Source organism: Chenopodium album, chromosome 20, assembly GCF_948465745.1.
Source record: "Chenopodium album chromosome 20, dcCheAlbu1.1, whole genome shotgun sequence".
Lineage (NCBI taxonomy): Eukaryota > Viridiplantae > Streptophyta > Magnoliopsida > Caryophyllales > Amaranthaceae > Chenopodium > Chenopodium album.
In genome coordinates, this window is record NC_137853.1 from 28,717,991 (window position 1) to 28,790,079 (window position 72,089).

Sequence of the window (72,089 nt, forward strand, 5' to 3'; positions counted from 1 at the left end):
TGCAAAGTTACAAGACTGGCGCCAGAAAAAGAACTCTGTCGCCAGACGACAACTTTGTCGCTAGGCGACAGAACGAAACTGCCAGCGACAGATTTTTAGTCAGTAGCGCTAAGTTTCTGCGAGTGTCTGGGAAGATTTTGCATATTCTGAAAATTTCTTCGACTTCCGTACTCGAAAAAAATCCCCAAAAAATAAATATATTAATTGTTTCCATTGCTTTAAATGTAAAGTTAATTTAAATAAAAGCTGAAATTTTATTAATTAATAAAGAATTACATCATTGATAAAATAAAGCTTAAAAATTAACTAAAATAAATTGAAATTGTCTAATAAATCAAAGGAAAAGCAATGCTCTAATCTTTCTTCTCCTTCTTAATTCTTTTCCAATTCTTGTCCGCATTCTCTTCCTCTTCATCCATAACCTTTGCTAGGAGACATTCATTAGAAGATCTACATTCTATTTTAGTATAGATAGTTTCTCCCTCCGCTAAGACTCCGTGCTTCTTTTCCACCCAAACCTTCTTTTCTGTAGAGTCAACTTTTCTTTTTCCTTTGTCTTTCTTAGAACTTTTCTTTTTTGTCATAATAGGAGTCTTAAATTCACTTCTTTCTCCTAGGCGTTCTTTAGCAGGAACCTTCTTGTCACCCAGACGAGTCTTCACATCGGTCTTCTCAACCTTGACTTGGGATTTCTGAAGTCTTCCATCAAGCCATTGCTTTACACTGTTTGACAAACAAGGTGGAACCTTGTGGGTAATCACCTCCCATAAGGGCCTAGCACTCCAATACTTGTCAAAGCGCTCAACTTCTTGCGACATAGGGAATTCATAAGGACGGCGGAGATCTCCCGTAGGGATGGTTTGTGCAAGTCCATATTGTCTCTTAACTCTACAAGGGAAATAAAAAGTTAATTTTGATAAGCTAGGGAGACGGCAGTATGCTTGGCTATTACAACCAACCATATTCTCAATCTTCCACCAAGGGATAACCCAGTTCAGAGTGAAATCACCAGCAGCAAACACCTTGCTCCACTCACGGCGACGTATCTTTAAAAATCGCTTCTTTCGCCGAACCAAGCAGTTGGGAATGTATTTTTCAATATCATCGGGAGGATTAATTAATTTTAGCCTCTCCATAAGCCATATCTGTAAACATACACTTGATTAGCATCACAATGTAAAAATATTTTTAATTCCTTATAATTAAGAATGTTATTATTTTATACCTGTAATAAAATTGGAGAACCTCGAAGAGGTGCTTTTGGATTCTTTTTCAATGCATCTAGACACAGCATGGTCTCTCCAACAATCAGTGGCATTGGATTTCTCCCGGATTCAATCTGTTCTATAATAGATATGATTATTGCTTGGCCTTCATTATCTTTACCACTAATTAGAAGATGTTGGCTAAACATGCAAAAGAGGAAAGCTCTTCTTTTATAGACATGAAAAAATCCAGAATTAGGTTTGTCAAAGTAATAACGTGCAAATTCTCTCAAATCAATTACATTGCCATGCACTGTATTTCTTAAGTCCGTACCCCTTAAATCAAAGAAACGCTCATAATCTTTATAATAATATTCACTTACTCTAGGCATTACCGCAAGATCCGTGGAATTAAAGCCTAGAATGGCTCCATATTCTTCCGGTAAAGGGCAAATTTCATCATGAAAAAATCTAAAACAGTGAGTATTAATATCCCAATATTCTACGGCGGAATGGATAAAGTCTATGTCAAGATCTACCCCCTTTACACCATAAATACCCCCCATATGGAAAAAGTCTAATTCTTTTTTCTCTTTGGAAGTTAAAGAACGACACCACTCACGTGTATATTCGCAAAAAGTTCTCTTAGCTAAAGGCATGATTAATAGTTAATTTACTTAATTAATAATCTGGTCGAATTATGCAGAAAACGTAAGTTCTGGGGGCTATTTATAAGCTTTTTCACAGCAGAATTCAACTCCTGTGAGAACTAGGATAATTGACTTTGTCGCCAAGCGACAAGTCTGTCGCGTGACGACAAAAGCTGTCGTGTGGCGACAGGTATGATTACGCAGCGCCAGTATTTTTTCAGTAGCGACAGTTGATACGCGTTGAAAACCGTGTTTTACTTAATCGAAATCAACTTTGACTTGACTTATCCTTATTTCACCCTTATTATTATTTTTCTCTTTTATCCTTACACATTTTTCACCCTTATTATTTTATTTTATTTTACTTAAATTAAGCTTAATTAATTTTAGGCCTATTTTTAGTAACTATACCCTTTTTTCCTTCATTTTATTTTTTTCATTTTTCTTTTTGGGGGAGAGAGTCGGTACCCTCCACTAATATTAAAAATGACGGAAATTTTGCGCAAAAATTACACTTTCTCACACACTCACACGCACATGAAATAAAATGAAAAAATAAAATAAGAGATAAAATGTTTAATAAGTAATAAGTGCATATGTACAAAATGTCTAATACATGAGTCATGTAAATAAATAAAAATAGACAAAGTCCTATAAAGTCAAAATAAATAAAAATACTGGTACAACTACGGTGCAGGAGGTCGCAAATGGTGAGGGACACCAAAAGTATCAAAGAAAGCCCCACTCTGGGAGTATGTCCATCACCATCCCCCGAACCGCCAGTCGGCGAAAACTGCAACTCAGGGCCAGGCCAACCCGTCTCACCCTGGTACCCAATAGAGAGAGGCTGAGGCTGCAAAGGCTGCTGCGACGACGAGCCAACCTCGTACGTCCCACCACCCATCCCACCTCGGCTGGTCGGCCCAGTCGGAGCATCCTCAGGAGATGATGCTGAATCCTCCACAACGGCGGCCTCAGAACGACCACCCCGACCACCTGAAGTAGTCCGGCGACGCCTCGAGTCGGACCTAGTAGTCTCTCTCCTAGGCTCGGGTCTCGACCGAGTGCGTGGAGAAGGAATAGGCTGTCCCTGCAAGAATAAATCAAAATTAGCAAACATAAGTAAAAGGCAAGATAAAGATGCTAAATGCAAGAAGTAATACCTCCTCAGCGTCGTTGCTACGACAGGTAGCACGGTTCCACAACCTCACGAGCTGGCTGCGAAAGGCGTCTATGTACCTTGCCATAGCTGTCACCACCTCGCAAGAAAACTGCCAAAGTAACTAAGTCAGTAACAACTATAAACAAACATAAAGACAAGATATGCGAAGTTACTTACCCGAGTCTGGTGACGGGGAATAGAGCGCTCCACGAACCGCTCCCTCTCTAGAGCAGGCGGAATCAGCTCCTCAATCGGCCCGTACATGCCCTGATAGCGTATGGACATCCTCGGGGGAATGAACTCCCTAGGACCGGCCTGGTGAAAACAAAAATTAGAGAATACTTGGGGGCTACCTAATAAAAGACAAGTCAAGTAAATAAAAGCATACTGCTGCCTCCTCTGAAAGGACAGGAGCCGGCGCTAGCAATGGTAGTAGATCCTCCTCGTAACTCTGCTCGAGGAGAATATGGGATCTCCAAGGAGTACCCCGAGAAGATCCACTAGCTCGATCCCACTGCAAGGCATCATGGAACATGTGCCGGGGTGGAGGAGCAGGAACAACAAAGACATCTGAGGAGTGCTGAATGGCTACCCTCTCCCCTAGGTAGACCACCGCGTCGTATGTCCCTAGAAAATACCGACGCTCAGCAGTGTACTGCGCCGCTAGCGCAGGAATAGGAAAAATAGCCCAAGGTCGATAGACCGGGCTGGGCTCCTGCAAAATTACCATGTAAGGAACTAATACCAAAAAATGATAAAAGAAAAAGTAATTGTTATAGAAACCTACCGAGAGGATCATCTCTCGAAGGCGAAGCGCCTCTGGTGGACCTCGGCGGCTTCCCCAACTAGCAGCAACGGGGAGCACGCGAGGAGAAGGCCTCGCAGGCGCAAGTGAGGGAAAGTACTCGTAGAACCAGATCTACATGAAAAGCAAAAGTCAGTAAGGATCGTGCATCTAACCTAGAGCTAAATCTCAAAAGGAAAAGAGATATACCTCTACGACCCTCCAGAAGCTGGAAAGTGCCACCTCTCCAGACAAGGCCCTGTGACGGCAAGAACGTCGCAGACCCAGTAGAAAGTCCGCATAGGCCATGCTGGCCCAGTTATATGTCCCGACCAGGTGAAGGTCACGAACGGCGGACAGGTAGTAAAGAAGTACTCTACTACCTCCATCAGGGGAAAACGTCCCTGATAGCAGGATCAGCACAAAGATGCGCACACGAGTAGTGGCATCATCCTCGAAAGCTGCAACCAATGTGCAGCGACGAATGCATCGGGAACTCATCTGTCCCGACTGAGCCTCAGCTTGGGCCCGAATAGCAATCGACCCCAACAACTCCTGAACGTCCGATGAATAGACCGTAATGTCGGTGTCGAACGGCAAAGGAGTAGGCTGGAACTCTAGCCCCGTGATGAGGCTGAAGTCAGCTGGAGTGACAGTCATCTCACCCCAAGGTAAGTGGAAGGTGTTGGTGGTGTCCCAAAAGAACTCCACCAAAGATCGAACGACGAGGTTACCCCCATCGTATGAAAGCATGGCCCGGGTGGCCAGAAGAAGAGGAGTCAACCCACATGACTCCCAAAGCCGACGCAAACCCTCATCTCGGCTGATGAAGGTGTCATAGAAAGAACCGATGGTGGAATTACCCGAGCCGTGGCTACGGGTCCTCCCACCTGCAAGACCACGTCGGACTCGCTCCGACATATGGTGAACTGGTGCGTGAAACAGGGTGCGCTCATCCCAATCTAGCATGAGACCTAGCCTGGATGTAGATGAAACGTCCTCGCCCTCGCAAGTAGGCTCATCCTCTCGGCGCGAGTCTCTCGATCGAGAGCCAGAACCACGTCGTCTAGCCATGCTAAAGTATGTAAAAGTAATTAATTTTAAGGCTCTATAGTATCTAAGGTTCGCCTAAGCCGTATGATACTATGTTCAAAAAAAAAAAAGAAAAGAGAGTACGTAGTACTAAAATAGAGCAAAAATTCAACTAAGCATGATAAACATTTTTCAAGCGAACAAACGATTTCTTGCAAATATATGATGAATATTGTGACAAATTGTACAAGGAAAAGCAGTAAAAATGCGAAGAACGAGTCACATTGTTCTTCACGACCTTAAGAGGTCCAACAATGGTGAATTGTTCGTTTCTTCACCAAATTGAGTCAAACAAAACTCAAAATACCACCAAGGCAATATACAAGCATAATTAAACAAGTTCAAGGAATAAAATTCAACAAACAAAGCAAATTAAGCAAGAACATTTTCGGATTTTCCAAAAATCCGTGAACAAGAATGCGCAATTCATCAAAAACCGAGTAGAGTTTGAGCAAAACTTACATAGATCGGGAAAATATATGAGAAAAGCTTCGATTTGCAACAAGTTTGAGCGAATTTGGTCAAGAAATGAGCAAGAACGAGTGTTGTGAAATTTTCGTGAGAATAAACGAAGCAGAGCAGCAGCGAAATGAAGAAGAAGACGGGTATTTAAAAACCCCGATTCTGTCGCCAAACGACAGGATTGTCGCAAGGCGACAGAACCTATCGCGTCGCGACAGACGCGAATGCCGGCGACAGCTGTTTCTGGCTAGCGCTGGAGCGGCGACAAAATGATGGGCCCTACATTATGACTTTGTGGACCTATTGCAACAGTTTGGGTTCCTTGGTACGCCAGTTAGCTTGATTGTGATAGCATTAAGTGATCGACTTGATGAAAGATCGTCTCACTTAGCTTAAAAGCGCCTAAGTATTGGCTCATAACAAGGCACCATAATGGTTCGATAAAAGCACCAATGTAATGGTTCATAAAAAAGAAGTAGAAGCACCGAAGTATTGGAACAATAATAATGGTATAATAAAGATCGATAGAATGATCTTTGGCGATATCCCAATAGAGAGGAGTTGTCTAATGGCGAAATACTGCCGTGACGAGATAATGTCACAAATTCAGAAGGTGGCGAAATACTGCCGTGGCGAGGTAATGTCACAAATTTTGAAGATGGAAAAATATGGTCACCTTCAACGGTCCCTCAAGGTAAATAAGAGATTGTCTATAGCGGCGATGTACTGCCGTGGCGACACACGGCCACAACCCTGAAGATGACGACATACAGTTATTTTCGACGATGTTCCCGAAATACTGTGGAGGATTGTCACCAAGAGTATTGAAGATGATGACGTATTGTTACCTTCAATGATGGCGTTCACGAGATACTGTGGAGGTTGTCACAAACAACAAAAGCAACAACAAAATGGTTACTTTCAGAGACGTGTGCTTGACGGTGCAAGATACGCGTTTCATAACTCTTTTATCTGTTTTAACTAATGATTTAGTTTGCAGGTATCGGTGTTATAAGAATGATTTGGAATCGCAGAACGTTCTGAATCATTCTCCGTCCCTATCGCTACTTTGACTTTTGTTTTCGAAACATAAGTTTCTCCAAACTCAGTCAAAGTGGGGGCTTCTGTAGACACCCATTTGTGTCTCCCCAAAACCAAACCCAGTGATGAATGCCTTTCACGTCGAACTATAATCGAATGAGGTTAAAGTGTGGAAAAGTCAAGTGTTGCGGTTTAGTTTTATTTAAAATTCTCTTCTCTCTATTTTCGAAAATAACTCTATTTATTTAAAAATAGCCAAACCAGTTCAGTTTGGTCCATAATTAAGGTCCAATAATGATGTAGTTGGATGGGGCTCGAAGAGACCTTTCCAACGATATTATAAGCCCAATTCCGATGAATATTGAGGAAGTTATGGCCAAAATACTAAACTGAGCCCGGTTAATTATTTACATACGGCCCAATGATCTAGAGGAGGGCCCAATTTTAATTATTATTCCTAAAATTATTAGGATTAATTATAACTTTCTAGAAGTTTCTAGAAGGTTCCTGTTAATTCTAATATTATTAGATTTAATAATTATTTATTTTAAGGTGGATTTTTATTTGGAATAAAATATTATTATTATTGTTTTAATATCATTATTATTGTTATTATCTTTGGAAAACACGTTTTTATCTTCTGTACGGATTCCGTAGATCAAGTTGATTAAAGATCGGATTCCGCGTGGAAAAGCGCATCTAAGTCAAACTGTCGCCAAACGACAAGGTTGTCGCCTCGCGACAGACCCTGTCGCATCGCGACAGAGTGAATTCCTGGCGACAGCGTGTAGTTTTATTCCTTATCAAATTCCATACTTTTCCGGATTATTTCCTTATAAATAGGGTCTCAAACCTCCGTTTTTATTCATCAACTCTCATCAAGAATTACTTAATTCTTATTCTCTCTCTCTTTCTAAACCAACCTTTTTATCAAACAATATACCGCATTCACAAGACTTAGAATCACCTAGCCAAGTTCGAAGTTGCCTTCGCCCTAGACGTGCAAGGTTTGATATTTTATGAGGGTTTGGACCAAATCTAGTTTAAACTTTATTTAATTTGATTTCAATTTACTTCCTTTAATTATTTATTATTTTCATTGAAGTTTACTAACTTGTGTATTTTGTTATTAGAAAGAGGTACGAGGCTTCAAAGTAAGTAGATTAGCTTACTCTCTATTTCTTTCACAATGTAGAAAGCATGTTTATGATTGTATTTAATTCCTAGTATCATGTTAGGATGTTATTTATTGCTTTCTAGTATCATGTTTAGGGTGCCTTTTATTATTTCTAATAGCATGTTAGTACCATGTTAGGTTTAAAGCTTTGATCTTTATTGTTTAGTGACATGCTAGGATTTGTTATTAATCTTGTTAGTATCATGCCTAGGATCTTGCTATTATATTTAAGCTTTACTATTAACATGATTTTGATTATTATTATAATTATGATGATCGTTATTGTTATGATTATATTATGATTATTATGATGATTATTATTATGTTGCTTGATATTTATTTTTTTATTGTTATTGCTTGATCACGCCTTTTATGCTTGTTAAAGAGAATTTGTACTTGAAATCACGCTTAATAAGATAATTAATAATTTGGTTTAGGCTAATGTGATTTTAATTCAAGTGATCGCCAATAATAGTTTTATTTGTGCATTAATATTCAACCAACATAGATAAACAGGTTTAGGGTTAATATAATGTTTGCATGTTAGTCAGAAAGCGCACATGAATACGAGCAGAACAAAGTAGAGGCCTATTTTATAGGGCGGGTCCTTTCTTTTGTAGATTGGATTCGTACCCTCATCCCCGAACCCTATTTGGTTCAAGACCTTATGGAGTTGATGGTCCTTTTGGATTGTCTTTTGGGTTTACAAGTTCCTAAAACTTGTTGGCGACTCTTTTGCTCTCTTTTTCTTCCCTTTGGAACGCCACCATACTTAAGTGTATGATCACAGTGGGGTTCAAGTTTGGGATCATAATGCTTGAAATATTCCCTACAAATACATATCGATGTAAAAAAACCAAAGGATCAAAGGTTAGAAACGGACAATGAAACTTCATTTGTGATACGATCACTACTTGTGCTTAGTTGAAGCATAAGAGTGAAAATTTTAAAAAGTTCAAAATGTTCAGTATGAAGTTCAGTATCAACTTGACAAGATAATGATTACATTACAATATGATTGTAATTGTGAAAATTTAAGTCAAGACATGTACTTGGCAACACATTCAAAATATTACGATATGATAGTAATAATGAGAATTTAAGCTAAGACCTTGATAAACATCCAAGAGTTGTGAAATCGTTTTACAACAAACTTTGAAAGAAAACCTTATGAAATGTTCATGAAAAGGAGCCATCAATCTATATGAGATATGTTTTGATAATGGATGTAAATTACCTATCTTCCAACCATTGTTCAAGGGATATACTTTTAAGATAAGCTACAAAACTAAACAAAAACTACATAGGTCAAATCAGAATGTAGCAAAGGCTTCATATATGATATGGATAAGAAGAGTTCTTATTAAGTCTTTCTACAAAGCAAGGAACAAAAGATGTATTAAACCGTTTGATGCACATTCGATTCCTATATAGAGCGCGGGGTACTACTACACAAACCATACTTAGCAGAAAATGTTTGTTGCTCAAGTAGGTGCCCTTATGAAAAATTGTTCCAAAAGGTCAAGTGGGAGTAGTGTAAATCTCAAAAGAGTTCGAGAAAAGCAACAAACAAACATGGTTCAAAACCATGGTTGATTCGCCCTATGCTAAATGTGCCTCCTCAAAAGGCAAGTGGGAGTATAAGGATCTCGAAAAGTGCGAGAGCCTTGAAAGAGTTCAAGCAAAGTGATTTCGAAAATTTTGAAGAAATTCGAGAAGTATTCGAATAAAAGCAACAATATGAGCATGATTCACCTCATGTTACAAATGACAACGCGTGGTCTCATTATGTGTAATGGGATTAATAACCATGTGTCGAAGGTAGTACATTCCAAGTGCAGGTCCTCTATTGTCGTTTCTCATTGAAAACTAAACAAAGTTGTTGTATGAGTTTCAATTGTTGCATAAGAACCCACAATGATGACTAGCATACGTAAAACTTAGCCATAGAAATATGATTTTATATTGACTAAGAGTTCTAAAATATTCATTTTGGAACATGATGATTATGCAAGTAATAAAGATGATTTGACAAGTTATAACTCCAAGTGGTTTAAAAACCAGGAAATCTTAAATAGATTCTAAGTTTGTAAGCAAGTGTATGACACTTGAATAATTTGCCTAAATTGATTGAAACCTATTGTAAGCAAAGCAGACAAGAAAGAAAATTGTTTTCTAACTAAAGCAAAGACTTCTTAAAGGATTCAACTAATTCATAGTATGACTATGATTACGATGAAACCTTTACATTAGTCATGTTGCAAGGATCTATTAAAGATACTTTAGTGATTTCTACCTTATAAGATTTGGTAGATGGATTTCAAAACGCTTTCTTGAAATTGTTCATGAAATAAGATTTGTATATGATACAATCAAAAGTTTGGAGATCCAATAATCCTATTAATGCATAAAAGATCCATAATGGATTGAAGTTAGCATCAGGGAGTTAATGTTCTTAATTTTGTGAGTTAATCAAATCGTTTGATGTTCTCGTAAAATAAAGAAAAGGTCTTGTGTGTACAAGATGTTTAGTGGGAGCTATGAAGTCTTCTTGTGGTCTAGTACAGAGAGCAAGTATTGAAGGATCAAGTGATGGCTAATGCATTTTGTATGAAAAACCTTGAAGAAGAAGATGAGCACATTTGGGATTCAAGATCTATATAGATAGGTCTCGAAGGATGTTTGAGTTTGATTAAGAAACTTATATTTATAAGATTCTTATAAGGTTCAACATTATATTGAAAGAGTTTCAATCCTATGTAACATGGCACATTGCTTAATGATTCAATACTTTGAGAAAGGTTGATGAAATTAGTAAGGTTTTAGTGATGATCCTTATGCAGTTTGCAAAGGGTGTATCATGAATGTCATGGACTATACTCGTCTATTTGACTCACGTGTTTTTAAAGAACAAGTGATAATAGATTTCAATCAAAATCCAATATAACGTTGGAATACAAATTAGAAATTTCTAAGTTCCTTGTGAATGGGCGAAGGAAAACTCTTAATGTATGGAGATGAATATTATTATAAAATTTAGAAATTGCAAAATTCATATTTATGAGAATGTCTCATGAACTTTACTTACTAAACCCCTTCCATTTCCAAAGCATGAGAAACATGCTAATGAAACTGGATTTAGGCAAATGATGTAATTAGAAGTTGTGTTTGTTTTTGGAGAAAAACAAGTTACATGTGTAATACATTCATTTGCATAATTATGTTTATCAATTGAAACAAAGTTTCAATCTTATTTAATCGTGGTGTCAAGATTAAATAAAATGTCCAAAATAATTATGAATTGATGGGCTCATCAGGTTAATGACTTGTTGAATGAAACCCCATAGGTGAACTAAATTCATACATTATTTAAGTTCCTAGTCTGGAATCATTAAACTAGACATAAATGATTTCCAATAATGGACTAGCATGTTAAGATTGATTGGATAGCGCAATTTCAGGGGCTATAGGAGCGTAGTGATGCTCGGTCAATTGCATGGATATGCATGAATGATGCATGATCGAACTATAGACCTACTTTGAAGTTCAAGTATAGAGCTTCCGGATATATTAGTGGATTCCTTTGACATGAGTGGAACATTGATCTCATTCAATGGATGTTATGGCTGTGGTGCGCTCAAACGTCTATCCGTAACTAGAGATTATAAAGGGTGTTTCCCGGTTATTTCAGAAGTTGAGTGGAGTTTTGGTTTCCACAAGATTGGATAGAGTCTACCTATTTAATTAGGAATGTGTCTTTTTGGCCCCTTGAAGAGGGAGAATTCAGAAAATGCATGGCCGTGCTCAAATGGATTACATAGTAATCATTTGTTTTGTAATTCTAACTCAGTTTTTCAAGAAAAGATTTGTATATTAATATGATCACGATATGAGATGCAATCATATTATCAAATCGACACAAATTGACTTAAGGAATTTGAATATTGCGCACTTGTCTCAAACAAGTAGGAGATTGAAGAAGTTATGTCTTCGATAAGTGCAATCACTAGATATATCAAGGATCACTATTATGGAGATAATAAGTTCATTCTATAGGGTCGTCAATATCTGGTGCTAGATATGATAATTGATCTTTGGGTTAGTTAAATAGTCCAAAGCCCAATAGAATGGATCCTATGAGGTCACACAACAAGGGTATTGGGTTAAACAAGTAAGAGGCCCATTAATGGGCCTCATGAGATTATGATATACCATGTAGAGTGTTGGGCTAGAGTAGTGTGTTTAGGATAAGGGTTTTGGGCTTTTGACATGGGCTCTTATTTAGAGATGTGATCTATAAATAGGATCCATGCCTAGGGTTGCAAGTAAGCAGTGACAATCAACATACAGTAGATTGTGAAAGAAGCAACCAAGCCCCAAAACCCTAAACACTCTCCTTACCTCACGACCCTCCCTTCTCCCCTTCACGTCTGTACGTGCGGCGCCCCTCATTGTGGCTCGTGGTGTTCGTTGTGGTGGTTCGTGGTTAGCTCGTGTCTCTCTTCTCCGTTGAAGGTTGATTGAAGCGTTCAATCACGACTAACTAGCATTAGTGGAGGTTTAACTTGTGCCCGTGGACCAAGTAGAGGAATCACACTTGAGGTTCTTTATCTCCCATTGTTCTTGCTCGATCGCACGTGGAATCACGCTTCAAAGGTACAATTATGTGTTCTTCATGTGTTATGCAATGATCCTTGGTTTAGGTGCTTTATGAATATGATTCATGTTATTTCCGCTGCGTAGTACCTATAAACTCCTACAGAATAGATTCTTTATCACCATCAACTGAATTAGGCAATAAAACTAGCTCCAAAACAACAACTGAACTTAAACACTAAACTGAAAGTTAGCAATCAGAGCAGCCACTTCCACGACACAGCAATCCTCTTTGACCTAACAACTAGTTACACAATCATCGGAACTTGGGAAGTCAACTCAACTTAGGTAACTGACTGGACCATCTTAGCCTTCAGTTTCTGATCGACCAAAGATTTATCCTATAACAAATCCTCAACATGGTGTAATTTTGATAACACTTCTAAATTATTTGGATCACTTTTAGTAGCCTTAACCAAATCCTTTCTAGCAGAAATGAAGCTTGCCCAATTCTTGATACGGAGAAGCCTTCATATAAAAAGTCTCAATATGACAGGACTCAAACTCTAACACAAAAGAACAAACCGTATAAGAGCAGAATAATCATAAGCTTTTTAAGCACAAGTACAGACGACCTTAATTGAATAGAACTAAAAAGTTCTACAGAGAAGTTCAAAAGAGTAGGGCTTGAGTTAACTCATTAGCTTGACTTGGAAGGTGTTCGTGATTGAATTTGTTTATCATTTTTTTGGATGACAAAACTTGTTGAAGATTAGCGACGAGATTAGACAAAGCATTTCTTCTACTAAAATTAGAATCAAATAAATTTGGGGGTTCGATTGGATTGGACACCATGGAGGGTTTACTTTCACTTTCTATAGAGGAGGGGGGAATCAACTTGGAGGTTTTGTTGGATTGAAAGGCTTACTTTCTCTTTATACAGAGGAGAGAAAAGAAACAAAAAGAAATTTGGGGAACAATAATTAAGAATTTAAGAGGCGGAGGATGAAGAGGCAGGGAAATGTATTATGTAGACAGACTCACGATGAGTTCGCTTTACACAATACTTTACGAATGTTTGAGCCAAACATAGCTTAGCCTAGTCTAATTGTCCAAATAGGTAGCATAACACATTTGTTATCCTGCCTAGTTTACATATTGACTTACATAAACATGAGCGAACAATTTAACTCAATTGATTTATTAAACCAACCTACCAAGTATTACACTTTATTTATTTATTTATTTATTTATAAATGTCTATTACGTAATCAATTTCGATGATTAGATCTTTTGTTTAAGGCTAATATCAATCTTTCATTTATTCTTTTTTGTTACTCACAAGTAAAAAATTGGGATGATCACGTGATAGGAGAGAGAAAATCCAAGTTAAGCACGTGAGGAGCTGGCAAGTCCACCATCACTGTCTAAAAACTTGAAATGAAACAAGAACTTAAGCCTTAAACGATAAGAGAGATATTTTCAATTTTCACCCTCTTTTTTCTCTCTTTCTTTCTACTTAGCTTGTATAATTATCTATCCATTCTTTCTCAAACGCCTCCTTCCTTCCTTCCTTCCTTCATCCTTCAACCCCTTCTTCTCTTCTCTCTCCTCTTACTGTGAAAGGGCAAGGTTTAACAATGGCGGCTTTTACTGCCCTTTCAATTTGTCCTTGTTCCTTCTCTTATCGTCCTAATTACTTCAAAAACCGTTACATTTCCTGTTCTCTTGGTTCCACTCGTGCCAACTTAAGTACGTTTTCTTTAATTCATTATTATTATATTTTTATTGTTATTGTTTAATTTGGTTGAAAATTTAATTTGGGAATTTTGGTATTGGAATTAGTGTAAGTGGGTTTAATTTGGTTTCTTGTTTAGTGGTAGTTTGTGTTGCATTTGGAGGAACTTGTTTAGTAGCTTGTTAAGGATTTTGAATTTGTTTGTTTAATCCTTTACACACAAGACAAGCTAATAAGCTAGGTAATGACGGTAATGGTAACGCCTTTGATTTCCATTACACACGAGACTAGCTACCAAACAGGCCCGCAAAGTCAGTACCATTACCATTACCATTACCCTTACCGTCATTGTGTGTTGAATTTGCTCACTTGGTTGTCTTGTGTTTAGGTTGCTAATGACTTTGCGGGCCTGTTTGGTAATGATGGTAATGGTAATGGTAATGATGGTAATGGTAATGGTAATGATGGTAATGGTAATGGTAATGTCCTTAGATTATATTGTCTGTCTTCACGAATTTTCATTATCGCTCAATACCCACTTTAGAGTGGTGATGTAAATTTGTGAAGAAATCATAAGTTTTGGGATGAATTTGTAGTATTATCATAGACATTGGCATCTATTTTATATTGTCTAATGGGTTGTAAGTGAGGTGTAATTTTCTCTAGAGGAGATGGTAGAGCAAGGGAGGATGTAAGATAGACTTTGTTATAAGAGGTGATTAATAAAAGTTATTTCCTTGAACAAGTTTCTCTGGACCAAATTATTGATGCAAGATTTGTGCATGTTACTAAGTTAAATATGTTTTGAGGTTCAAATTCGAACTTGTAGACTTGAGATAATGAAATAGGGATGTCACTTATTTTTACTCAGGATTCATGAAAAGATTTATGTACTTACATCAGGAGTATTCCCTTGAGAATTTATTGCTTTTCCTTTTTGGGAGTAATTGGATTATATTATACTTGTAAGGAATTCCTACTTGTAATAGAAAGAAAGTTTACAGAAAAACTTTGAAAATTTTGCAGTCACTTTTTAAATGCAGGTTTTCATTTTAAGTGTCTGATTGATAGAGCTATGTACAAAAGAGCCGGAGTTTTCTTACTGCTCACAAAGAACCCATTTAACGCAGTTATAATATAAGAGGAATAGTTTTTGTCATTGTCATGTTGCCCTACTGTCTCTAGAAGCATAGTATATACGAAGTATATATTTGTGTTTTACTGTATTTATGTTAAATACTTGTTTGGAAATGACATCTACTAAGTTTTTACTGCACCTGTGAGGTTCTTGAAAAGTTTAGTCTAAACTTAAACCATTGGCCATGTGCCAATATCATTCCCGTTAAGTGTAATTCTTATATTTGTTGGTTAGGCACAGATGCGACAAAAGTACCGCGTAAAAGACATGTAAGGCTTGAAGGTGCTAGGAAAAGTATGGAAGATTCTGTAAAGCGAAAAATGGAGCAGTTCTTTGAAGGTCCCACTGGCCCGCCTCTACGTGTTCTACCAATTGGTGGTTTGGGTGAAATTGGGATGAACTGCATGCTTGTCGGCAATTATGATCGTTATATTCTAATTGATGCAGGAATTATGTTTCCAGAGTAAGTGTTTATGCACCACTTTTACAGTCCACCACCTTCTGCACTTGAATTGCTAATCTAGTCTCTTTGATCTAATTTTCTTAATGCAGCTTTGACGAGTTTGGTGTTCAAAAGATTATACCTGATACCACTTTTATAAAAAGATGGAGTCACAAAATTGAAGCTGTTATTATTACACATGGGCATGAAGATCACATTGGTGCGTTGCCTTGGGTAAAGTTTCTTTCTGTTACTTGAAGTTGGTTTTTAATAAACTTTGTTGTGAAAGTAATTAATTGGTTTCTTGGAAGCTAGGATCATCTAGTCTTGACCGAAAGAGTTGCAATTTGCAATTGCACTGCCTCCTGCTTATGTTAATGCTTTATTGTTTCATTTATTTGATTACTTGTGAAATACTAATTGCACAAGAATTTGCAAGTTTGAATCTTTCTAATTAACTCTTTGATTGTGATTTTAAGTTATGTATACTGGTAAGACTATGAAAAATATCATTTTAGAGTATTTTTGACACTATAATCTAATAAAAATGCCGTTTCCATTTCACAATTTTGCACCCAAAAGATTAACAATTTCGACTTACCTCAATGTCCCTAAAGAAGTAAAGAGGCTCTTCCCCATTCTCCCTTCCCATGGCAAGGTAATTGTGAGGATTTTTCGGATGTGAACAGCCATATTTCTGTTCACTATTAATATGAAGGCTCCAACCATTGCATATGAACAATTTTACACAGTTTAATTAGAGAGGGGGAAACGGGAGTTTGGTGTGGGGGTGGGGTAGGGTAGGCAGATGAAAGTAGTGCAAGGCTTCGTTTTCTTCTACTAAAAATGAAGGTATTCTGGTCTAAATTGGTTTGGTTTGGTTGATTCATCAGGAGGGGAGGGGGTGGGGGGATGAGAAAAGTACAATGCTTTGTTCTCTTTTCCGAAAATAAGGTGTTTCATTTTGAATTTATCTGGTTTGATTAAACTTTGACTATTTTTTGACACTAGAGTATAAGAAATAAAAGTATTATGCTGGATTATTATAGATACGACGCAATGCTATATATTCCAAACAAAACTGTTATAGCTTTTAGTCTTTTACTACCACAGAATTAAAATATTTGGTAACAAGAATAAATAGTACCTCTTAAAGCAATTTTAACATGAATGTGTAGTAGTTCCAAAAGCAATTTGCAGAGTATAGAGCCTAAGTAGAGAAATGCATATAATACATTGGGAAAGTTAATAATCTATTTGAAACATACCTAAAGAGAAAGAAGTATAATCATTGTAAACCAATGGTCAAATTATAGTCAAGTTTAGTTAAAAAAGGTCAACCTTCACAATTTCAGGACAATATTAATTTACTGACCAGATTTTTATTTTTATATATTTGGTTCACAGGTTATCCCTGCCTTAGATCCAAGCACACCAATATTTGCATCCTCTTTTACCATGGAGGTATCTGTTACAAACTTTTGCTTTTTCCAAGAAGCACCCTCTCCCCCCTTTCTCCTTATTTTAATATTTATTAGTCTGGAATTCCTTTCAAGTCTACATATCTAATTGTTTCAGAGTTACTATGTCTTTGATGAGTATTTTTCTGTGAAGAGAGCTTTACTTATAGATATTGTGATTTGTGTTTCTCTATTAAAAAATTTCAAATATTTCGAAAATTCACTGCCTTTTCTGTTCTTGAGCAGCTTATAAAGAAGCGTCTGAAAGAGTTTGGAATCTTTGTCCCATCTAGATTAAAGATGTTTAAAACTAGGAGAAGGTTCACTGCGGGGCCATTTGAAATAGAACCCATCAGGGTTACCCATTCAATACCTGATTGCTGTGGATTAGTTATGCGCTGTAGTGATGGTACAATTTTCCACACTGGTGATTGGAAGGTATTATATTCTACTGATGTCTACTATATTAAGTTCTTCAAAAGGGTACTGATGTGTACACTAAGCATTATCTGAACTGTTTACTGTGTAGATTGATGAGAAACCTGTAGATGGCAAAGTTTTTGATCGCCTGGCATTGGAGGAGCTTGCAAAGGAAGGAGTTACATTAGTAAGTTTGCTTAAGTTACTCTGCTAATCTGCTTACTGTGTGGATTGATGAGAAACTTGTGGATGACCATCTAATTTATTGCTTGTTGGTTACTCTACTTGTATGCTTAAGTTGGCTGGATAATATTTGATTTTAGAGAGTGAGACGCCACATCTAGTGCAGCGTCTTGAGTAAATATGAATTCAAATAATATGTTTCTTTGATACTGTGGTAGTCACTCTGTTCGTCAGTCTGTAGAAGTTTAGCATGATGGCAGTTGCTTCAAATGTGTTGGACAGGGGATCTTGACAGTTTTTCATATTTGTGTGGTTTATGTGTGATGAGTAATGGCTGCTTCTCTTTATTATTTTATTTTTATTTCCATAGATAGAATTAATGGTAATGTTGTTGCGTTAATAGTCAGTATTTTATTCAAACTGGAATTATCAACCAACCACTTTTTAATTGTAGATGATGAGTGATTCAACAAACATCATGTCACCTGGGAGGACTATTAGTGAAAGTGTCGTGGCAGATTCACTGCTAAGGCATATCTCATCAGCCAAAGGAAGAGTGATTACTACTCAGTTCGCATCTAATATACATCGCCTCGGAAGTGTAAAAGCAGCAGCAGATGCCACAGGTCGAAAGTTGGTATGCATCTTTTAAAGTTCTTATGATACACTTGGTACTTTGGTAGTGTTTTACTGTAATATGTAGCCTAAACAAATTTCAAGGCATACATGTAATGGGCTTTTAACATTGTGTTTTGTCCTAATAGGTCTTTGTCGGTATGTCCTTAAGAACATATTTGGATGCTGCTTGGAAGGATGGGAAGGCACCTATTGATCCATCTACTCTGGTAAACTTATTGGAGATTTTTATTTTATTTTTGTGATATTTTATTTTTGGACTATTTTTTAATAATGCTGTTTACTAGGTATTATAATAATTGAGTAGTTCAGTGCTTTTCAAAGCTCATACCAACCAAATCTAAGACCACACAGACACACAGAAAATGAATGGTATTATGCTGCTGATCTATGCATAATTTATAGTGGATCAATCATTCCATTGAATTCAGAATTCATTGGCAGAACTAGAGGTGGATGGGGGATAGCCATGTCCACCCTTATTTATTACAATATCTATTAGTTGTTGAGACAGATTGCAGTTGGAAATCTTGGCAAAGTTGGTTCATTTTGGGAATTTAAGTCTTGAACTCATTTGATGAGATGTGCTTGATGCTTGTAATGGACATTTTAAGCTCTCTTTCTTTTTTCTGCCTTTAACACGGACCATAAAGTTCTCCATTGTGCATCTTCAAGTTCTTATTCTTTGTATATAAATTTTTTAAAGATATTACCTTATTTCTGTATTATGAGCTTTCTATTTTTTAAAAAAAATGGTTTCCACTTTTAGATATTTTGTATGATACATGAAATATGTAAATATGCCCCCTTGTATACCTTTTTGGTTGCGTCAGTGGTAGGTCTGGAATTTTTCCTCAGTGGTATCTATTATATCTGGTAGATAACTTTTGCCAGACTCACCTTCTATCACTATTCTTCAAAGAGATAATGTCTACATGCTGTTTATGCCTTGTGCTCTGATTCTTCTCAGGTTAAGGTGGAGGATATTGATGCCTATGCCCCAAAAGATTTGTTGATTGTTACAACTGGCTCTCAAGTGAGTAATAAAATGATTTCTAGCTTCTGTCATTGTTGAATGTTGTCACTTTGGCTCCATTGTAGTTCATCGTTCTTTCTTTTGGCTTCTTTTTGGGTTATGACAAAGTATATTGCTGTGTCAGGCAGAGCCACGTGCTGCTCTAAATCTCGCATCGTTTGGGAGCAGTCATTCCCTAAAGTTGAGTAAAGAAGATGTTATATTATACTCTGCGAAGGTAAATATTGGAAAACATTTGGTGGGGGTGACATTATACTTCAGGACAATCTTGTAATGGCTTTTCTATTTTAATCAGTATTCATCTTCATTATTGTTTAATTCGAGGTTTTTTTTTATTATTTTTTTCGAGGTTTTCTTATTTATTTATTTATTTATTTATTTTTTTAACCCTTTCTATACTCTATTTAAGATTTGTTTCTACCCTTTCCTTTTTCTTCTGTTCCAAACTAGTTTTAATACTATTAAGGATAGGTCCTAGTGTCCTATTATTATTTTGATACATCTTTCTTTCCAGTGCCAAAAGGTTAGGATTCCACTCTCTCACGTTCAACAAAAATCATCCCACTTTCATCTATCAAAATTACTTCTACTTTATAATAAAATAATACACCATTATCTTCTTTTGCATCTGCTTTTCCATTAATTTGACATTTGATTATTAAACTACAACTTATTACCCAAAACCATGTGCATTAGTGTCAAAACTAACCTGAGATGGGGTAATCATTTTATTTGAAATAATTGAGGTATTACTAGTATGTGTTTGTGTGCTTATTCTATTCCTATGACTTACAGGTCATACCAGGAAATGAAAGTAGGGTGATGAAAATGTTCAATCGTATATCAGAACTTGGATCAACATTAGTCATGGGTAAAAATGAAATGCTGCACACTTCTGGTCACGCATATCGTGAGGAATTGGTAAAATTTTATTTTATTTTATTATATTTTTTTTTTTAGGAATTGGTAATTTTTTTTTTTTTTTTTTTTTTTTTTTTGGAATCTTCCATCATAATTTTTACATATCTACAAAGAACTTGAGATATTAATAATTAGCAAATGGGAAACATGAAGGGCATAATTATTGATGTAGTTTCTTCTATTTCATATATAGAAAATTTTCATAGTCTATGCATGAAAAGATTGCTTTTAAGGATAATTGAATTTGACATTTTAGTCAAGGGTAAAACATGAACTATTGAAACTTCCAATTTCCAGGGTACTGTTGTAAGGATAATTGAATTTGACATTTTAAAGATTGCTTTTAAGTGGCCTGTTAATTGGCTGTGAAATCATAATAACATTACTGCAATGCATTGTGTTATCTAATTAAAAATAAAAATAATAATTTTGCATTTAGATACTAGTTTCCTATGTATGTCATATTATGTCTTAAAAAGTTAAATGTTGCTTTTTAAGGCGGAAGCACTCAAGATTGTCAAGCCACAGCATTTTCTTCCTATTCATGGTGAGCTATTGTTCCTTAAAGAGCATGAACTGCTTGGAAAATCAACTGGTGTTAATCACACTACTGTAAGTTTATATCTCACTTTGACATAATTATTACTATAATACTAAGCTTTAATAGTTTGAGTCAGACTGTCAATTCATCAATTGTCTAGATCATAGATTATATACTCTATATACCTTTTCAGGTGATAAAGAATGGAGAGATGCTTGGAGTGTCCCACCTACGGAATCGAAGAGTGTTATCAAATGGGTTTGTTTCTCTGGGCAGAGAAAATTTACAGGTAATAGATTTTGTGGCCTGAGGTCCATTTTGAGGATTAATATGTTGTATTCCCTCACCAAGGACACCAACCATCTACCTCACGTATTGACTCGTGAAGTGTCAAATTTTAAGATTAAGGTTGGATATCTTGTGTCAGCTGTCATATGTTGGTGAGGGAGTTTGTTGATTTGGTTCTCCTGGGAACCAACTTGCCTTTGTGCTACTTTTTGTTGTTGTAACTTATGGGTGTTTTGTAATCACAGTTGATGTATAATGATGGTGACAAAGCTTTTGGCACATCTGCTGAACTTTGTATTGATGAAAGAATGAAAATAGCTACAGATGGTATATTAGTGATCAGGTAGGATGGGGATTTGATAAATTGATTACTGTATTGTGATTCTATAAGTTAATGCATTAACACTGCCTAACTATATTATTTATCTTGTGGTGAAGCATGGAAATTTTACGCCCTCAGGCTGGAGAGGGTTTTACAGAGAAGTCCTTGAAAGGGAAAATAAGAATAACCACACGATGCTTATGGCTAGATAAAGGAAAGCTTTTAGATGCACTGTACAAAGCTGCACATGTTGCGCTGTCTAGCTGTCCTGTAAATTGTCCTCTTTCACATATAGAGCGGACAGTTTCTGAGGTATTAAGAAAAGTGGTGAGAAAGTACAGTGGGAAAAGGCCTGAAGTAATTGCGGTCGCCACTGAAAATCCAGTAGCAGTTCTTTCTGAAGAAGTCAATGGACGGCTATCTGGAAAGTCACATCCTGGCTTGAATCTATCGGGGTTACGCAAGGCATTTGATGGACAGCAACAAAAGAAAAATTCTGGAAGAGTACAAGATGAGGGAGACGATGGTTATGTTTCTGTAGCTAGCAGTAGCTCCTCACAGCTGGAGTCTGAAGGTTGTCCTCTTCCCTCTTGTATCGCTTATGTGTACGCCTGAAGTCCTATATTATTATCTTGATGTTGTATATAACAGGAACTTATCAAGCTGGTTTTCTGCATCAAAATAGCTCTTTTTCTTGGGCTTTTCCTCGTCCCTTTCAAAGTTTATATGACATGCTTCTGCATTATAATAATAAAAAACTCACTTTTGCTAGTGTAGCAAATTTTACACCTTCATTTTGAACTTGTCTATGCCTGTATGTTGAGTCAATACTTGCATGAATTGGACTGAAAAATATACTCATTCGTGATCAAAAGTATCTTGTTACTAATATAATGGTCAAAGTTGGCTGGTTAATGTTGTCTTTTAATTTGAAGCAGAGGGATGTTATGCAAGTAATAAGCTGTTTGCACCATTCAACCTTCAAAATTTCAGAACTGAGATGACATGGATTAAGGCCTTTAGTCAAATTCTCTAATAATTTCCTTGTTCTTAATTTTGTTGGATGCAGATGATAGTGAATTTGATAGACTCCTTAGAAAGGTTGATGCTGTTGCTTCTACTTCTGATATAGAAGCAGACTCTACTGCAGAATCTGAGGATTCAGATGGTTTGCTAGAAAAAAGCGGTGAAGCTTCTAGTTTGCTGGAGAAATCTACAGACAGAAGTGGAGGTGTGGAAGTTAGTGAAGGGGAATCTGATGAGACATCAACTCGTTCGTCAAAGCGCTCAAAGTCAACAACACGTAATAAATGGAAGCCTGAAGAGGTTAAAAAGTTGATAATGTTGCGTGGAGAGTTACATGACAGGTTCCAGGTTGTAAAAGGACGTATGGCACTTTGGGAAGAGATATCTTCAAGCCTTTTAGCTGATGGCTACAATAGAACACCTGGACAATGCAAATCCTTGTGGACTTCTCTGGTCCAAAAATACGAGGTTTGTTCTTGGATCTCCTTTCAGTATAGTTACACCCTCTTATCTTTTCACTTGGGCACACACATTAAAGAAAAGTATGTCTTGGGTAAAACTGTTACACTAATGTATTGTGAGACACTAAAAGTTATCCCAGATAATTTAAAAATTGACCCTTATGACCTAGTCTCGCCATGAGTTTATTGTGAGATATTATTGAAAACTTTGCCATTCAGATGATTAGGTATAGTCAAATTGGCTACTTTAAGTACTTTACAAGGTTTTCTTTTAAAAACTACTTTATAATTATTTTGAGCGCTTATAAACATAAACCATAGTTCGTATGGAAAGATGGAACTTATTGGGATCAATCATCAATGTATAAAATAATTCACGGCACACAAAAGTGATAGGGGTCCTGTTGTGTTTAAGGTGTGCCTTGGTACTGATCATTGAGCAAATATTTTAAAAAATTGTTGTAAAAATGAAACCTATGGGCCTCTGGTGTGCCTTGCTTAGGGTAAAATATTAAGTTGCTTAATTAAGAGCACCTAAAGCACGCCTTTTTTATTCACTGCTTGGGATAAGCATTCTCTTAAAAGTCTTCTGTTGTGTGTTATGGGGTATAACTTTACTTATTACTTCGGCCTTGTCTTCCCAACTTATCTATACTTTTTATAAGCCCAGATAAGTTAAATTTGGAAAATTAGTAATTTTATTTAGGAAAAAAGAAGTCCAGATATATATAGAAAATATAGTAGCTACCCAAATACTCCTTTTCCCCAAATAGAATTGTCCTTTTTTTTTTTTTTTTTTTTTTTTTTTTGAATTGGGTCCTCTAAATAAAATAATATAAGCCTATCTCTTATGCCTTTTTTAATCCTTCTCTTTCAATCCCATTTCTCTCCCATTTATAAGAAAAAGAAGAAAACAAATTCATTTCTGTGTAAATCTATAAAATCTTCACTGAACAATTGCCCTCCGCAAGGCCACAAGACATTTTCATAATCTATAAGCCCAAATAAAATGGGGACTTATTTTAGGGACTAAGGGAGTACATTTTTTTATAAGTTGAGGATACTAATTTTTTAATTTAAGTTCAGAAAAAATATGATACTGATATGAGAAATAAAGCTTTGGAATTTGGATATATAAGCTAAGATAAGTGGAATATAGGCACAGAGAACACAACCTTATAAGCAGACATCTTGAAACAAGGATGGCCTCTATTGCCTCTACTTTTCCTATGAAATGGCCAGCTCAGCAAGGCACAGCTCGTGAACCTCATGCAGTGCCAGTCAGAGACAGAGTTTGGCACAATCGCCTGGTGTGGCACAATCATCATGTCTACTTTAGAATTTTGGATCTTTGTAGACTTTTTTTTTTTTCCTTTTTGGGTTGGGTAGGAGGGGGGGAGGCTTTCCTTCCTGTATGTGTGTTAATGTAAACTAGAGTTTAAGGACCCTTTCTCTTCTGAAACATCTCCCTGAGTTCTTGGCCATGGGTTAGGCTCAACTTAAAGCTGTAGACAAATTATATACGAGTATATATATGCTACTTCTTCAGCATTAGGAGGTCATCAGTTTGATTGGTCACTGATTTTTCTGTTGCAGGAAAGCAAAAATGACGAAAAGAGCCAGAAAAGTTGGCCTTACTATCATAAGATGGACAAAATTCTATCCAATTTGGAAGAAGTGGTGAACTCGTGAACTTTAATAATAAGATTGCTTTTTGATGCACCTCCAATTACTAGTTACGGTATACAAAGATTCGACCATTGTCATCATGGCTTCTGAGTTCTGAGGTGCACATATACTGCACAATGCAAACATGATGGCTGATGCAGAGGGATGGAGCAGCTAAATTCTTATCTGTTTATTAGTGCCTTAAAATTTGTACAGGAATTTAGAACAAGGTGAAATCGATCCATTTTTGACAGGATTGCTTAGCTTCTTTTGGCTGGGTCATTTTCAGTGTTCCTGGTTTCTTGGTTTGTTTCAATTTGGAGCATTGCTATGTTGATAGGTGAGGGGAGTGATTCCACCCCTCCATCTCTGCAAAGAGTGATGATTTTTGGGATAAAGCAATATAAGTATGAACTATGAACTTTTCTATGTTATAATACATAGCCAAAGCAATCGAGGTTTTGGAATGCACTCAACATGCCATGCGCGCCTTGGTGATGTTGTTGCTCCTGGGTTTGATGTAAAGTTTACATAGTTATTAACATTAGAATTAGACTTAAATTAGAAAAATCATACTGCATACAAAGTATTAAAGCTAATCAGGCTGAACTATTGTAGTGCACAAAATGATAGAAATTATCTCCATCATGAACTTAAGATTGGAGATGAAAAATCTAGACTTCACTCTATCACAAATGTAATGATGCATACATTGAGGCACAACATGAAATCTTTATTCTTTTATAGGCTTTGTTACTCAAAACAGCATGTTGATTTTCTTAATTTAAAAAATCTTGGTATTATCCGTGCATGTGCACTATGCACGAGAACTAATCTAGTGAAGATGATATGAGCCAATGAATGTCACTAAATTTCGTTAATGACCCTTTGCGTGCATTCATGCGAATGATGCGATTAGATTGTGGCTTATTTTAAAGATAGGTTTAGGTTTCGTGTCACATGGTTATTTTCAATATTATATGTACGGTGAATCGGTGTTCTCTACTTATCATTAATTTAACATTTTTACATCATAAAAAAATTATGCAAAATGTCTTTAATTATTGTGATCAAAATTATGAAAAAATATTTATTTTACTCATGTGTCATGTATTTATTAAAATGAAATATGGATTATCATGAAAACCAATTAGTCAAAATAGGTATTTTATAAATCATGCATTTGACTGTATTTTTATTAGCCCTGATCAAACCAAGCCCGATAAAAATCCCGGATTTGGGCTACTTTGACTCGAAAATCCCGCTATTTTGGCCTAAAGCAGCGGGTTTAGAATCGACTTTCAAGCTTTTTTGGAGGCAAAGTCTAGTCCTGCCCATGATCACCTTTAATCTGTATAAATGTTAGCCAGCATCGAATGTTTTATTTTGTTAACCGAATATTTTAAACCATGTACTCCTATCATGTTTTTTTTTTTTTTGTTCGAGTTGTTGTAGAAAAAACAAACCCTAAACTTCACCAAAGTTGCAGAAGTACTGAACTTTGCTAAGTAGCCAAGCCAAGTTATAGAAAAAAAAATTAAAATTCTGACATAAATGCAGAGTACTAATTTGAGCTTTGCATCTTTATTGTTAATGGAGTTAACATAAAATGTTGGGTACTAATAAACTCTTCCTCTTCGTCACCCTTTAAATCATATACTCTAAATCATCCATTAAAGCAGCTGCTTGGGTAAAGAAGTATTTATTTTTAATGATCGAATATCAGTTTCAAGTGATCTTAATTAATCCATGAACAAAGTTTCCACACTTGTATAATTCCATTTCTATAAAACACAAACAGAAATGAAAGGATTATAACATTAGGGGTTGGTGGGAAAGACCTTGTGAATTGTTGTTCACAAACTTGAACCAACTTTTAATGACTCAAGTCCCTCTTCAAAGGGTAATTAGTTGCACTTTGGAGGACCGGAGAAACTCAAAACTGGTAACTGGCTATGAACCCCCAAAATTTCGGGAGCAGTCTTCGGATATGGGATTTTGAAACAAGTGAGAAAAAACCTCACCCCTAACCTAAACTGAGGAGTGACAAAGGTGAATCACCACAACACACACACACACACACACACCAAAAAATAAAAAAGCCAAATCTTTAAACCATATTCTTGTTCAGCTTGTACAAACAAAGTTAAATCTAATCAAAATTAGCATGTTTCGCCAAAGCAATACACTTCATACTTAATACACCAACTAGCAAAGTCCATTAATTGAGGTACATTGATGGAGTTACAAAAAAACACTTTAACTAATTAGCAGGGTAAGTTAAGCTATCATCCGAAATAAGGATATCTTTAAACTCAAGAGATTTATCAGAAAAATAAAAATAAAAATTTTAGAGACATCCATTGTAAGCATAATCATTAGGTTGTAACAATGAAGAATGTGGTCAACTTCTAGCATATACTCATTTTCTAATTTACTTCCTCAGTTTCTTAGCCTCAGTAACTTGCACCCTAAGAGATACTAGATGATATGGGAAACATTATGGGGAGAAGAATGAAACAAAGGGAAGCAATGCGCCGAGACTTCAATAGGCACCGTCCCTCTTTATACAGATATATCCTAAGAATAACTCAAGGTCAGGGCCAAAATTATAACTTAAAAGAAGGCTATAATTCACAAGACAATATAAGATGGCTTCAACTGCCCAGACACAGCATTAATTTGCTTCTGACTGAGAGCTTGTGAGCTAAAGATTTAAAATAGATGGGAGGGGGAACCTTTGTATGTACAAAAAAAATTCACATGAAATAGCTGAGTGCCTTCTTCCTCCTTGAACCACCCTCGCCATAGAGTTCGTTCCATTGCTGAAGCTCAGTCATATTAACACTCTCGGATGATACACTAGCACAAACCTATTTCAATGTAGGAAAAAAAAAACGATGGTATGAAAAAATCAGCTCAAAACAAGAAATCCATCAGAAAGGAGTTCAAGTTAGCTCAACTATCCTCACATATCCACCAATGTATCAAAGGCACCTCTTACCTGCTCATGTGCTTTTCTGAAATCATCCAAATTCAGAGGACGAATGTCAGAGCTACTAACCAAAGGCGGAAGAGGTTTGCTTTCTGCCAAAGCTGCTGTACGCTCCTGCCATCAGTGGAATAAAAAATAGTTTGAAAATCTTATCATGGATACAGGAAATTAATTTTAGAAATAAATATAAAAATGGAGATAAGTCAATGTGAGATACATCAGATTGGTTTATTACTATTCTTAGAAGACTCTGGACATTGACAGCATCTAGGAAGAAAGACAAGGCAAAATAGAATAGCAAGAAACTATAGAGCTTCTGATTGAATGAAATAAGTTAGTAAGCAAAATCTATCAAGAGAAACAACAGCCATTTGAGAGAGGAGTTCAACTTCTAGTCACAACACAATTAAGGCTTGTTCAATATATACTGTACAGATAGTTCATCACCAATTAACCATGTTGCACTAAATTACTACAAATCATTCCCTCTTTCTTTGTGCATATAGATGTCATATTTTCCTCACTCCTGGGGCTTCTTCACCAATATTAAGATAAGTATAATCAATATGATCACAAAACCTTCCGATTCCACCAGAAATTTTTTTAAACAAAATTCAAGCCCCAGACAAATTTATTGCTCTCTACATAAATTTAATGCTCTCTACATCTCATATAAACATTAATACAGTATTTGTCTAACATAAATCCTAAATGTAAATTATGCAAAGGTAACTTTTCACAATTGATATTATCATTGATTTGTAAGAAACAATTGTCAAAATAATAAAAAAAAAAAAAGTTTGGAAACAAACATGGGCACGGAGGGAGGAGTAATAAAAGTCCTAACAATATGGGGAAAAAAAAAGAACCTTTTTTTCCTTTTCCAGTATTTCTCTGATAGGACGATGAGCAGCAGCCACACAAAGGTTCTGAAATACAAGTTAAAGCTGAGGATTAAGAAGCCCTGTATTACTAAGGACAACCGAAAATAATTGACAATAAGCTACATGGTTATAACCTTAAGGTCACTCCCAGAGTATCCATCAGTCATATTGGCAATTGCATCAAAATCAACATCGGGGGACAAATCCTCTTTTGCCAATATTACTTTTATAATCTTTGCTCTATTTGGAGCATCAGGTAAGTTAACCATCAGCCTGCAAGAATAAAATTCCACATGGAAAAAAATTAGAGGTATGCCAAACCAGACATCAATATACCACAAAAACCAGCAAGATCAAGGCAAAAGCCAAGGTAAATACATGGAAAACCAAAATAAACATTGCTCACCTGCGAGGAAGCCTCCGGATGACAGCTTCATCAAGGTCAAAAGGTCTGTTAGTGGCCGCAAGTACCAGTACTCGCTCCGTATCTTTGGTCCGCAAGCCATCCCAGTTCACCATAAATTCATTTTTCATCTTACGCATAGCCTCGTGTTCTCCAGGATTTTCCCTACGCCCTAACATGCTATCAACCTAAATACAAATAGTAAACACAACCATGAAGTACAAGTTTTTCTTCAGGCACTTTAGCAAGGAAATCATGAATGAAACAGTGATCAGGTCACAAGGAACTTACTTCGTCTACAAATACAACACTGGGAGCAATTTTACTTGCAAGTGAGAAAACAGCCTTCACATACTTTTCACCCTCACCAAACCACTGAACAGAAGAAAGGAAACAACAAATTAGAAATGCATATGGGAGATGAGAAAGTTGAATATAGGGGCATCTTTATGACTAACCTTAGAAGTAATGCTTGACATTGATATATTTATGAAGTTCGCACCAGCTTCAGTGGCCACAGCCTTTGCAAGCATTGTCTTCCCAGTACCTGGAGGACCAAACAAAAGAATACCCTTGCAAGGCTGAAAAAACACAGCACACACTAGCATTAATTTTTCTTCAACAACAGTTTCTAGCATGATTAGCAATTAGAGAAACATAAATTCTTGTTGAAAAAGTTAAAAAAAAAAAAAAAAAAAAAAAAACAAATGCTTTTCTGTACAGAAAAGAACAGCTCTACATAACAAGATAGCCTTAGTTAACTTTTAGGAAAAGAGTGTCTCCTTCCGATACCAGTGCATGTGTGAGACATGTAGGTCATGTAAAGAGATACATATACACAGCATCATGAATAGAGAGGACACTTTATGAGTTGATACAAGAGCCAGTTTCCCAAAAACCTTGCTGTTTTCCACAGAGGAACTTCAGGTTCTTCAAAGCATGTTTCAAGATGGACAGATGGTACATTGCATTCAACAGCCTCCTCTATGTCTTAAGTTTTTCTTAACTATAGGGTTCAATTAACATTCGGCACTGAAGACACAAACACTTGTATATCATTTGAGGAGAAATGGTAATGAGAATGTGTTTTCTTGAACTAAGCATGGGTATGCACATGTAGAAATAATAATACCAATGTTTTTTCTTGGTCTGTATCTCAAGAATGAAAGGGTAGGGTGGTAAGAGTCCTTTTTTTATTAAGTTACAATTTTTTTTCATAATTACAATTTACTCTCGGTTGTTTGATGATTTATATTTGCAAAATAAGGTTACAAAAGTTGTTCATAATAATAGCAGGCCATTCAGAAAATTAACATATACTTCCTCTAGTTTTTTTTTAGTTGACACCGTTTGACTTTTACACTATTCACACAACACTCTTTGACTCGCTTTTGTGGTTTATAGATACGATAAAACATATTCATGTGGGATCTTGTTTGAATCGTTTTAATGTATATTTTATTAATATCTACTTTTTATAATTTTACAATGTTGATAATTAGAGATATTAATCGTTAAAAACATGCGTTGGCAAGTGTGATAATAGAAAGGTGTCAACTAAAAAAAAAACAGAGGAAGTATATAAATGAAAATTTAAAATTCCACCAAAAGCCCAAAACACAAGGTCCTCATGTAGAGCCCTAAAGTTTTGCTTAGTAACAATAGATAACAGCTTAATGCAGAAAATCAAGTAGAAAAATAATTGACACGGACCTTGGTTAAATGCCCCTTGCAAAAGAGTTCAGGCCTCTGTAAAGGAAGCATTACTAATTCCTTTAGTGTGTCTTTTACATTTTCAAGAGCTCCAATGTCATCAAACGTCACTCCAATGTCAGTGGGTGGAATAACATCTGCGAGAAGCCGCTTCTCAAAATCATTTTCTGTCACAACATCCTGACATTTGCCAAATACCCAAAGTCAAATGTTAACAACTCAGTACATGAATAATTTCTATTTAAGATAAATGTGGAAAAAGATGCCAGGGATATTACGATTGTAAGGGAAACATAAATCAGAAATTACCTTAAGTGACTTCTTCAAGCTTTTGGACTCATTCTGAATAGCTTGTAGTACATTAATACCATACTTGATGCTGCCAGGATTTTGCAAAAGTCACCACCCAATATACCACCAATCCAACATAATAGAACAAATAAAGTCATTATTTATAAGTACCTTTCAATAGACAAAACAAGCTTTGCATCAGACTCAGATTGAGAACTTTGCATCAAATGATGGCTTAGTGCCCATCCGACTACCTTCTCAGCACCTGCATACATAGATTTCTCAGTATTATTCTAAGCAGTGTACAGCAAGAGTATCAACCATGTACCAATGGGGGTAGACATACTCTCATTTGAAAGCGTCAGATCCTTAACAGATGATGTCTCCAGCCCTTCACACTCCAAGCCATTACGACTCAAAACCTATAGGATGATCAAATATAAAAAATCATCAAGAAATAAATTTGACAAAATACACAGAAATAATAAAAATCAGCTTTTACAGAGGCAATTTTTCAAACATCTAATCAAAAGCTGGGAAATCTGAGACAAAGCCCTAAACAAAGGTTAAAGGAGAAACCTATGACCACGATTTAAAAACCTCAGGAATCATAATCAATGATACCCTAACCCTGACATGATGAATAGTCAAGATGCGGTAGGCAACAACAAATTTTAAAAGCTAATATTGTAGAAGTGAAAATCAAGATTTAGGCTCTGTTTATTATGACAAAAATCTTTTTCTGGAATAATGACATTTCCATGGAAGTCAAATTTTCAAGAGAAGACAATTATAAAATAAAAATAGATGAAATTTTGTTTGTTTCTTACAAGAATAAATACAAAGGAAGAGGAAAATGGTTGTAGAAGAAAGATGGATAGGAGAAGGAAAGGATATAAAGAATAGGGAGGAATTTCAAAAGGAAAACGTTTTCCACTCTTGGAAAACTTATCTTCGACTTTTGCAAAATTGTTTTCCGCCCTTTATCACCTAAACAAAAATTATGAGAGAACCATTATCTAGGAATATGTTCTCTGTCAAAATAAATAGAGCCTTAAGAATAAGTAAATAGTTAAACTCAAACTCTGGGAGGTTAATGTCACCAGATGAAGTAAACAAATATCAACAACAAATAAATATGGATTACTCACAGTACGCAGGTGACCCAGATTACTCTTCATTTTAAGAGTTTCAACATCTCGTTCTAATTGATTTTTCCAACTAGCAAGAAGAGTTTCATCCTGTAAAATAAAAAAAGCATCACAATACTGGAAAATATCAAAGTGTAGAGGTCCAAGAAGAAGATAGGTAAGGATCAAGATACAGATGAAGACAGTAGGGAGCTCTGTCAAAGCAAACCTGAGGCAAATGAATGACAACTTTATTTGGAAAAAGCTTTGTAAGAGCCTTCATTCCTCGGGAAACATCTTTCCCTTTATCATGTAATCTTCCAAAACTATCCTGAGAAATGTTGAAGTAGAAAATCAGTTGGTCCATCAATCTGCCTCAAAATTCAAAGCATAACTGATGGCAAGAATAATGATGTGAAAAGGACCAAGAAGGAAAGAAATACTCAGACTTCTCAGCTCCTCTAACAAGTACCCATACAACAAAATTGAGCTTGCAAATCACAAAAACTTCCAGTCCCTATTTATTTGCTACATGAGGGGCATATACAATTTACAGAACAGTACATACTGGTTTTGATTTTAGGGGGTGTGGGGGAGCAAGTGCCAAGCTTTAGAGAAAGAGTAGAAAGGATAAACTTAACATACTAGGAACTAGTATTGCAAGTCTTACTTTAATACTAGGTTAGTCCCATCCATTACACAATTTAAACAGTTGCTTTTTTTAAATCCGAAAAATGTGGTCATAATTTCAAAATTATTCAAAGAAGTATTTATTTATTCTTAAAACTTGAGAGGGAAAAAAATGATGACATAAGAAATTTAGGTGAGAAAAAATTTCATAAAAAGTTGACACGCGTGACGCGTCTAGCAATAAAGGCAGCCAATGGCATATTTCAGTAATATTTACATATACTTCAAGCAAGTCCAGAAAAACATACAAATTAAGAGCCTGATTAAATGGAAAAGCTGAAAGTGCCTATGGAGTGTCTTCACAATTTCATCTAGAATGAAGAATCCATGCGTAATGAACAATGTAAGAGAGCTCTTTTAAAAAAACTAAAATGCATGTCATACTTATTAAAAAAAAAAAAAAATCTCTCTTAGCCTCATATATGCCATAAGCTTGACTCAACTGCATTCCGACTTAGATACAGGAGTCGAGTTCGGGTATGGAACCAAGAGTAAATCATGAAAATTATAAATTTAATGATAAGGTGACATAGAAATCATATATTGTTTTATTTGTCCCATATTAGTTATCATGATATTCATTTCACGGTATTCAAGACACACCTTAGAACATTAACATTTTAAATTGAGTATCAATAAGATTATATGAAGGTTGTCTATAAAAAGAATCCAAAAAGTTCCCATACACTAATGTTTTTTTATAAGTTAATGAAGTATTTGACTATTTGGTCTAAATAAAAAAGAAATTTTCCCACATCTTTTATATAATTTAAGCGTTGTTTTTGCAATATTCAACCACAGCACTCTAAATCCCCAATTCTCAAAACCTAAGCATTCCTTTAACTTCCACTTCTCAAAAAAAAAAATTAATAAAAAAAATAAATAAAAGAAAGAAAGAAAGAAATAAATAAATAAATAAATAAATTCTATAACTTCTACTTCTACTATTTTTTTTTTCTCTCTTTCTAATTATACATACTACATATAGTCGTATGTATATCCTGTGCGTTAGCACGAATACACTCTAGTGAATCAAAATGTGAAAACCAAAATTTCCAATTACAAGCATTGATAGGTGCTTAAAATAAAATGCCGTCCACAAAATACAGGCACTAGATGTTTGCATAGTTGAGTAGAGAATATTCAATAAACAAGGGACTTAGGGGCAATGATAGTATGATACCTTAACAGAGCTAATAGAAAATTCTCTGTAGGTTGAGAACCGGATAATCAAGTGCATATCAATAAAATAAATATAAAACCTTGATACCAATAGCAATGACAGCAGGTTTAAAACTTAAAAAAGCTTTTTTTTAATGGAGGAAAATTATTGTGTATCAATAGATATATAGAGAGATAGCAAACATTGACTATACAAAGCACCAAATATCAATTATGGAAAATGAAATCACCAACAACCTTATCACAAGCAATACAGCGACAAAATAAAATTTAACTAAAGACATAAGAAATAATAAACAAATAAGAATAAAAACTCACAGGGAAAGCCAAGTCCAAGAGAGCAGTTTGATTGCTGCCAAACTTCGTGAAGAATAAACCACCAGGATGTGCCTACAAAGATATAAGACCAACTTAAGAATGACCACTGCAAGCACAGAGTCCAAAAAAAGGCAAAGGCACAGACTAAAGGGCAGGAACGAAAATAAACACCTTCTCTTTGCGGTTGTCATTCTGAGTATGAGAGCCAATTACAACAACATTATCAGGAAGCTTCTCCAGCCTGCTTTTGAAGGTTGAATATGATTCTGAGTTTCCCACAATAGACTTCTCCGCATCTTTGATAAATAAAATGAAAGGGCAATTTCTGCTCTCATTTGATATTGCCTAAAGATAGTCATGTCAATGTCAATGTCATATTGAAGAGTAAATATATCCAGGGAGAATGGTTTATTATACCAGCACACGACATTATAGAATCTCAAAAAATGTAAAAAGACTCAAAATAGCAAGCCTCACAATACTTTCTTTCCAAAGCAATAAATGGCCACAATACTTTTAATCAAGCTAGAACTGAGAGAGTATGTCCAAAATCTACCAGCAAATTTACCACTAATAAGCTAAAGCATAGTACACATACAAGACAAGACCATCTTCCTCAATCTGCTCAATGAGAAACAGATGCAAAATATCATCTACACAGCCGTCTTGCTTCTGGTATACTAGTATTTAGCATTAAAAATCATGGTTGTGGCCAATGCAGTGCCCTGAACTAACACAAACGGCATACAAATATCGATTCCCCCTAGAAAAAAGGCCAGCAAAACCACATTCCTGATCCATCTCATGCCTTTTGATCTTGAGTACCATCTTTCTTCTTCCCCCACTATTCCCGGCAAATAAAAATGATAACCTTCTTAAAATTAAGTAAAATTAATAAATGTAAAAGCAAAATAAAATAAAATAAAATAAATAAGAAATCTCAATCCACTCATATGTTATCCAAAATCCAGCTTGATATCTTGTTTACAAATACTTGTACTAGGTAGCAATGCCTGAGCCTTCCATGCCAACATTCTTGCAGCCTTGTCAATTTTCATCTTTTCACCTAAACACTTAGTTACTTCTCAATTTAACAATTCCAGTGTTATAAACAAAACCTACAGTGTCTCACATTTTAATCTACTCACCTAAACACTAAGTTACTTCACGATTTTACAATTCCAGTGTTATAGACAAAACCTTGATTATGGTACAATAATCTAGCCATCGAGTCAACATAAAGTCATAGACTACATCCAAGTATCATTTCAATCTTGCCTGATCAATTCTAGATGCTCAAGCACTCCAAATACTTAGATTCAAGATTATTCAACCCCATGAATTCAACAAAAAAGGGAACGTAAACCAGAAGCCAGAGGACAGAAATTGCTTATGAGTATGGTAAAAAAGTGATGTTTAAATTAGAAAATAAACAAATCCTTTTACATCATTGAAGAAACATCCAGTCCTCTGTTTTGTAAATTCAATCAATCTTTGATAGAGTTTCTTATGTTTTGGGGGGAAAAGACACTACACTTTCAAACAATAATATATTGTTTGCAATATCAGGAGAAGTAAAAGGAAATTGAAAAGGCATTGTCATCAGAATCATTAACATTACAAGGAAACTAAATGGAGAGAGAGAGTACCTCAAATAGCGTATTAATCAATAATTTGTCCAGGTCATCCATGCTGGTGTTCTCCAAACGCAGATCGTGGACTATAAGATTAGGAAACAAATTGTCATCAAGGATATAACGTGGATAAAGGCTAAAAGAAAGATCATCACAAGGTCTTTCCCTGTTTAGTATTAAAGGATTTAGCAATACGTTACCATTGCAAAAGAAACCATGATCTGGTTCACATACGCTTCCAAGATCAACACCAGCAGGAATTAATTTGTCAAACCTTACACCAATTTTTGAAAGTGGATTATCTTCGAAAGGTAAAACAACTTTGCCACGCATACCAAAACTTGGGCCCCTGCATGAATCCAACAGTGACATTAAGTCGAATAACATCATACAATGACTTACAGATATAATATGCTGCCATAAAGTCACAATTTAGCAAGAAGTTCAATAAAACATTCCCCGACACATAATTGAAGATAGCTTATATAGTTTTATCACAAAAGAGTGCAGGAACATGACAGTGGATTAGTAATAGCAGCTAGATTGCCAATAGTAATAATCGGTAGCACATCCCTTCATTTCACATTTCATTTCCGTCTCTAAAATATGAGCCTATACGAATACGACTGTTTACTGAAATGGATGAAACAGATTACATCCTTCGAACAAGGCATAGCCAACACGACCCACAAATCTGATAGTGTCGACTGGGTCTTCTTCAACATTTTCTCAATCTTAGCAATGTCATTTCAGTTACAATGTACTCCTCTTGGCCTATACCCTATTTTTTAATTATTGGGGGGGAAAGGTCCGGGGAACAAGTAAAAAGCCCACATGTCATCGCTCACTGCTTTAGCTTCCTTCTTTATTTTTTATAATTTTAAAGGTCGAATTAGGGATATCCCCACAAGACAACTTCTCGATTTTCACCTTCTTTGACTTCTGCCACCCCACTATTACCTCTTTTCTAACTTAGAAAATGAATTTGAAAATTTATTTTACTTTCTAAAATTTCTAATTTTCTTTGCCATACCCATTTCCCCGTTTTTGTCTCCAAATCCATATTGGTGCTACATTGATATGTAACATTTATCACTTCACTTGAGTGACCTAGCTGGAGTGGACTTGAATAAACAGTGTCTATTTCATATCATGGCGAATGCGTGCATCATTAGTTCAAATCCTCATTCTAAATTACAATAGTTGATCAATCTAGAACATCAATAAATTCTAGATTCTCATAACCCCCAACATACCTCTGAGCCTCCGACATTAATGTCCAAATCATAGAAACACCATAATTATGAAAGAGCCCCATGGGTAGTATCAAAGCTTGTCAACTATAATTACAAGATTTCCATGATATCTTGTATGCTTAACATTTAAAAATACATCAATCATATATCAGGAGACCTCCTGATCAACAAATAGTATATCTGAGTAGATTGGAGAGGTTCAACAATTTACATAATTTTTGTTCAAATCCAAGAGTCACACGATAATAGAAAATAAAACGTCAGTAAACATCCTGTCAAGACTCCCTATTCTCATTGAAGGACTCACAAAGTTCAAGATTGCAAATTTGCAATCTTGGTACTTGAACAACTTGGCACTAGGTCAAGATGTTCTCCAACCATACTTGGCATGTCATCTGTAAGGATTTTAAGAAACTACCAATGACGTGACTTTTGGCAATAGAATTGATACACACATACACATTCAATGAACAAACATCACAGAACAACAACTCAATGATTTATCAACCTGAAAGTAGTCCAAGTGAAAACAATTAGATACCCTACCTTGAAGGAGATGCTGCCGAATATAAACCAAGCGAAGCTGAACCGATATATCTCACTCTGTCACCTAGATATTCAATTTTTATTTATTAAGTAAATCACTTCCCAAACTAGTAATATAGGATAAGGGGAAACAAGAGCATATATTACAGCAGCATATATATTGGCTATAAGAAATCTTTCACAGAAGCTAAAGACACTTACCCACTTTAAAAGTATGATTTTTAGATGAACTGGAAAAGAAGGGTGTAAATTCTAGCTTGGGATGAGCATCGGTTTGAGATGGATGTAAATTAGAAGAGCTGGGAGTATCTGCATCACCAACTGGACATACAATCTTATCTAGTTCCATTGAACCAGGGATTTTCTTTGTAGAGCCGGTTGTTTTCTCAGCATTAAGCCCATCCTTCAGAAGCTCTGCCTCTTTTGCTGACAAGCCCTATAAAAAAAATGTCGGTTAATTTCATTTCCCCTAGCAAAAAAGAATGCTACATACTTGAAAGAGACCAGCATTGGTCCTTTAAAGTCAATAGTTCTTACACCCAAAAAGGCATGGCTGTCAAATATGAGGATTTTAGCCCCAAAATAATTGGCCAACGCTTTTGCCAGCATCTCCTGATATATATCAGAACCTGCATTAGAGCATAAACTTTGGTAAAGAGCTTTCACAGGGGAAAAATCAAACAAAATAGCATACACAAATAAGAAGACATAAAATTCCAACACACCAGCTGGGCCTGAGAGTAAAATCCTTGGATTAACAGTAGGTAGTTCAGAGGCATATTTTGCATGCTCTCTGTGCTTTAGATGTATGTAGGACGCAGCAATCAGCACATTTTTTGTATTTTCACTGCAAAGGTCAAAGCAAAAGGAGATCAGTGCAAGTCTTAAAAAAATCCAACTAAAGTCTATTAAAAATGCAATGTAATGATGTTTACAAGTAACAAGAAGCGGGCAATTGATGAACTTATTTTTCCTAATTCAGAGGGTATTTTTTAGGGCTATTCAATGTACTTTTGTAAATAGGAAAATAGAAAATTTGAAGGGAAATCAAACAAGGAAAAGAAACCTAGAGGCATTCAATTTATAAGAGCAACAAAAGAAACAAGCATAAAGACCTCAGATAATAAGGGAAGTCATCAAATGAAACTTGGACAGCATTGCCATCAACTATTCCAGCCTTAATATCTTCTTTGAATGCTGCACATCTGAGTGACATTCCAGATGTCGATGCTGGCTGTGAACTCCTTGTCCATTCATTTCTTTCCTCTAATGTCTATCATCCAAAAAAAAAAAAAAAAAAAAAAAAAAAAAAAAAAAAAAAAAAGAAAGAAAAAAAAGAGAAGAAGAATTAGGATGACAGATACAATTAAAAGCTTAATACTCCAGAAAATCATACAGTAGATAGAGCCTTACATTCCCTCCTTCAGGGCTGTCTGTGCTGCAGCCACTAGGGAGATTCTTGCTTATCCCACCAATGTCAGCAACATTATCACACTCCATATTGGGAGTTGAATCACCTTCCATACCATCAAGCTCTTCTGATCCATCCTGAATAACCGCATGTGTAGAAAGCTCACTATCTTGGTGTGTTTTAGGAGTGCTCAGACCAGAAGACCTCCAACGAGACAGATTTGACTTCAAAGTTGAAAGTGATGCCAATATAGAAGCTCCAGCCTCTGCCGAAGGATCCCCTGATCTTTTTTCAACAAAATATTTTCCAACAACATTCTGAACCTCTGTATTCCCCATTGATGAAGGTGCCTTAACAGTAACATCCACAATTTGCTGGAATATCTATACAATTGACCAGTTAAAGGTAAATCTAAAAGCAAAAAGTGCTCTGCCTGATAAAAAGTTATAGAAAAAGACGAAGAAAATACCTAGTTCAAAGATACTACCTCCATTGATGATTTTTTTTTTTTTTTTTAAGTTTATTATAATCTAACCATTTACTTTTTCATAATTATCAATGCACATCTATCATCACCAATAAGTTCGTATTTTTTAACTACAAATCAAGATGATTATAGCTAGAACCTGCATGAGCACGTTATACCTTGCATTCTTGTTAATATTCATGGGGCTCTATAGGAATACATAAACAGAGGGAGTAAAAGGTATATATAAAGGATACATAAGCATGACTTCCAGCCACACCAAAAACCACTTCATCCCCAGAATGCAAAAGACGAGTTGTATTCTTCTTAACACCCATCCCATTAACAAACACAGCTCCCTTGCTTCCTGTGCTTTCAAGAACAGCAATCATGCAGCCTTCACGCTGATAATACCAGCAAACAATGAGTATTTTTACTGCAAGTACATCAGAGAGACTTCATTTCCAAAACACAAAAGAAAGATACTTCGTTGGCGAATTCACAGCATCAATGCCAGAAAAATGATTCAAACATGATCTATACGTAATCATTTACAAAAAGTATTGAACTAACGAAAATTAAATACCTCAGTATGTTTAATTTTGCACAGAATCCCACTTGCTGTTTGGTCTCTCAGGACTAAGTTGCATTGTCTGTTTGAACCAATTGTATATATAGGCGCTGATACACTTAAAGTCGGATTCTGCATTACAAGAAACACTCTTAATTTCGAATTCCCGAAACATAAACCAAGATTAGAACTCAAATAAACCCACCCCCACAGTAGTTCTCAAACAGAAATAGAGTCCCATTTCAAGAAAAACTACAATTCAACTTCATTGCACTAATATATCTAGCTAAAAAAAATTCTACAATAATTTCAAAAATATAAATTGAAAAATTTTCAGGAAAAAACAATTCAACTTAATTGCACTAATATCCAGCCAAAAATATTATTTAAAAAATCTACAAAAATTTGAAATTCACCTGAGCATACTGTGACAAGAGCCTACACCAAGGAGTAGTGGACGTCTCTAAACCCAAGCTTTGCTTCTGATAAATCACCGGCGAAAACGAGCTCCTCGGTTGCTCAACCACAACCGGCGAATTCCCTTCAATCAAGCCACCAACATAAAACAAATAACATGAAATTCAAATTTTTCCCAAAAAAAAAAGTAAGCAAGAAAATGAACACACCTGCAGGAACCGGAGGTGATGAAGCAGGAGCAGAAGGGGCAGTGGCGGCACCGGTATCGACTTCCTCGGCTTTAACGGAATCAACATCTTCCCCACCACCACCGCTATAAATCTCAAATTCCGGCGGCAAAAGGGGATCTACTGGTGGCAGAGAAGTACACATTTCTTTCGAATTTTCTGGAATTTCCGATGATTTCTCCGACGTAACCCCATTTTCAACCTACCCAAAATTCCGATCAAATTCAACCCAATTCAAAAACTCAATAAAATTAAAAAATAAAAACAACCCAATAAAATTAATCAATCAATTAATCAACAACAACAAACAAAATGAATTCAAAATTCCAAGAATTTAACCTTCAAACGTTTTGGTGAGGGAGGTTTAATATCATCAGCTGAAGAAGACGATCTTTTTCCATTTCCGTTACCGTTGCTGTTAATTCCAGCAACGTTGTTGCTCTTGTTGTTGTCGTTGCTGGTACTACTGGTACTGTTGTTGGTGGCGTTGTTAGTGTTGTTGGTGGTGTTGTTAGAAGAGATAGATCCACTACTACGACGGGTGGAAACCATGACTAAGAGAGTTTGGTGTTTATGGGTTTTTCAGTTTTTATTTTCCTTTATTTTCTGCGTTTTTTTGGTTTCTCTGCTTTCAAAAAAAGAGAGAAATGAAAACAAAGAAGGTGAGAGGAGGAGAGAGAAATTGAGAATGAGAGGGGAAATTTATAAATTAATGGAGAAACGGGAAAAACCAAATACGAATAGCCAACAATTATTTTATGGATTGTGAATTTGTGATTAATTTATTTGTTTTGCCTCCATATGCTAAACAGATGACTCGGGAGTTTAATACGGTTTTTAAAAGTTCGACTCACTTGGCTATTACATAAGTTTTAATACGTAGCTTTGATCATTAGTATCTTCAATAATGCGTAAATGAAAATTATTATGAATATTGTATTATTGAAAGTTGACATTAATGAAACATCACATGCTATTGTTTTTCCCTTTTGTATAATTCATATAATGCGGTCAAAGTTATTTTAATTTGACCAAAATTAATAGTATTAGTGAGTCAAAATTTCAGAGTAGAGGTAGTATTATTAATCTTTTGGTTTTCTAAAGTGCTTCTGTTTTTTACTTTCAATAAATAGGGTTTGTTTGGTTGCCCCAAATTTCCATGAGAACTTGAAATTTCTATGAAATACATTTTTGCTATGTTGTTTGGTTAACCAGTAATCCTCATTTCACTAGAGTATACCTATATACCACTTTCCTAAAAATTTCTCCATTTGACTTTACACGTTCAAGACAAGTCCTAATAAACACGAGTATCTTTAATTTATAAGTCTAAAAATATTTAAAAATTACATTAAAATCAGTGGCGGATCCAGAAAAAAATATTTAACGGGGTCAAAATACATTTAGTTAATTTTAATGGGGTCATTTGATATAAAAAATAACTAATTTTATTGAAAAATAATTAATTTTATTAAGAAAATTTCTTTTTTTTAAACTCAAGTGGGGTCATGGGACCCCACTCAAGTGGCTTAAATCCGCCACTGTTAAAATATATACATCAAGATAAATCCAACATGATGTTATATGACTATTTTTTTTCTTATAAATTAATGAAAATTTATGGTCAAAGTTTTAATATTTGACCCAAAAATATATAAGGTAACTTTATGAGGATAAAGACAGTCAAAAACACGTCAGCAGTGACAAATGTCACAACATGTATATCTTTTTTTTTTCTTTTTTGCAATAACTGCTTTAAGGAAATTTATATTAGTATTGATACGGTCAACTTTTTAAAATGAGAAATAAATATATTTACCATTTTTATTTTATTCTGTTATGCATGTACCTACGCACTATAAAATAAGATAATTAATTGCAAGAAATCATATTTGGGTGAAATTACTGGTCTTAAGAATATAATCTTCATTGATTGCTAAGAATCAAATCGTCTTCATTTCTTTTAATTGACAAATTTTGACTATGGCACTGTTCATACACTCCCCTTTGACCATTTTGTGATTTACAGTCATGCATTTGACACTTGGCTCTCCATCCTTTGCCATAACTAGCACACTCAGTTTCAAAATCTTCAAGATTTTGAGGGTTTTAAGAAATCGGTTTTAGGGGAGTGAATGATCTTTCAGTAGGGTTTTGGTATTGAATTTGGGCTTTGGAAGATTGGATGATTTGGGTTTTGGGCATTTGAGGGGTTTTATTTATCATATCCCCCTCAATGACGACCCACAACCCTCCCTACCTTGACAGTCGAAATTAGCCCAACCACCACCCCCAAAACTGGCAACCCACCCCTTAGCTTCCTCTTTTCCCCCTTCCTCAAAAACCACCCCAGCCCCTATGGCCCACCCTGAAAACCGCCCCCTTTCCTCTACCCTTGAAGCGTAGAATCGGCCAATCAAACCTGAACATTCTTATGCTTCCATGGTTGATTTCGACCGTTTTAAGGATGAAGGGTAACGGATAGGTGGTTTTCGGTGTGGATCATATGGGTTTAGGCCACCAGTTTTTCGGTGGTACTAGTGGCTCGGGCTAGGGTGTTTCAGGGTTCGGCTAGGGTGGTGCATCGTGTTTGTGGTCAACTCGGGTGGGTTTCACTGGTGCTGGCAGTAGGCTGGGGTGTTGATGGTGAGTGTGGAATGGGGAGGGGGGATGCCGACGGTGGGGGTTAGGGTTGCTAGTGGTGGGGGTGGGTTGGATTAGGGTTTAGATTTTTTTTTCTTTTTTTATAATTTTATTAATTTTTTAACCAATAGGTTATTAACACGTGTACGTGGTGATCCACGCTAACAAATTTCATCCAAAAATCCTATAAGTGGTAGTGAAATTCAATTTTTGGGTTTTTGTGGTAATAAGGATTTTTGTGGTGTTATAATCAATTTTTGACAATTTTATGGTGTTATAAGTCAAAAATTCCTAATAATTATGTTAAATTTAAATCATCTTTTGTACTGTAAGAGCAACTTCAATGACAAGTCAAATTACCTAAGAGCAACTACAATGGTTGGCTAATTTAATTTATTTAATAGCTTGTCATGCCACATATCTTTTCAAGCTACAACGGTTTTAGCTATTTGTTGCTCCAACGATTAAGCTAGTTATTACTTAATTTATTTTGAAATAAAAAATAGTTTTTATCTAATAAATATTTATAAAGCTAATTAGCTCTACAAAGCTAATTTGCTTGCCAAAGCTAATCAACAAGATGTGCAACAATGGTATAACTACTAGCTTGAGAATTTTAATTTTTGCAAGCTAGTCCCTTTTTCTAACCATTGGAGTTGCTCTAAGTCGTGCTACATAAGTTTTTCGTTTAATAGTCATTTAGCTATTTTGAGCTCCAATGACTAGCCATTAACTCACTGTTTAAATGAGCCACACTTCCTTGATGAACTTTTTAAATTTTCATTTTATTTATTTTTTTTACAAGTTTTTTTTTAAAGCCAAACTAATTGCATTTTTTAGCTCCAATGGTTAAGCTAGTAGCTATGAATTATATTTAAATTGCAAGCAAGTCCCTATCTACAACCATTGAAGTCATCTAATTAGTACAAAGTACCATTTAAACTAGGGACTGAAGATTTTTTTTATACCCAGACAATAAATTTTGTTTGGATATATTATAAATTTATGATGAAATTAAATATAATTTGTTAAAATAAGTTGAATTGAAAAGATGTTTGGGAAATCCACATTGATAAAAAAAATGTAATAATTATTGTAATTCATGATTATCCATTACCGTTGTTAATAATCATCTTCACACCATCCAACCCCGGCCCTATTGCTACCACCGTCATTTTCTCAATCTTCCACCTTCACCACTCTAGTCTCTACGTACTCATACTTTATTTTACAATAGTGAGCGGAGGAAGAAGATCGAGTTGTGGGGCTAGGGGTGTGGGTGTGGTCGTGTCATAGTGTTGGCTGGCGGTGTACTGTATAGAGGTCGACAGTGAACAATGGCGGTGTATTGGGTAATTGTTCATTGTCGTCCCCAACACACCGCCAGCCAATATTATTCTAAATATCACCTGTTTAAAGCTAAGATTACTTGATTTATTTACAAAAATTTATAAATTAAAACTATGAACCTACAATAAATCAAATAATGAAGGGTTATAGTTTATAAACTATTACCATGTTGTCCCCAATATGGTTAGTTAAAGCTAAGATGATTTGATTTATTGTACGGTTATAATGTATTTAAAGTTTTGCATTACATGCATAAAACCAATTAGTCTTAGGTAATCCCAAAGTGCCATAAGTCCATAAGCACCTTGAGTACCATATTATTATGCTCCTATTATTACAAATGAAAACAAATTAGCATACATTTAAAACAAAGTAACACGAACAAGTCACACTAACCTTAAAAAATTATCAAAATCTAGCTTAAATTCATTTCTTCCTTCACTTTCGTTCTCTGATCTCTCAGCTCCACCTTTTCTCTTTTTTGTATGTTAACTTGCTAAAAGATCATCTAAACATCATTAAAACCGTCATTCTTTCGAACAAAAACTACTAAAATTCTTCCAATTTATTATTATTTTTTTTAATTTTTTTACAACAACAGAATGCATTTAATTAAAAAACAGGTAACCAAATACAACATAAGGCAACCTAAACCATTAAGGCTAATTAGACTCCTTACATAAGTTACAAACCCTCTTAAAAATGAAATACAAATAACTATGAAGGTAGTAGATTCTTTTCCAGTTGGCCCTCGATTGTTGAAGTAACCTTGCATACGATGTAGAGATAGCGTGCCACCACTGTTGGTGTTGATTTTTGAATTGCAAATGGAGTTGAAGCTGAGACCAAAAACACAACGGGTATCCCTTGAAACCATGTGAAACTTTAACGAGGAAGACGAAAGTGGAAGAGTGGTAATCTGACGGCCTGGCTCGAAAGAACTTGTGGGCAAATCAGATTGCTCACAAGCAACTTGTGTCACTAAAAGTGACTTGGTTAGCAAGCTATTAACCCCCAAAATTTCCATTTGGGGAGCAATGTTCAGATTTGATTTTTTGAAAGCAAAGAAAACAGGTCTCAGTGCTAGCTTAAACAGAGAAAAAACATAAGACAAACTTGAATACCACCGATTTACAGAATCGGTACGAACAACCAAGACCCACGAAAGCCACACCTTCCAACTATGCATAACTCCTTTCATCATCCTAACACTAATTATACTCCCCCTAAAAGGAGTATTAAAACACAAGGCAGGACCACTAACACCCACCCAAACAGTTTCTTCAAATCTCCAAATTGGAAATATCCACGCAATATATCCAAAAGCAATCTCATAAAAGGAAAACCACATAAAGCTAAACTCACAATCAACAAACTCTAAAGGGAAACCACCAACCATAAGGAAGAAACATAACCAAACTACCCACAACAAAGTTTGAGAAATTAACAATAAAAGGCAACTAAAGTACTCCATAAACAACATCCCAACCAACAGGTTAACCAAAATCGGAAAAACGATAAAGAGGAACAGGGATGGAAACCACTTACCGTGGTGCAACCCATGTACGGTGGTAAAGGCACACTTAAACTTAAAGTCTTTAATATAAAAAACGGAAGCCTTAACCTTATCTTCACCTTTACCGGCCACTGGACGGCGGCGATAAGGCTAGCTTTTGATATGAACATCACCGAAAACCTGTTAAATTCAAATCTAGAAGAGATAAACAACTAGAAGACTAAAGCAATCTACCCAAACAGGAAACCCCAATCCTAAATTTACCCCGGAAACCACTAGGTCGTGCGTGGCGTTAGGACTAGCTTTGGGTAAAAGATCACAAGAGCTTCCTCAATCCAGATATGAGACAAAACTTTGGTAAAAAGCTCCGATTAACCCACTCTAAAACGATACTAACGGAAACTTGACAAGAAACAAGAAGAAAATTAAGGAAAAGGATGCTCGCTGATGACCGAGGATGAGCAGCTATGCTCATGCCGCCGCCGGCAGAGAGGAGGAAGGGAGAAGTGTTTTTATTTAGAGATAGGAGAGAGCATTTATCCTTTTTTGAGTAATTCTTCCAAATTTTATCTACTACAAACAGGCACAAAATGGTTCAATTGAATTTGCATTTTAAATTTCACAACATCATAATAGGTGAAGGAATTATGTCTTCGATAAGTGCAATTACTAGATTTATCAAGGATCACTATTATGGAGATAATAAGTTCGTTCTCTTGGGGCGTCATCCTCTGTTGCTAGACTATGAGAGATGATCTTTGAACTACTCAAATAGTCCAAAGCCCTCTAAAATGGATCCTATGAGGTCACACACAAGGGTATAGGGTTAAGCAAGTAAGAGGCCTATTAATGGGCCTCATGAGCAATTAACTAATCATGAATTGGATTGGGCTAGCATAGTTAGATTGAAATTATGTTTTGGGCTTTTGACATGGGCTCTTATTTAGAGATAAGATCTATAAATAAGATCCATGCCTAGGGTTGCAAGTAAGTAGTCATAATCAACTTACAGTAGATTTTGACATCAAGGCAACCAATCCCAAAACCCTAATCCTCTCTCAAACTCACGGCTCTCTCTCCTCCCCCTTTTGACTCACGGTCGGCCACCCTTGGTGGCGTGTGTGGTGGTTCGAGGTGGTTCATGGTTGGTTCGTTGCTCTCTCCTCTCCGTAGAAGGTCAGTTGAAGGGTTCAATTACAACTAACTAGCATTAGTGGAGGTCTTAATCTGTGCCCGTGGACCAAGTAGAGGAATCACGCTTGAGGTTCTTTATCTCCCATTGTTCTTGCTCGATCGCACGTGGAATCACGCTTCAAAGGTATAATTATGTGTTTTATGTGTTATGCAATGATCCTTGGTTTAGGTACTTTATGAATATGATTCATGTTATTTTCGCTGCGTAGTACCTATAAACTCCTACAATAGGTTGATTGACAAATTTATAGAAAAGGGAACATATCATGTAAAGAAAGAAGACTGGTACAATATAAGTACGTTTGAGTTTAGATTCAATTATTATTTTTTTTTTATAAAATATTGTTCAATTACAACTATGATTTAGAATTTCTTCAAATATTTTATAAATTTGACATCAAATGAATTGAAATTAAAAGTGATGAGGCGATGTTATTTTAAGTTAAACATGTGTTGTTTTTCAAAATGGGAAATTTGTTAAGAATAAGCCAACCTTTGCTTGGTTACCTCAAAATAAGTCAACTTTTAAATTAATTCAAAATAAGCCAACTTTTATTAGATATTTTCTCAAAATGAGTCAAAACCTGCTAGAAAAGAAAATGACCTATTATTAAGGTAAAGTAAGACACGTGTCATTATTTGGTTGGCCTTATAAAAAAAAACAATTAAGATTTATTTTTTGATTGATTATTTAAGAAAATTCAATTTACAATATAATAATTATATGAAAATAAATTAAAAACAAAAAAAACTAAAAAATGGAGAATCCCAGCCACCAACCACTACCAGCCCCTCCCCTTCCATGACCGGCGACCAACTCCCTCCTTTGTCACCGGCGACCCATTTCCTCCCTTTCCTCATTCCCGTCCCTAAACCCAACCCCCAAACCCTAAACCCAGAGACTTTACGAATACCGACCTAGCTTGTGAAGCGGAACATGGATGTTGCGAATGTCGACGAGGATGTCGGAGCCCGACGAAAATGGCGGAGATGCTAGCGCGAGGGTAGAATGGACGACGTGGGTGTAAATTCAGACGCTGGCATTGGAGCAGTTTGCGGCGAGAGTGGAGGAGGGTGTTGGGCGTTTGAGAAGGCTCAAATGAGGTTTGGTTCTGGGTCAATGAGTCGAACAGCGGCGGCTATGTGTTCAAGGGTGGCGGAAAGTGGATGGTGATGGATTGTTACGCCGAGAGCTGAGTTGAGAGTGAAGGGAGTGATGGTGGTTAGGAGGGAGAGGAGGAGAGAGAATTTGTGGGTTATGGGAAAGGTAGGGAGGTGGGGTCGCCTGCGCCGGGGTAGGGAGGTGGTTGCCGGCGTCGGCGCTAGTAGGGGCTGGTAAGAGGAGGGGGTGGCTGGGTTTTTTTTTTAAATTTTTTTTTTTATAATTTGTTATTTAATAAAATTTAATATTATTAAAAATTAAATTAAATTTATTAAACTATTTTAATTTTAAATAATGACTTGTTTATTAGGTTGTAGGTCATTTGGCCTATTAAAAGAAAATATCCCTTAAAAGTCGACTTGTTTTAAGTTAATTAAAAAGTTCACTTATTTTAAGCTAACTATGCAAAGGTTGGCTTATTTTTGACAAATTTACCATTCAAAATTGGTACCAAAAATCTTGAGTTATTTTGATAGAATCTTGTATTAATTTATAGAAAAAAGTGTGATTTAGATATTGTGTTATTTTTGTTTAACCTTAGGTTATTCTTTCAATAATCTAGGGAGCGTTTGGTTCATGAAATATAGGTATGAGGTATGGGTTTAGAATGACTAAAACCCATACCATATGTTTAGTTGTCAAAAATATGAATTTCAAACTCATACCTCAAACCCATGAGGTATAGGGTAGAGCTGTTCATGGGCGGGACGGCCCGCTAAGCCCGCCTAACCCGGCCCGCAAAAAAGGCAGGCTTGGACAACCTTTTTAACAAAAATTGGATTTTTGGGCGGGCTAGGCCCGACCCGTTAATATAAATGGGCGGGTATGGACAAGAAAATATGTGTCCCGGGCTAGCCCGTCCGGCCCGTTTATAATAATAATAATAATAATAATTTAATAATAATAATAATAATAATAATAATAATAATAATAATTTAATAATTTTATTTAGTTAGTGTTATATTTAATAATAAAAATAATACTTTGTGAATTTAAGAAAATAAAATAATAAATATAAAGAGACTATATTGAACTATAAGCTTTTATTGGTTACAATTATTTATTTTAATTTTATATTATGACATACTTTGTGTGTTTTTAATTTCTATTATCATTATTTGTGGATAAAAAAAATTTATGACAACTCTACCAAAATAATTTTAGCATATGTAATAATAAATAGATAAATTAGTGTTATAAAATTTTTAAAAAAATTTAAGGCCCGTTAACCCGCAGGCAAGCCCGGCCCGTTTAGCAAGCGGGTATGGACAAAGTATCAAGCCCGCATAAAAGGGTTCGAGCTTGATACATGAAGCCCGTTGGACAAAAAATAAGCATAAGCCCGGCCCGCTACCCGCCCAAGCCCGCAAATGATCACCTCTAGTATGGGGTTTAGAAACCTTGGGGGGGGGGGGGGAGGTGGGTTTGACTCATTCCATTCCCTTAGGTATCAAATAAAAGGAGAGAATAGTGAGATATTCCATTCCAGAATTAAACCAAACACATGGTATTAAGTATCAAGTTCCAACCCGATACCACTTTAACCCCATTCCTGATTCCAACCCCATACCATTCTGTGAACCAAACGCCCCCCTAATGCTTTTTTGCTTTAAAATTTGTTTTTATTTTTTGAAAGAAACTTGTGTTAGTTTTTACATTATTCCTTTTTTTTTTCTTTTTTTTTTTGTTTAAACATATATATATATATATATATATATATATATATATATATATATATATATATATATATATATATATATATATAGTGTTATTTTGCTAAAGTATAATGTTATCTAGCTTGCTTAAATGTGGTTTTTTTTGTTAAATATTTCTTTGTTATTTTGTTTAAACTTTCATATTATATTAAGGTCATTACTCGAATATATAAAACATTGTATACCTATGTAATGACCAAAATTAGTTTAGGTCATTACCTAATCCACAAACAAGTTTGTAAAAAATTTATTAATTTCTACGGATCAAACTGATGGGACTCAAAATAGGAAAACAAAAAAAAAAAAAAAAAAACCAATGGTCATCTTCTTAATTACACATTTGGAAGAACGCCAATCATTCAGCCTAAATCACTATGCCGCTGGCCTATCACAAAACACCTATGCGGGTAATTCTTCTTTAACGAATACTTAAAAATGGGATTGTTGTTAAGATTTTTTTTATGAACAAAAACTTAAAAATCAAAACTGATAAAAACAAAACCATACATTACAATTCATTTACTTGGGGGGGGGGGGGGGGAATTGTACAAGACAATTCATTTACGAATTAACAATTAACAATGATTTTGGGAATGGGTGGTTAATCTATGACATGAATGAAGAACATTGATGAACATTGTTAAACAATGATGAACAATTTTAATTTTGTGATTTTTAATTATATGTATAATTTCGAAAATTAATTAGTATTTTACAATAATATATATGTTCATAATTATAATAATGTATTTCTAAAAACATATGTATTAAAAAGAATACGTAACATAAATACAATTTTAATACATTATAGACATTAAAAATAACTTAAAATAAAAATCAAAATACATACTACTCCCTCTGTGTTTTAATAATAAGTGTTGCAGTTTGACCAAACATGCATGTCAAGACACGACTTTGACCATTATTTTATTTAATCATATGTTAATTAAATTATAGGAAAATTGATATTAGGAAAGTGTACAATATAACGAATCCAACAATGTATTATACAATAACATTTGTTTTTTATGTATTAGTAAATTAATTAAGTCAAAACCATTATGTGAATAATGAAAAAATTAAAACTTTAACACTTATTAAAACACAGAGGGAGTAATAAATACGGGTCGATCAGATTTCGCCGCGTAAGCAAATTGAGGTGTCTTTTTTGAGAAATGACATTGTAGAATTTTTATTAATACATGCGTTGAGAATTCAGATCTCTTAAGGGATGATTGTAAGTGCTGAATGACTATTATTATTGAAAGAAATCACTCCATAATCCATACCAAAAAAAAATTGTTTAAAATTTGTGTTAATTCTTTTTATTGTATATTATTCTCAAACACACACTCTCCTCTTTATTTTTTTTTCTTCGTACTCTTTCCTCCTTTTAGCTTTCTACATCATAAGCAACGATAGATTCTGTACAAATACAACAACCTTAGAATTAATACCAAGCAAATTGCGCAAAATCATATTCAAATTCGAAAAAGATGGACAAACAAGAAATATGAAGAGTTGATTGGATTGAGAGAAATTTCGGAACGAGTAATTGCAATACGCGCGAAGAAGTTGAGGGAAAGTGGAGGGAAGCTGAGGAAGAACCTTATGTAGTCGGCGCTTGAAAATGAGAGGAAGAAAGCTTAAGAAACGACGCTATTTTGATTTGTAAAGTACCATCCAAAAGCATGTTAGAAATTGCGGTCAACAACTTACCTGACCGACACAATCCGACCCACCCAGAAATAATTAGATTTAAATTTTGATTTAGAACACAATAATTTACAACAGGAGTTCCATTTTAGGAGTAAACAACAAATGTGATCCAACTTTTGCCAAAAGTTTTGTTTTGGTCCCTAAACTTTGAAATGGTTGAATTTAGTTCCTCAACCACCACTTTTCGTGGTTAGTTAAGTGAGTCATCAAAGTTTAGGGACTTTAGGTGCTGATTGGACCAGTGTTTATGGACCTATAGGCATAGCTGGCAAAAGACATTATTATTTTATAAAATGATTTTTTATATTTTCGAAAATCATTGTTTAGTTTTAAAAATAATTTTGGAAACTCAGTTTTTCAATTTAAGAAATTAAGTAGTAAAATCAAAATATTAAACTCCATCTACTTAACCTTTTCATCTACCCATCCTCTCATCTTTAAACATCATCTGTTCATTTTAATTAATTTATTAATTCTCTTTTCCTTGTTTACCCCAAATTAGACGAGTGATATTTTAGTTAGAATGATGATTTTTTTGGAAAGACAAGGGATTTCCAAATTGCTTCGTAGCATCCAACCTGATTTGAGTGACTTAGCTTCATATTGAATTCTGGTCTAGTAGACGATGAGAGGCCAGGGTGTTTCCTCCGCCGACGAATCACCATTGATGGATTAATTCCATGACATTGGCGGAATCGCCTTAATCGATAAATGATATGTCTATTATATAGTGATTTACCCCCGTCTCTTGGTCATAATTAGTAGTGTTTTTGGCTCTTTAAAGCCACTTTTATTACTAATATGTGTTATTTAGTGTTTTCGTAGTTTTGCTAGTGTTTTGTAGGGAATTGCACATTTGAAGCATTTTTCCAGGATTATTTGGAGCAACTACGAGCATTGGAAGAGCACGACCATCTTTCGTAGCTCAAGGCCGGTTGAAGTCATCAAACCTGTGATTAAAGGCTCGACATATGAGAAGCCGAGGCATTGGACCGAGTAATTTAAAGCTCCATGGAGAAAATTAGCGTTTGGGCCAAGCTGTTAGCCCAAACTAAGAGTCCAAAATTGCCCAAGTGGTCTAGCTCGGTCAAGCACCTCGCCCTGAGGCGCGCCCGGCCGGGCGGGGCGGAAGAATTAAAGAAGCTGCCCTTCGCCCTGTCTCTCGCCCGACCGGGCGCGAGAGATACCTCAAAGAAGAAAAGGCAGGCCCGGTCGGACGGTTGTCTTGAAGTGTTTTCCGGCGATTTTTACTTAGTTTCTAATTAGGATTTTTAGGAGCTTTGTATAAATACGTTTTTAGTTTTTTGATACAATTATCTCTTCTCTTAGCTATTTTCTCTCTCTACTTAGTTTTTTAGCTTAAACTTCTCTCTTGTTTCTCTCTCTACAACTCTTGGTTTAATTTAATTCATTATTTCTGTTAACTTTGGTAACGATTTCTTCCCTTTTATTTTCAGTAATTTAATTTCTTCAATTCATCATGTCTTGTTTAATTGCTTTGATTAGTTTAGATTTATTTATGTGTGAGTAGTTTTCTTTCTAGGGTTTGTGGGGATACATAAAATAAAAGGGGTAATTTATTATTGTTGATTGTCAATGCTTGATTAATTTCCTATTAATTGATTTAAGGCTTGGTTTATGAGTTAAGAAATATTGATTCGAGATTCGAGAGATGAGAATGGATGTTTAGGTTTAGTTTCAATAGGCAGGTTAATATATAAAAGGTTAAGTCAAGATTCGAGAGATGTGATTTAATACCGGTAGATTAATTCTGTGATTGTAATACGTAGCGAAAGCCCTTTATGATCTGATTAATTGATGTATTGATGATTGATTGTTTTGTTTTACCCTAGAGTATTATTTATTGGTGAACCTATGCCCTAGGCCTTTTATTTATTGATTCTCCCTATTCTTAATCCTCGTAGTTTAGTTTCCTCATAATAATAACAAACTAGATGAAGCCCGTGCAATGCATGGTTTGTTTGAATTTTTTTTTTAATTTATGTGCTAAAATTGGTTATATATTTAGATAAAATTCCTAATATCTAAAGATAATATTTTATATTCAATTAATTTAAATTTAAAAATCTCATTTGCCAATTTTGCTTACGTGGCATTTGAATTATTTAATTATAAAAGATTATAATAATCTCTTATTTAATTGGCTAATACTAAGATTTATAATCCTACGTGGCGCACTAAGAAAATTAGATCCTACGTGGCTCTCTAAAAACTCGGGAAAAAACTCCCCTTTATATATATATATATATATATATATATATATATATATTAGATTGGTTACTTAATAAATTAGATTACTTTTAATTAATTAGAAATAAATTGACTTGTTTCCCTGTGGTTCGACCCTTCTTCCCTATCTGCATAGTTAGTGAACTTAGGAATAATTTTTGATAAGGTGATACGACTTTAGCCTGCCAATAAACTTTATTTTATCATCCTCATCATATGTAAGGGCAGAGGATGGGAGCCATGGAAGGATGAATAACAAAAAAAAAATCAAGAAAAGAATGCGAAGATAAAAACGTTTAGAGTAGAAATAATAACTTTTTGATTTTAATGTTTGATATATAATATTTTTGTAAAGGGATGTTTGAAATATAATATAATTTGTTTACATAAAACTAATTTCGAAAATTAATTTATGAAAATTCTTGAAATTGTAATAAATAATTTTAAATTATTAAATTATTTTATAAAAATAAGAAAAATACAATTTATACATATATACTCCATAAGGTCTTGAACCAAATAGGGTTCGGGGATGAAGGTACGAATCCAATCTACAAAAGAAAGGATCCGCCCTATAAAATAGGCCTCTACTTTATTCTACTCGTATTCATGTGCGCTTTTTGACTAACATGCAATCAATAGGTTAATCCTAAACCTGTTTATGTTGGTTGAATATTAATGCACAAATAAAACTATTATTGGCGATCACTTGAATTAAAATCATGTTAGCCTAAACCAAATTATTAATTATCTTATTAAGCGTGATTTCGAGTACAAATTCCCTTTAACATGCATAAAAGGCGTGATCAAGCAATTACAATAAAATATATATATCAAGCAACATAATAATAATAACGATTACAACCATGTTAACAATAAAGCATAATATTAATAGCAAGATCCTAGGTGCCTTTTTGTATTTTTCTACTAGTGGATACTAACAAGATTAATAACAAATCCTAGCATGTCACTAAGCATCAAAGATCAAAGCTTTAAACCTAACATGGTACTAACATGATATTAGAAAGAATAAAAGGCAACCTAAACATGATACTAGAAAGCAATAAAAACATCCTAACATGATACTAGGAATTAAATAAATCTAAGCATGCTTTCTACATTGAAATAAAATAGGGAGTAAGCTAATTACTTACTTGGAAGCCTCGTACCTCTTTCTAATAACAAAATACAAACGTTAGTAAACTTCAATGAATATAATAAAATCAAAGAATTAAATTATATAATTGAAAGAAAGAGTTAAAAAGTTTAGAATGGATTTGGGACTAAATCCTCAGAAAAGTATAAATCTTTCACGTCTAGGGCGAAGGCAACTTCGAAATTGGCTAGGTGTTTCAAGATCTTGTGTATGCGATATTATGTTTTTGTGAATAGGCTAGGTTTAGAAAGAAATCAAGAGAAAGAAAGAATAAGCTAATGCTTAAAAGAGAGAAAGAGAGAGAATTATGATAGTTGTTGATGAATAAAAACGGAGGTCCAGGACCCTATTTATAAGAAAAATAGTTAGAATTTGATAAGGAATAAAACTCCACGCTGTCGCCAATAAACCGACCTTGTCGCCAACTGTCGCCACGCAACAAGCCTGTCGTTTGGCGACAAAGACAGTTTTTTGCAGATTTTGTTTTTATCATATCTTTTGATCCAGAAGTCCAAATAAGGCTTTTAATATGTCGTTGGAAAGCTCTTGAAGTCTACTTTCCAACCCAATTAGAATCAGATTAAAATCTTTTATAGATAAAAAGATATGGCTGAAATAGTGGAATGATGTCAGTTTTGGACAGAGTTTCGTATTTCTTTCATATCTTTTTCGTTATATCTCGGATTTAATATTATAATATATCATTGGAAAGATAATTTCAAGATCTATCCAACCATATAAAATTTGGATAAAAATTATGAGGCACAAAAATAATATCTGACTGTCTTTGAACATCTTTAAATTCGAATAGAATTAGGACTCTAAAAAGGAAAGTTTTATTCAAATTCAAACTCTATGATCTTATCTTTTCAAAAAAAGATTATTAAGATCTTTTAGAATCTTATAGAAGATTCTAATCAATCCTAATAGTTTAGGAATAGGATCAAACCTTTGGACCCTCCACATGATCATTGGGTCGTAGGTAAGATTCGGTTTGGGCCTAGTTTAGTATTTTGGCCATAACTTCCCATTATTCATCGGAATTGGGCTTATAATATATCGTTGGAAAGATCTTTTCAAGCCCCATCCAACTATACTATTATTGGACCCTTATCATGGACCAAACTAAACTGGATTGACTATTTTTATAAAATAGTGCTGTTTTTTCGAAAACAGAAAGAAAGATTTTTTAATAAAAACTACCGCAACACTTGATCTTTCACACTTTCACCTCATTCGATTATGATTCGACGCGAAAGGTATTCATCACTGGGTTAGGTTTTGGGGAGACACAAATGGGTGTCTACATATATATATGTATATATACATATATGTATGTATATATATATATATATACATGTATATATGTATATATACATACATATATGTATGTATATATACATATATATATGTATATATATATATATGTATATATATATATATATACATACATATATATATATATATAGGGGGAGGCTCTCGTGAGAATTTGTCTTATGTGAGAATTTTTCTTATGTGAGAACACTTTTTATGTTCTAAATTTTAACTCTTATGTTCTAAATTTTAAATCTGATGTTCTAAACTTTTCCTTAGGTGTTCTAAATTAAATCAAATGTTCTAATTTAGTACTCACATGTTCTAAACCATAAATTAGTTAAGTTTGATATCATAAATTTTAAAAAACTTATTGATCGTAAAAAAATTTATTGATTGTACGTTAACAACAGTAGCAACTCGAGGCAACGCCCGGGGTCACTCACTAGTTAATTGATAAAATTAAGGAGAAATAATTAAGAGAGATTGAAGAGAAAATGCTGGGAAAAAATATTCTCCAAACAAATGGAGTAGGTGAGCAGCGAGGAGGGGGAAAGAAGAGGAGAGAGAAAAAGAAATTGGGTGAAATTGAAAGAAAGCGGCTGTGGAAGTATTAAATAGTTAGGGTTATTTTTTTTAAACACTTTCTGGTAAACACATGTCTGTCGGACTCGGGTCAGACTCAGTGTAAGGTCCAAGTCCGATCCGACTCCTATTCGGATTCGAACTCGGATTTTCTTTTTTCGGACTTGGATCGGACATTTTACCTCGAATCGAATCGAATTGAACTCAAATCGAATTCGAATTAAATTGCCATCCCTAGTCATAGGGAGAGAGGTGGGGTTTTGATCCTCCCTTAACAAGAAGAGAGGTGGGTTTCACTTTGGGGCAATTAAACACGTCATTTGACGGAGGCAATGCAAGATTGTAAGTCCATCACTATGATGGGCGTTAGAACGGTCGCTCATTCCACACTCAATCAAACACATTTATTAACAAACACCTTACAAACCAAGCATAATGACAAGTAAGAGTTCGGTCCCCAAGGAACGGGATATGGTTGCTAAAGATCTTAACACTTAAGCTAATTCGAAGTCAATGGTGAATTGGGTTTCGTCAAGTAGACAAACAAACTATGGTTCTAAATCAATGGATTAAAGACACTAGGGAATGGGATCCACTCAACCAAGGCAATTAGGCAAACGGGAGTAAAATAGACAAGCTATAGCAAGGACTATACGTAAAATCAACCTCATGCAATAAGAAAACAACTCACACTACTAAACTTAGATTCCTCATTAGTCTAGCAATAGATGATACATAATCAAATTACAATAAGTAATGACATACTCAATTTACACTTCCATGTCAAATTAGGCATATCATGCTATCAAGCTCCTAAGTCAAGGGTAGCTAATCCTATCATGAAGGACTAACAAGCAATCTCATATAATCAATTTAATTGCAATACAAACATCAATGTTTCTCCCATATTTGCATAACTAACCCAAAAGGTTGAGCTTCACCCAACCCCTAGCAAGAAGACTCCTCACAACTCATATTTATCAACATGCAATCAACAATTAGGGTTCTAACTACTTCAATAATTAGGGGAAAGTGGTTAACGATTGAAATAACTATCATCCAATAACAAATTACCAAGAACTTAAGAAGATTTAAATGACATGCAAAAGCAAATGAAATCAGAAATTAAGTAGAAAAAGGTTGGAGAAATTACTAATTGAAGCTTGAAATTGAATAACAATGGAGGAACTTGTCTTCTACAATGATTGAGATTGAGAATTCCAAACTAATAATTGAAATCTAACTAATGATTTGAGAGTATTTATGTTTCTACAACTACAAACTAAGAGGAAGCTCTGAAAACTTGGATTTTTTTACAATAGAGTCTAAGGGGGTATTTATATAACCCTCAAATAAAAAGGACGGAGAAAACAAGAGTCGGGATTTTCTGCAGGTGCGCACGGACGTGCCAGGGGTGGCACGGACGTGCCAGGGGTGGCACGGACGTGCCAGGGGTGGCACGGACGTGCCAGGGGTGGCACGGACGTGCCAGGGGTGGCACGGACGTGCCACCCTAAGCACGGACGTGCAGATTCGGGCAGTAGCTCAGTTTTGGCCAGGCTAACTGCACGGCCGTGCAGTTTATGGCACGGACGTGCTGGCGGAGATGCACGGACGTGCTGAAGCCTTGCACGTCCGTGCCAAATCGGGCAGTAGCTTGGTTTGGCTGGGACTGTCCTGCACGGCCGTGTAGGACATGGCACGTCCGTGCAGGGTCTTCTAGGCCCTTCTCTTCACATTTTCCTTGATTTTGCTTCATTGTCACGGCTTCTATCCTTGGTTTATCATCCATATGCCTCAAATGATCGTTTTTAGACCTACAATCTCAACAAAAAAACTAACAACCCGTGAAGCAAGGGATACACAAAAATTGAATGAAAATAGGATAGAAGTGAACCAAAATGCCAATATATCGAGTAAACAAGGCATCAAAATCACCCTAAAATCATATCAAATAACAAGTTATCATGCATGTCAGCAGCAAAGGAAATCCAAATTATTTTAATAATATTTGCTCACTCCATGTCAAATACAAAAGGATATAAACACCTCTTTTTTTCCTTTATTTTATTTTAATTTATTTTATTTTTTTTAAGAAGAAGAAGAAGAAGAAGAAGAAGAAGAAGAAGAAGAAGAAAACAACTCTTTGTTAATACACCCTCCGTTTTTAAGAACTTACTCCATTTCTCCATGCGTGGAATTTTAGGAGAAATTGGAGAAATTATTAAAATATGGAGGTAGTGGGGTTAGTGGAAGGTAAATTGGAGGAGAGAGAATCTAAAAGTAATTAAATTGGGTCCCACTTGTTGAGACTTGAGAGAAATGAATTAAATATTATAAAAGCTTTTCAAATAAGAAAATGGAGCAAGTATTTAATAACGGCTTCAAAAGGAAAGTGGAACAAGCATTTAAATACGGAGGGAGTATAGGATATAAATGGGGATTGACTCGTTTACGCGTCATCAGTCAGTCAATAACTTTATACAAAAAGACACACCAACAATGTTACGTGTCACTCCTGGTGTGTCCATAATATTTTTTTTTAGTAATTAGAAAATTTTATTTAAGGAAGTCATTTACAAGAAAAGTTTTTTTTTTTGTCAACCAAATAAACAAGCAATAATATTTATCTTTCTTAGTTTATTATGCAATTAAGTACGTATTAATAAGGAAATAAATAATCTTTTTACAAAAGTTGTAATTATGGTGGAATATATTTATTCTACAATGATTACAAATTAATTTATAAAAAGAAAATATGGAGTAATAATTATAATAACCGTGCATGTCACGTAGGGGTGTTGAAGAAAACCCGACCCGATTACCCGATGACCCGCAAAAAACCCGACGGAAAATTCGCTATTATTCTGTTTTTTCCGGGTTGGTTACCCGCCCTGCTAAAGTAGCAATTTCGTGGGCCAGGACGTGGGTCACACTTTGCTTGTCTCGGGTACCTGCAATCCCGAATACCCGTTAATAAATTAAAAATAGAAAAAAAAAATACTTACCGCCTCAAGAGTCAAGCAAGCCCAGCCCACTTACTCACTTGGTACCTAGGGCTTCATTTTTACTCCAAAAGAAACACGCCACCCACCTCTTTCTCTTGCCTTATTTGAAGTTCCTCACTCAATTCATCAAACCTTCATTCTACTTGATTCTCTTGATCTCAGGTTAATTAATTAGTTTAATTTTAGTATTTTGGTGGAATTTTGTAGTAATCGTGGTATTTACTTTAGTGTTAATGAATCTAATTATTTTCTTTATCATCAATTGATAGATCTAACACATTTTCTGGTTCTTATTCTGCTCAATTTTCATCATTTCGTGGAGTAGCCATGGTCTAGATTCACTCAATCAAAGACTCAAAAACTTTGTATTTTCTTACTTTAATTCTTAGTTTATAGCTTTAAGTTATTAATTTGTTTGCCATCAAGTTTTTTATAAAAAAATTACACGTATTTTGATGGCTATAAATACAAGCATACAAGTTTATGTCAAAATAGTAAAATAGTTTTAATACAGCAGGTTGGTTTTCTGGTTCTTTATTGCTTGAAAAAATAAATTCGATTGTAAGGAAGGAAGGGGGGACTCTGTTCATGAGGGTGTTGAAAAGGAGTATGTAGGGGCAGTTGGGGTGGGGAGGTAAAAGGAAGAGTGTTGGGGGGGGGGGGGGGGGGAGAGTGTGCTGAAAAAACAAAAAAACATGGAGAAGAGTAACGCGTATGGAGGAGTCCTATGGGGAATTAAGGGAGGGCATGCGTCTGGTTGTAGGGGACAGGAGGTAGGTGGGAAAAAAAATGAAAGGGCATTAGTTGAGGGGGCTGGTGATAGTGATTTTGGCAAAAGGAGGAAATCGAGTGTTGACGTTACATCTGGATTCAGTATAAACCGAGTAGAGGGTGATGGTATTGACCACACCCTCGAACAGTAATGAAAATTTTAAGTTGGAACGTCCAACGGCTTGGCCCTTGGACGGAGAGAACTCTCCAGGACTTATGTTGGAGAGAGAGGCCAAATGTGGTACGGTGTTTTTAATGGAGATAAAGATAGATGGTTCAGTGTTGGAAAGAATAAAACGACGATGCGGTTTTGAAAATGGTGTGTGTGTTAGCAGTAATGGGCACTCTAGTGGCTTGGGTTTTTGGTGGCGTGATGTGAAGGTGTCTACTGTATCTTATTCGACTCACCATTTTGCCATGGATATGTGCAATAATGAGAGTGTACTTTGTTGGAGAGCTATTGGAGTGTACGGTTGGCCAAAGACAGAATAAACATAAAATGTGGGATATGATGAGAAAGTTGAAAGGGGAGTGTAATTTACCATCCGTCATGTTTAGGGACTTTAATGAGATCATTAGCATGACGGAGAAGAGTGGAGGAGCGGTAAAGATATAGGCTCTTATGGATGTTTTTCGGAACACTATTGACTGTTGTGGTCTAAGGGATTTAGGTTTCTCAGGAAATATATTCACGTGGAAAAAGGGGGGGACGAAGAATAAGGTAGTAAGGGAGAGATTGTATAGGTTATTGGCAAATGATGCTTGGTGTACGCTATTTCTAAATTTTGGAGTTAAACCCCTAGTAAGGGAAAATTATGATCATGCTCCACAATTTCCCCCGACACCTTGAATTACTATGAGAGAGGCCAGAAGAGTAAACTTTTCAGGTTTGAATCCATGTTGTTGTCAAACGAAGATTGTGCAAAGGTCCTAGCAAAGGCATGGGGTGATGGTGCGGCTGCTGCACCTCACGAAAGGATAGCGTTGTGTGTAACTGAGCTTACTAGGTGGCTGCTAAGGCTTTTGGTGAGTCAAAAAAGAAGGAGAGAAAGCTAGAGGGGGAGTTGAGAGTGGCACAAGGTGGGACAGTGGATACGAATATGCTTGCGAATTGTGAGAGGATTACAAGCGAATTAAATGAGTTAAAATTACTAGAAGAATCATAATGGTATGCTAGAGCTCGTGCCAATGAGATGAAAGATGGGGACTAAAATACGACGTATTTTCATCAAAGGCTAGTTAGAGAAAAAAGAAAAATCGCATCGATGGTCTCCTTAATTCAGATGGGAATTGAAGAAGTGATGATAGTCAGATTAGAAAAATAGTGGCCGAGCATTTTTCTTCCTTGTTTGCTTCGGACAATCCATTAGAGTGTGAGGCTGCTCTCGCAGGCATTGATACATTGATTTCAGCGGACATGAACTGCAAATTGGAGTGTGAGCCGTGATGATGATATCAAAGAGGCTTTATTTCAAATGCATCCGAACAAGGCTCCAAGTACGGATGGTATGCATGCTCTATTTTTTCAGAAATTTTGGCATATTGTTGGTACAGATGTCATTCAGCTTGTTAAAAACGGGTGGAGGGGATTAGTTGATATTTCAAATATTAATGAAACTTGCATTGTACTGATTCCTAAATGCGAAGAGCCGAAGAGTATAACGGAGTTTAGACCCATTAGTTGATGTAATGTGCTTTATAAAATAATATAAAAAATGATGGCAAACAAATTGAAACCAATGCTTAATGATATTATTTCTATAAATCAAAGTACTTTTGTTTCGGGTCGGTTGGTCACTAATAATGCCCTGATAGATTTTGAGATTTTTCATTTGATGAAGAGAAAAGGTGAAGGGAGAAATGGTACGGTAGCTCTGAAATTAGATATGAGTAAAGCATATGACATGGTAGAGTGGAGCTTTATTGAAAGAGTCATGTTTAAAATGGGATTATGTGAGAGTTGGATTCGCATAATATGAATTGCATCTCAAGTGTATTGTTCTCTTTCAAGGTGAATGGGGAAATATCGAGCTCTGTTATCCCGACTAGAGGTCTCTGACAAGGGGACCCTATATCTCCATATTTATTTATGTTGTGTGCTGACGCTTTTTCTACTTTGCTTAGTAAAGCTGCCAATGAGAAGACGATTAGTGGTGCTAGAGTGTGTAATTCGGCTCTGAGGGTTTCACATTTATTTTTTGCTGACGACAGTATACTGTTCGCAAAAGCTACTCTGTGGGAATATTCGAAAACTGCTGATATAATCAGTATATATGAAAGAGCATCTAGTCAGAAATTCAATCTTGGAAAACAGATTTAGCCTTCAGTAAATGTGAATTTGTTGAAAGGAGGAATGACATTGTTGCGACTCTTGGTGTTAAAGAAGTGGAGAGACATGAAAAGTACTTTGGGATTGCCGATGATCATTGGTAAATTAAAAAAAAAAGCCATTTTTGCTTGCTTGAAGGAGAGGATTTGGAAGAAGTTGAATGGGTGGAAGGAATGATTATTGTCAAAACCGGGGAAGGAAGTCCTTATCAAAGCCGTCGCCCAAGCTATCCCAACTTATATGATGAGCATTTTCAAGATTCTGGAGGATTTTATTGATGAGATTCTCAATATTCTAGTCGTTTTTGGTGGGGTTCGAGGGAAGATGATAAAAAGATGCATAGAAAGATGCATTGGCAGAGTTGGGAAAGACAATGTGCTCTAAAGTCTAAAGGGGGTATGGGGTTCCATGATTTAAAGTGTTTTAACCAAGCACTTCAGGCGAAACAAGTTTGGAGGCTTTATAATTACGGTACTACTCTACTTCATAAAATTCTGAAAGCCAAGTACTTTAAGAACCTGAATGTTCTTGAGGTGTATAGAGGGCATGATCCAAGTTACTCGTGGAGAAGTATATGGGGTGCAAAAGGCTTGCTACGTGATGGCCTTGTGTGGAGAGTGGGTAATGGATCGAGCATAAATGCGTGGAGTGTTGTAATACCCCGTATTTTTATACGTATTTTATTTTAAATAAGTATTTTGTAAAGTATTTAAATAATTCAAAATGAATTATTTATGGTATTTTACTTATTTATTTTGGAAATACTTTATTTAATAATTTAAAATATATTTTGGGGCATGTGATTTTATAAAAGGAAATTTTTATAAAAGTCTAGTTTGATTAGGAAATGGATTAGTAAGGATAAAAAGGGAATTCAAGGGTAGGAGGGTTTCTAGAGAAAAAAGGGGCCAGTATAAATATTCAATACATGGGCAAATTAAACTTTGCCCATTGTGGAGAATACCCAAGGCAAATTAAAAAGTGATGATGTCACTGGTTCTTATTTTAGTATATTTATAGATGATGGAATTTGTTTATGGATGTTTTAAATCTTTATTTTGGGTGTTTCAAAACAAAATTATAGCAAGTTTTTTTTTATTTAATAAAGATGGAATTTTGGTTAGTAAGCCATAATTGAGTTTCTTGAAGGGATTTTTGATTACCCATTAATTGGGATTAAAGTTTTTTTTTGAAGGAATTTGGGATTAAATTTAAATTAATTTTCAGCTTGTTTTAATTAAGTTATGAGTGATTTAATGAGTATAAATATTGCTGGAAATTTGTGTGGAGTAGATATTAATGTCTCCTTATGATTTTAAATTATAGGAGATCTCCAAGTGAGTGATTTCGCATAGTCGTGGTGATTCTAAGACCGTACTCAAGGTACGTTCGCGTACTTGACTTATATCTGATGATGTAGTAGCATGCTAGGCTTTGATTACTTAATTCCAAGTAGTATCATTCTAGATTATGGTTGGAATTTGTGGTTTGGTTGATATTGATGATTGAATTATGAAGCATGAATTATTTGTGATGGATTGATGGTTGAAAATAATTGTTTGGCATGTTGGATATGAACCACACTTTTATTATTGGCATGATAGGAAGCATGTTTAATTAAACTACATGTTTAATTGAGTTGGAATATTGAAAAGGAATTTTATTATGGTTCATATAATTTTTTATTGATGCCATAAGCATGAGGAAAAAGCTATTTAAGTATCTTTGAACATGATGAATAAATTATATTTTGGTGCCTTAGTGCACTTGAGGTGTTTCCAACACCAAGGGATAAGATTTGTGGCGCATTATGCGTTTAAGGTGTGTTTAAGGTGTCTTTGACACCGATGTAGATTTAGAAAGGGTTCAACATTAAATATTATGTGGTCATTAATTATTCAAGAATTAAGTCCCTGTTCTCTCTACCTTAAAAAAATAATATTAAGTAAAAGTAATTTCAGTTTAGTAAAAATAAGTTCATTTCAGTAAAATTAAGTTTAGTTCAGTAAAAATAATTTCAGTTCAGTAAAAATAAGTTCAGTTTAGTAAAATTCGGTTTTCTTAAAGAAGTATTATAATAGAGTATCAGTAAAAATAATTTCAGTTCAGCAAAAATAATTTCAGTTCAGTAAAATTAATTTAAGTTCAGTAAAAATAATTTAAGTTCAGCAAATATAATTTTGTTTCAGTAAAAATGATTTCAGTTCAGCAAAAATAAGGTTAAGAGAATGGGGCTTAAATTGATATGTTTGATTGCTTGAGTAATTATAATGCTGATTTTGTTATGGTTTGAGAGTCACCACCAAGTCTAAAAAATATGTAAAACAACATAAAGTGAAAGTGATTGCGCACCCAAACTCTTGGAACATATACCTTGAGTATGAACATATGGGGGGAGTTATGCGACTTTATATTTGACCATAACTTCTACTGGGAGTACAAGACGTTATATATTCCTTTTTATTATTTTGCGCAGGAATTCCGCCACTTATGAGTGGTTCTATTATACTGGCACGGTTAGCTCCTGTGTTAGTACCCCTTTATTGGGGCAGGTTAAGGGAAAATCCGTTCGATGCGTATTCAAGATAAATAAATAAATTAGTTATTAATTTAGAAAGTTATGTTGTATGATGTATGCTTGTAAACAGGTGCAATAAGGTAAGTTGTGTGATGATAGGATGAAAGCATGTTAGTGTGATTAAATTACGCTTATATACTCAGCTTTGCTGATTGTGTGTTTGTTTGTCCTTATCTATACTTTGGCTATATGATGACCTATTTTTAATGGAGAGTAGTGGAGACAAGTAGAGAGAAGCTTTTCAGATGATGAAGCACATTCATGATGGGGTATGAGTGAAGAGCGAATCATGCTTAGTTTCCATAAGTTTATGATGTGGTTTATTGCTTTGAATATTTTATCATTATACTTGTGAGACTAACGCAAAGTTTTTAAGTTGTTTTGGTTTTAACAAGGGCCTACAATGGTTCCAAGTTGTAGGTTGACTTTGTTTGACTTTGGTTTGACTTTACTTTCGTTTGGTTGACTTTTTAAGCCGACTTGTTTTGAATGTTTTTAAAATTAGTCTTCCGCTATGTGTCTTTGGTAGTTGCCTTAGTTGTTTTCACGGCGGCGGTAATGTCTTAGATTATTCCTATTTTGAGTTTTAAAAAGAACAAAACAGGTATTTTGAAAGAAAGGCATTTCTAGGGTGTTACAAGTGTTCCGTGGCTAGTGAAGGAGGGTATGCCTTTTTCTCTGCCTAGATCTGTCAACTTTGATGAGAATATGGTGGTTCATGATATGTTGCCGGAGGGAAATAGGGAGTGGAATGCTGATTTGATTAGAGGATCTTTCAATTCTGAAATCAGTGAACTCATCCTTACTACTCCTTTATCCCATATTGAAGTTGCTAACTCTATGTGTTGGTATGGCACTAAGAATGGTGAATATGCTGTTCGGTCAGGGTATTGATTGGTTGGCTAAATTGGAGTTCGATTTTGAGAGTACACCATCGGCATGTTACGGCTAATGCCGTGTGTTATTAGATTTGTGGCGCGGATAGGGAGACTATTACTCACACCTTATTTGACTGTGAAGCTACTAAGGTGATTTGGGATTGTAGGGATTTAAAGTCGAATTTGGTAGATGCCCTAATGGAGTCTTTTACTGCTCTTGGTGCTAGCTCAACAGGAAGTATACGGTAGAGGTTGTATGTTATATGGCTGCGTTAATGTGGGCGTCGTGGCGATGTAGGAACCTTCTTATTTTTGGGGATTAAAGACCCGATTTTATGATGCTTGCAGCGGGTTTTAATAGGCTGGTGCAAGATTACTTAAGCTATGCAACGAAGGTTTTTCTTCCAGCAAGTGCGATTCGATCCATGGTTGCTAGCTCTAAGTGTGGCGATGTCCTTTCCTTCACCATATCAAAATTAATGTTGATGCTCATGTTCCTAAGGTGGGTATGGCGGGGTTGGGTGTGCTCAGTAGAGATTCGAGTGGCAATGTGGTATTAATGGCTACAAAGAAGGTACATACTGCATCCCCTACTTGGGTGGAAGCTATGGGAGTGAGGTATGGCATGCAAATTGCAAGAATAATGGGTTTTGAGAAGGTTTGGTTGGAGTCTGATGCACTTAATGTGATTTCGGCAATAGAGAATGTAGAGGTGGGTCTCTCCCCAATCTATGCTATCTACAATGATATCACCCAAGGTAGAGCTGGTTTGATGTTTGCAATTTTTCACATATTAAACGATCTTGTAACACAGTAGCTCATCTTATAGCTCGGTGGGATACTTGTGACAATGTGGAAGGTGTACGATTTTCTCCATTTCCCCAAAGTATTACAACTTTACGGAATTGGACTTAGCTTAATAAAATGGCTCTTTCTTGGTGTTCAAAAAAAAAAAAAAAAAAAAAAAACTAGTGATGTTGGTTTTTTTTCTAGTGTTATCAACCATAGGTAATGTATGTCAAAATTTGGTGGGTTTGGTAATGTATGTCAATTTCTAGAAAAAAATATCCGGGTACCCGTGTCTCGTCCCGGATAATTTAGGTACCCGCATCGGGTACCCGTGTCTCGTCCCGCGGGTACCCGAATTATTTGAGATGGGACACAGACCAACTTGTCAACTACCCCAAGATCCAAGTATTCGGGTACCCAAAAATCCGGATACCCGGGATCAGAAAAATTAAGAAGCTTACACAAAGGCGGAAAAAGAAATAATAATAACTTGGTCACGGGCATCCACCATTATACCCAACACCCCTAATGGCATGGTACTTAATCTAGTTTTAGCATACTGCTTCCGTATTTTTTTAAGTGATACACATTGACCGGCACATTGTTTTAGGCAATTTAATTGACTTAAATAAAATAAGAGGTAAGTGGGGTAGTGGAGTATTAAAAAATTGTTAAAGAAAAATAGTGGGTTTAATAGTTTATTGAAAAGTAATGAATGTGAGAGGAAAAATATACTAATAAAGTAGTAGTGTGTTTGGAGAAAATACAAGTTAATCTAATTGATAAACAAAAAAAACATATCAAGGGCTATTTTGGACATTTGAAACACTTTAAAAAGACTGTATTTTTGCCATGGCAGACATGGATACAATGCCATGTCACAAAACGTCGTCTACTCAACGGTCATTTGCCCCATTGAAGTCCTCGTTCCTCGTTCCTCCATCCTTCATTGTTTTTTCTCAAAGATAGCCATGGGAGACAAAAGGGTACAGAAGCTCTGCAAACCATAAATTTATTCCAAGTTCTTCCCAAATTGGTTGTCTAATATCTTGATTACACTAAATTTTTTTTTTTCTAAATTTTGTTTTTAATTTAAGTTCTTGTTATCAGATTATTGGAAATTGGGGGAATTTGGTAAAAACTTACAGTATTGTTTAATCGCATTCTTGTGATCTGTTCTTGTTATAAATTGATGCTTCTTCCTCCTCCTTGTTATTCCTTCTCGATCTCCACTAATTTCAACACCATATTCAAACATCAAGCTCAAAGGCAACTCTAATGGAGGACATGGTCACCTCTACCCTTTGGGGTTGACCATGCCCTTAATTTCACCCTTCATTAATAGGGTTTTCGTTTAATTTGGCGGTGAAGCCGCCGGAGATAGTGGTGTCGTTGGTAGTATTGATGGTGGAAGATGGTGTCAATGGAAGGTGGACACAGTGAAGATGGCGAAAATGGTGTCGGTAGAAGATGGGTGGAAATGGAGGAAGGAAGAAGGAGCTTCATGAGTTCATGGTACACCGTTAGCTAACCAACAAACAGAGTTTCTATCATATGTCCAGCACAACACATCCAACCAACAATGCATCATATGTCAACAAGTCAAATCTGATGTGTACAATTAAACTGTTCCTTTTTATTACAAATTTGTCATTAGATAAACAAAAAATGTTTATCAAATAAATGAATGGGGGCTCCCCCGTGTGTTTGGGTGGGGACCATGAGAGGAGAGAGATATAATATTTTAATGTATTTTTTTTGCTAAAAAAGGAAACGTATCACTTAAAAAAAAACGACCGGAAATAAAAAGTGTATCACTTAAAAAAACACGGAGGGAGTATCTTAATTTTGAAATAAACTCGGGCGAATCTGACCCGACCCTACTACTGAACCTGACCCGGTTAATTGTATTGGAACCTCATATGTCGAAGCGGTTAATCTGAAAAGAAAGAAAATCTGTGACAGCTGCCGGAGCAGCGACGTCATTGAAGAGAGAGAAGATGCCGAAGAGGACGACGCACACCTACTCGAGCGAAGATGCTGTACCTGACGGCCCTGACTCCGAGCTCTTCGTCTACTACTGCAAGCACTGCAGCTCTCATGTCCTTATTACTGGTTCACTCTCTTTCTCTTTCTCTTTCTCTCTCTTTTTAGGGTTTCCATTTCATTTTTATAATTGCTTTGTATCACTTTCTAATTAATGATTGAATGCTCATTGTATCATGTATTTGGTAATGATTGCATCAATTTGCATGGTTAGTTAGTGATTATCTCAATTGAAGCTATAATTCATGGATGCAGTGTTACTTGTATGATTGATTGCATATTTGATATGCCTGATTTAAGATATGATATGGTAAGTAATCAGTAAACCTTGTTTAATCTATGATATGCCATGGTGATTCTTGTTATAGTAGTGTTTAGTTGTTATTGCATTTAAGATGGTGATGGAAATTAGACTTTGGAATCACCATCATGGTCTATAGACGTATAATTAATGACATCGATACATAGACATATAATTAATGACATAGATACGCTCACCCGGTTTTTTGTGTGCTGATTTTGAATAAAAATCGTGCTTCTCAAATCGTTGCGGATAATTTATTTTATTCCTTTTTCTAATTTTCCATTTTTTTTAATATATATAGAATCTTGAATTTATAAAGCAAAAGCGAACATCTTGTGGCGTTAGATAAGATGACTAAAAAGTAGAGTTATTAAATTGAAATAAACATTAATTACACTGATCAACCCGTGATTTTGGCATGCATTCTAAAAATTTATAATTATAAGAAATATTCTAAACAGCTAATCTAAAGCTTTCGGGGAACACGTTAGCAAGAAACTGTTTTCTTGAATGCATATGCCTTCTTCCAACTCTACATTATAAACTCCCAAATCTTTTTTAGGGTTGCTGATGCCCATTTCAATTGTGGGATCAGAAAATTTCCTGTGACATTATAATTCGGGATTCAAAGCCCCTCATCCGCAATTCTGATTCCAAAAGTAGTTATTAAGTCACTGGAATTCTAGTTCAAGATTTGAAATCACATGCAACGATCAGAAATTTTGTGTTGTTTTATAGTAGTTGATTTGTCAGCAGTCATTTCACAAATTGAAAAATTAGGATTTTTGAGTGAACAATGTCGATTTTGAGAAATAAGGAAAGTTGACAACAGATTGAATACATCAATCGCCTTTGAGACATCCCCCACCATCTTCGAGGCAGGGTAACACATGCCTTTGTGTGTTGCTTTTTTCTGCAATAGAAAAAGCTATATCCATTATCTTAATTGAAGACCATTCAATTAGGGCCTAGTATTATTATTGTGATCGATATGCCTAAAATTATACTTTGTATTTAGTATTTGGACCAAGAGCCATTGTTGCGCAACTTTTGAAAAGCTTGAACCTAGACGTTAGAATCTACATCTAAGTGATGTCAAGGGTGCCACACAGATGTCATATTGAGGAATGAGTCATTATAGTGGACTATCATGAGTGGTTGGATGAGCGGTGAATGAATAATCTCTCAGAGATTGAGAATTATGGATTGTGTATTAAAGTCATATAATTTTGTGGAAGTGGTAAAAACTTTAAATCTCTTTGTTGTGACACAAGTTTTTATTTCTCACTTCAAATGGGTGCAGACATGTAGGTTGGTGAAGCTTAAGTGAACTATTGTGCAACAGTGCAAGGGGCCTGGGCTGAATCAATTAATAGTACTTTGAAGATAATGACATTAAGACTTTATGAAGCTGGAGGCTTGATGGGCACTACGTAGGAGCTAGTAGGTTCTGTAACGTCACTTGTGTTAAACATAGTACTCTTGATGATCATGAGGGACATGGTACTTAAATAGACTAGAATGTGTGAAAAATATATTATAAAAAAGAAAAACTGAAGGTATTTAGTAGAATCACAGATAGTTTAGTTGTGTTAATGGACACTATTATATCATCAATTTGGGGCAATACAACTCCTGACCTTAGAGTGGCTGGTACTCTTCCAAAGATGAAAGAGATATCACTTTTCTGGATCTTTCTAAAATCCCACTCTTATTTATATTACTTTGCTTATGTCCTACTGTAACTAATTCACTTTCATTCTGTGAAAGACTCCACATTCTCACCCAAGGCAATTCTGACAAAATGCTAACAAATTTTAAGGGAATTTTCATGCTACCCTTGCCACCATGACGAGCATAAGTGAAATGAATCAGAGGCTTTTGAGGCCTTGGTGTATTGGGAGGTATGACAGGAACTCTTCTGTTAAGGGCATACAAAGGGCGTTATGAAATAAGAACGCTTGCTACTGTAGGGTCTCATGTTGTGATGAGCGGTATACGATTTGATTCAGTAATCCACAAGGCAGGATGCTCTTTAGTGAATTATGTGCAGTTTGAAAAGTCTAAGTTCACAAGAAGTACCCTTTTAACCTTTTTTAACCTTAGAAATACCCTACATGAATATTAATAGGTGCTGTTTTTTTTTTTTTTTTTTAAAGGTGTTAGGGGGGGGGGGGGGGGGGGATGTGGGGTGCAATA

At 35.4% G+C, this 72,089-nt stretch overlaps 3 protein-coding genes across 5 annotated transcripts in view; 2 read left to right on the top strand and 1 right to left on the bottom strand.

Moving 5' to 3' along the window:
• Positions 1 to 13,675: 13,675 nt before the first annotated feature.
• On the top strand, positions 13,676 to 24,886 carry LOC145598545 (ribonuclease J-like). Its single transcript, XM_081654919.1, has 17 exons — positions 13,676 to 13,921; positions 15,280 to 15,508; positions 15,598 to 15,721; positions 16,895 to 16,951; positions 17,194 to 17,385; positions 17,477 to 17,554; positions 18,005 to 18,187; positions 18,315 to 18,395; positions 19,157 to 19,222; positions 19,347 to 19,439; positions 20,018 to 20,143; positions 20,642 to 20,755; positions 20,878 to 20,973; positions 21,218 to 21,315; positions 21,411 to 21,868; positions 22,364 to 22,788; positions 24,378 to 24,886. Exons 1-17 carry the CDS (start codon positions 13,810 to 13,812, stop codon positions 24,471 to 24,473), a joined length of 2,628 nt encoding a protein of 875 aa, XP_081511045.1. The 5' UTR covers positions 13,676 to 13,809; the 3' UTR covers positions 24,474 to 24,886.
• Positions 24,887 to 26,990: 2,104 nt separating this feature from the next.
• LOC145596527 (uncharacterized) lies at positions 26,991 to 41,290 on the bottom strand. Of its 2 annotated transcripts, XM_081652703.1 has the most exons (28): positions 40,923 to 41,290; positions 40,566 to 40,785; positions 40,356 to 40,480; positions 39,955 to 40,071; positions 39,626 to 39,772; positions 38,905 to 39,285; positions 38,607 to 38,764; positions 38,217 to 38,338; positions 38,029 to 38,120; positions 37,693 to 37,927; positions 37,492 to 37,555; positions 35,890 to 36,038; positions 35,705 to 35,775; positions 34,227 to 34,400; positions 34,056 to 34,127; positions 32,095 to 32,196; positions 31,887 to 31,976; positions 31,082 to 31,157; positions 30,907 to 31,000; positions 30,754 to 30,823; positions 30,445 to 30,624; positions 29,190 to 29,312; positions 29,023 to 29,106; positions 28,735 to 28,919; positions 28,463 to 28,601; positions 28,314 to 28,373; positions 27,454 to 27,558; positions 26,991 to 27,322 (listed from the first exon to the last, which is right to left on the bottom strand). In XM_081652703.1, exons 1-28 carry the CDS (start codon positions 41,133 to 41,135, stop codon positions 27,209 to 27,211), a joined length of 3,762 nt encoding a protein of 1,253 aa, XP_081508829.1. In that variant the 5' UTR covers positions 41,136 to 41,290; the 3' UTR covers positions 26,991 to 27,208. The 2 variants fall into 2 exon arrangements, with proteins under 2 accessions (XP_081508829.1, XP_081508830.1); XM_081652704.1 differs by lacking the exons at positions 40,356 to 40,480; positions 40,566 to 40,785; positions 40,923 to 41,290 and having other exon boundaries at positions 39,626 to 39,804; positions 39,955 to 40,065.
• Positions 41,291 to 69,485: 28,195 nt separating this feature from the next.
• LOC145597919 (UPF0235 protein At5g63440) overlaps positions 69,486 to 72,089 on the top strand; it is an 11,946-nt gene continuing 9,342 nt past the window's right edge. For both annotated transcript variants that reach the window (XM_081654190.1, XM_081654191.1), the window contains exon 1: positions 69,486 to 69,655. In XM_081654190.1, the coding sequence (XP_081510316.1) occupies positions 69,541 to 69,655 (115 nt within the window). In that variant the 5' untranslated portion in view covers positions 69,486 to 69,540. The remainder of the gene's footprint in view (positions 69,656 to 72,089) is intronic.

What these genes read in the sequence shown, in the direction of transcription:
- LOC145598545 (XM_081654919.1), top strand. Translation starts at nt 13,810, where the DNA reads ATGGCGGCTTTTACTGCCCTTTCAATTTGTCCTTGTTCCTTCTCTTAT. An exon ending in ATGCCACAGGTCGAAAGTTG is followed by an intron (nt 18,188 to 18,314) that starts GTATGCATCTTT and finishes TTGTCCTAATAG; the next exon opens with GTCTTTGTCGGTATGTCCTT. An exon ending in ACGCATATCGTGAGGAATTG is followed by an intron (nt 20,144 to 20,641) that starts GTAAAATTTTAT and finishes TTGCTTTTTAAG; the next exon opens with GCGGAAGCACTCAAGATTGT.
- LOC145596527 (XM_081652703.1), bottom strand. Translation starts at nt 41,135, where the DNA reads ATGGTTTCCACCCGTCGTAGTAGTGGATCTATCTCTTCTAACAACACC. An exon ending in GCTTGAAGAAGTCACTTAAG is followed by an intron (nt 30,625 to 30,753) that starts GTAATTTCTGAT and finishes GGCAAATGTCAG; the next exon opens with GATGTTGTGACAGAAAATGA. An exon ending in TCAGAAAAGCACATGAGCAG is followed by an intron (nt 27,323 to 27,453) that starts GTAAGAGGTGCC and finishes ACATTGAAATAG; the next exon opens with GTTTGTGCTAGTGTATCATC.